General features: G+C 59.4%; 3 protein-coding genes across 4 annotated transcripts; 1 reads left to right on the top strand and 2 right to left on the bottom strand.

Annotated features, from left to right (window-relative positions):
* Positions 1 to 371: 371 nt before the first annotated feature.
* BICDL2 (BICD family like cargo adaptor 2) lies at positions 372 to 8,252 on the bottom strand. Its single transcript, XM_077819739.1, is given in 10 exon segments — positions 372 to 2,424; positions 2,715 to 2,835; positions 3,288 to 3,538; positions 3,541 to 3,714; positions 4,383 to 4,565; positions 4,654 to 4,800; positions 5,157 to 5,273; positions 5,828 to 6,043; positions 7,964 to 8,122; positions 8,124 to 8,252. Coding segments are annotated over 10 exon segments (1,677 nt in total). The 3' UTR covers positions 372 to 2,244.
* Positions 8,253 to 17,863: 9,611 nt separating this feature from the next.
* Positions 17,864 to 33,346, top strand: MMP25 (matrix metallopeptidase 25). 2 transcript variants are annotated; one of them, XM_077820427.1, is made up of 10 exons: positions 17,864 to 18,015; positions 19,674 to 19,806; positions 20,217 to 20,352; positions 20,573 to 20,795; positions 21,245 to 21,418; positions 21,608 to 21,704; positions 21,846 to 21,928; positions 22,723 to 22,875; positions 32,403 to 32,663; positions 32,860 to 33,346. In XM_077820427.1, exons 1-10 carry the CDS (start codon positions 17,934 to 17,936, stop codon positions 33,114 to 33,116), a joined length of 1,599 nt encoding a protein of 532 aa, XP_077676553.1. In that variant the 5' UTR covers positions 17,864 to 17,933; the 3' UTR covers positions 33,117 to 33,346. The 2 variants fall into 2 exon arrangements, with proteins under 2 accessions (XP_077676553.1, XP_077676551.1); XM_077820425.1 differs by having other exon boundaries at positions 20,500 to 20,795.
* Positions 33,347 to 35,087: 1,741 nt separating this feature from the next.
* Positions 35,088 to 46,173, bottom strand: LOC144266610 (caspase-14-like; the record flags this gene model as incomplete). The annotated part of the gene is made up of 6 exons (XM_077820045.1): positions 35,088 to 35,845; positions 36,155 to 36,256; positions 39,859 to 39,965; positions 40,525 to 40,660; positions 45,363 to 45,587; positions 45,994 to 46,173. Coding segments are annotated over 6 exons (756 nt in total), but the record flags the coding sequence as incomplete, so codon positions are not given.
* Between the last annotated feature and the right edge of the window lie 14,775 nt (positions 46,174 to 60,948).

Below are 60,948 nucleotides of genomic sequence, written 5' to 3'. Positions count from 1 at the left end.
CCAGAGCTGGGCAGAGAACCCAGGAGTCCTGGCTCCCAGCCCCCCCAACCCTACTCCCCTCCCAGAGCCAGGGAGAGAACCCAGGAGTCCTGGCTCCCAGCCCCCCCCCTGCTCTATCCAACTAGACCCACCTCCCCTCCCAGAGCCAGGGAGAGAACCCAGGAGTCCTGGCTCCCAGCCCTCCCTGCTCTATCCAACTAGACCCACCTCCCCGCCCAGAGCCAGGGAGAGAACCCAGGAGTCCTGGCTCCCAGCCCTCCCTGCTCTACCCAACTAGACCCACCTCCCCTCCCAGAGCCAGGGAGAGAACCCAGGAGTCCTGCCTCCTTGTAGGAATGACACACACACACAGCGCTTAGTAACCATCTCTCTCTATACTTGCTCGGTGCAAATGATACCTGCACAAGGCAGCGGGATAGAAAAATCCCCGGTCACAACCCGAGCGCGTTAACTACAGAGACCGACAGCCTCTGCGTCACCGTGGTTAGTAAGGGAGCGTGTTCCCTGTGTCGCTAGATAGACCTTTGATCCTATAACAACCCAAGGTGCACAGGGCACCTTGAGCAGATAAGGCAGCAAAATATTCTGCCCCCAGCTGGAGGGGGGTGAGCCCTGCTCTGCGTGTGTGAGAGAATCTAGAACCTCACAAGTTCTGCGGCTTGAGCGGGAAATACTCGCCCAAAGTAGCAGTTAAGAGGATGCTTTGTGGAAGGGGAGTAGGGCCTAGTGGGTTAGAGCGGCAGAGGGGGCTGGGCATCAGGACTCCTGGGGTCTCTTCTCTGCCACTGTGTGACCTTGGTCAAGTCCCTTCGCCTATCCATGCCTCAGTTTGCCCCGTGTGAAGTGGGGATAAGGGTAGGAACTCAGTTTACGGGGGCTGGGTTGAGGGGGTTAATCAGTGTTAATAAAGTGCTAATCAAGTGGAAGGTGCTGGCTAAGGGCCAGTGCTGAGGGTTATTACATGGCCGCTTTTCTCTTGGCTTCTCCAGTGTTCTGGCCAGCCACCTTTTGTGCCTTTTATTGAGTCACCTAGAACCTCCCCACCAAACCTGAAGCAGATATTTTTACAGATGCCTTATTCTGCACCTTCTGTCTGTCCATAATACACGTTAGTCCTGAGTCCTCATCTGAAAAACACAGATGAGCAATGCGTCTTGGTAGCTAGAGATCCACGGGCAAGGGAGTGAAGAGCGGGCTAATCTAGAACAGGATGTAGGGTGATCTAGAAGTGTCAGTTGGCTGACACCAAACCTCCCGTTGGGAAGCATAGGGGACAGGAGGATTTGCCAGCAATGAAAAGCCCACTTGAAGTGAGTTCTCTGATCTAGAACTCCAAACAGGATATGATGTAGGACCATGTCTTTGTCAACAGGGTGCATCCACTTGGAGTGAACGGTGTAACCAAGAACCCCAGCTAGGATCACGCACCATAACTGTTACCGCCACAGATAGTCCAACTGGCCAATTTAGAAAGGAACGTCCGGGTATCCTTGCACATCCAGTAGCCTAACCTAGAACACTCAATTGGCTCACATGAAACATTCATTTGGCTAATCAGCACCATCCAGTTTGTCAAGCCATGGTGAGAAGGGTTGGATAACCTGGTAAGATAACCTAGAACCCTAGTGTGTTCAATATGGAGAATCCAGTTGAATAGAGTTGGCCAACCTAGATTATGCAGTAGGATAACAGGGAACTCGGGGTTGGTCAATACTGCATATCCAGTTGTATAAAGCTGGCCAATATAGGTCACTCAGCAGGATAATCTAGAACCCTAGTCCAGCCAATATGGAGTAAACAGCTGGTTAGTTAGCCAACAGATTGTGCAGTAAGAAAACCTGTGGGCTGCTACTACAGATGACCCAGTCCGATAGGATTGGGCAACCTAGAGCAGCAATTGCTTGTTCCACATGCAGCATTAAACCTAGGAGGTTGAGGACCTAGAATGGCTGTTGACCCACCTAGAACATCAACTTGGGCAACTGAGAGGGGACGGTTTTGGAAAGCTGGGACTTGCAGTGGCGTGCCTGCAAATCCTCTGGACGGACTTTCTAGCTGAGTGACCTAGAACCTCCTGTTGAGTGACCTTGCAGCTAGTTACCCAAGACTCATCTCAGTGGCACCTCGGTAACCAGCCGGTTTGGCCGCGTCCTTTGTTTGGTGCTGGTGTGTTGTGTCCACTCACCCCATCCTGACCCCTCTGCCTCTCCACTCCCTAGAACTCCAGAACCAGCCCCCAGTGTCTCAGCTTTTTTTGAAGAGCGATAGGAAGCTGGTGCCATTGGGGGCGCTGTTCCCGCGCCGAAAGAAAGGCGAGGTCTTGGCCTGCTCTGGGGTCCTGGAGGGAGCTGGGGGGGACATGGGGATCCCTTCTTGCTGCCGCTGGAGCTTCAGCTGCTGCTTGATAATGAACTCCATGTCGTCCTGGGGGAGAAATGGGGGCACAGAGGTGAACATTGCCATAGGCTAGGGAGGGGACCCAGGAGTCCGGGTCACAGTCCCGGAGACTGTAGCAGCTGGGAATGGTACTCAAGTCTCTGGGTCACTGTTCTGAGGGCTTTACCCACCACAGATGGGACCCAGGAGTCGTGGTGATTCTAGCCACTGAGGTAGGAACCCAGGAGTCCAGGATACTATTTAGGGCCTCTACCTGCTAAGAAAGGGACTCAGGAGTCCTGGGGGGAACCTTCCCACCCCCCAGAGTCGGGACCCACCTGCCAGCCCTCCAGCTCCTGGGACAGCGCCATCTTCTGGCGGATGGCGGCGAGCAGCTGTTGGCTCATGGAGTCCCGCTCCAGAGAGACCTGGGCCAGCTCCAGCTCCATCTGGCCCTTCCTGCGGTGGGGGGGCCACAGGGGTCAGACCCAGCACCCAGCCCTGCTCCCCTCCCCCCCCAACCAGCCACCGCCTCTTGCCCGATCTCCCCCATTCCCCTCCCCTGATCAGCGCCCCTCCAGCCCAGCCTCCCCCGCTCCAGCCCCTTCCCGCCCCATCTCCCCCACTCCCCTCCCCCAATCAGCCACATCTCCCCCGCTCCCCTCCCCCATGATCATTCCTGTGTTCCCCGCTCACATCGCCGCCCCCCCAGTTCCCCCTCCAGCCCGAACTCCCTGGATAGTCATTTGGGGGCAGTTCCCACTTGCGAACACAAGGGGTCTCTCTTCCTCAGTGGTGCATCATGCAGGGGGGTGGGGAACAGGGCACGGGGCCTTTCCCCTCTAAGGGGCACCAGCTCCGGGGGAGGGGGAAGGCCTGGCTCGGGGCAGGGGCGGCATGGGGGGTCTCACTTTATTATGGCTTCATCGCGATCAGCCACGGCCAGTTTGAGGGTCTCGTCCCGGTCACTCTCCTGGAAGAGGCGTCTCTGGCTCGCCAGCTCCCCCTGCAGGCCGCAAAGCTCCACGTGCTGCAGGGTCAGCTGGGGGCAGAGAGAGGGGGTAGGGCAGGGAGAGCGCCCCCTGCTGGGGAGTCCCCCATGCCCCCCACCCGGGGTCCCACTTATGGCCTCCCACCCCAGCGAGGAGAGAGCACCCCCCCACATACACTCACCTGGTCATGGAGTTTTTGTATCTCTACCTCTTTCTGTCTCAGCAGGTCTTGATCCAGTTGGGTCAGAGCCAAGACCCTTTTAGCATATTCACCCTCCTCTTCCGACCCCCGGGCTGGGGTCTTCGGACCCCCAGGGGCAGCCTCGGATACGGTCCTGGCCAGGGGCTAACCCAACACAAGAACAACATCTTTGGCACTGAGATGCAACCACCTCTGGGGTGCGGCGTGGGGGCTGTTTATACAGGGACCCCCTCACCCAGTGCTTAGATGGGCAATTTCTAGGTTCCCATAGGAACAGGTTCTAGGTTCCCCAATGATGGATGAATTCTGGGTAATTTCTATGGCCCCAAAGAGGGAGGGTTCCATGTCCGTCACCTACTTTGGGGTACTAGGTACTTAGTTGAGCCGTGGTTCTATGTTCCTCAACAACCATTGGGTTCTGGGCGACTTACACAACCCCCAAAGAGGAGGTTCTTGGTTTCCCAACATCGGGTTGGTTCTAGGTTCCTCAACAACCATTGGGTTCTGAGCGACTTACACAACCCCCAAAGAGGAGGTTCTTGGTTTCCCAACATCGGGTTGGTTCTAGGTTCCTCAACAATCACTGGGTTCTGGGTGACTTACACCCCCCCCAAAGAGGAGGTTCTTGGTTTCCCAACATTGGGTTTGTTCTAGGTTCCTCAGCAGGGGATGGGTTTCTGGGCAACGGCAAGACTCACCAAGAGATTGGGTTCTAGGTTTCCCAACAGAAGACTCGTGCTGATTTAACGGAGGTGAACATACCCCAGCCCATACAAGGATGTTGGGGACCCCCCAAGAGCCCTTCCGCTCACCTTAGCAGGCCCCCCATTCTGCTCCGGGCTCCCCTCACCGCTCTGCTCGATCTCCGACTGCAGGGAGGCGACCGAGGCATCCGAGTCGTGGAGACGAATCTCATCCGTCATCTCCCTCACCCGGCGCTGGAGCCACCTGTTGGAGACTCGGAGCTCCTCTGCCTCGGCCCGGAGCTGCTGGGCCTGGGGGCGGGCAAGGGGAACAAAGGGTTAATACAGCCCCCCCCTCTGCCGCCGAGCCTCCCAGCCGCGCGGTGCCCCCGGGCCGTACCTGCAGCTCCTTCTCGTGCACCTCCCGGCGCAGGAGCAGGAGGTTTTCATGCAGCGTCTCCACCAGCCCCTGCACGGCCTCGGTCTCCTCCCGCCGCTGCCGGGCCTGACGCTCCAGCTCCTGCTTCCGCTCCTGCAGCATCAGGTTCTGGGGAGCGAGAGACGGGTCAGAACTGGCGCCCCCAGGAGGGGAAAGGCCCCAGGTCCAGATCCCCACCCTCCGAGCCAGCCAGTCCCCGCCCTTTGGCTGGACTGGAGTCGGCGCCCCCTGGAGGGGAAAGGTCCCCTGCCCCATACCCCACCCCGCTGAGCCAGCCAATCCCCGCCCTGGGGCCGGATGGGAGCTGGCGCCCCCTGGAGGGGAAAGACCCCAGGTCCCGTTCCCCACGGCGCCCCCTAGAGGAGAAAGGCCCCAGGTCCTCCCCCATCCCCTGAGCCAGCCAGTCCCCGCCCTGCGGCCGGACTGGAGCCGGCGCCCCCTGGAGGGGAGGGTGCGCATCTCACCTCGGCCTGCAGGCTCTGGGTCTGGGCCGCGTGCTCGGCGCTGCTCATCCCCAGGGTGCGATTCTCAACCCGCAAGGCCATCAGCTCGTCCTGCAGCTGCTGCTCCAGCTGTGAGGCCTGGGGGGGAGGGGCAGACAGACGGACAGATGGACGGGGGCAGAGGGGAGTGAGCTGGGCCCACTGGGGGGCTCAGACACAGCATCGGGGACCTGCCTGACCTGTGAGCTGAGAGGGGTACGGGGGGGGGGGTCCCTAGGACCCAGCACTGGCCCTTTAAATCCACCCACTCAGGAAATTCACCCCTTGCCCCCCCATCTCCTCCCCCCCCTCCCCTGATCCTGAGCCACTTAAGGGATTTCAGCCCAATAGGATCATGGGACACAGAAGGGATGTCCAGGCAGCCAATATTACCCACTCCTCCCCTCCCCTCCCAGGGAACCCAGGAGTCCTGGCTCCCAGCCCCCCCCCCCCCCCCCGCTCTAACCACTAGGCCCCACTCCCTTCCCAAGGAACCCAGGTGTCCAGGCTCCCAGCCCTGCCCCCCATGCTGTGACCACTAGGCCCCCCCTCCCCTCCCAAGGAACCCAGGTGTCCAGGCTCCCCGCCCTGCCCCCTCGCTCTGACCGCTAGGCCCCCCTCCCCTCGCAAGGAACCCCGGCGTCCGGGCTGACCTGGCTCAGCTGCTCGGCTAGGCGCTGGTTCTGCTCCGACAGCTCCTGCGCGACGTGGGAGCTCTCCCGGCTGGTGTCCTGCTGCTCCAGCCGCTGGTGGCCCAGCTGGGCTCGTAGGGCCGCCAGGTCCCCCTCCAGCTCCGCCCCCCGCGTCTGCCACTCGGCCACCCCTGACGCCAGCCGCCGGCGCAGCTCGTACTTCTCCTGCTCCAGCCTCTGCGGGGGGGTGGGGGGGTGAGATCAGCCCTGGGCAGCCCCCCCAGGCCCAGAGGGGAACCGCCCCATTCCCTGCCCCCTGAGCCAGCCAGCCCACCCCCCAGGCCGGATCGGGGCTGGCGCCCCTAGGGGGGAACAGCCCCATGCCCCATTCCCTGCGCCCCCCAGGCCGGAATGGGGCTGGCGCCTCTAGGGGGGAACAGCCCCATGCCCCATTCCCTGCACCCCCCAGGCCGAATCGGGGCTGGCGTCCCTAGGGGGGAAAGCCCCATGCCCCATTCCCTGCACCCCCCAGGCCGAATCGGGGCTGGCGTCCCTAGGGGGGAAAGCCCCATGCCCCATTCCCTGCGCCCCCCAGGCCGGAATGGGGCTGGCGCCCCTAGGGGGGAACAGCATCATGCCCCATTCCCTGCGCCCCCCAGGCCGGATCGGGGCGGTGCACCCTAGGGGGGAACAGCCCCATGCCCCATTCCCTGCGCCCCCCAGGCCGGAATGGGGCTGGCGCCCCTAGGGGGGAACAGCCCCATGCCCCATTCCCTGTGCCCCCCAGGCCGGATCGGGGCCGGCGCACCCTAGAGGGGAAAAGCCCCATGCCCCATTCCCTGTGCCCCCCAGGCCGGATCAGGGCCGGCGCCCCTAGGGGGGAAAGCCCCATGCCCCATTCCCTGCGCCCCCAGGCCGGATCGGGGCTGGCGCCCGTAGGGGGGAACAGCATCATGCCCCATTCCCTGCGCCCCCCAGGCCGGATCGGGGCCGGCGCACCCTAAGGGGGAAAGCCCCATTCCCTGCGCCCCCCAGGCCGGATCGGGGCTGGCGCCCCTAGGGGGGAACAGCATCATGCCCCATTCCCTGCGCCCCCCAGGCCGGATCGGGGCCGGCGCACCCTAGGGGGAAAAGCCCCATGCCCCATTCCCTGCGCCCCCCCAGGCCGGATTGGGACCGGCACACCCTAGGGGGGAAAGACCCATGCCCCATTCCCTGTGCCCCCCAGGCCGGATCGGGGCTGGCGCCCCTAGGGGGGAACAGCCCCATGCCCCATTCCCTGCGCCCCCCAGGCCGGATCAGAGCTGGCGCCCCGAGGGGGGAACAGCCCCGTGCCCCATTCCCTGCGCCCCCCCAGGCCGGAATGGGGCTGGCGCCCCGAGGGGGGAACAGCATCGTGCCCCATTCCCTGCGCCCCCCAGGCCGGATCGGGGCCGGCGCACCCTAGAGGGGAAAAGCCCCATTCCCTGCCCCCTGAGCCAGCCAGTCGCAAGCCCTGGGGCCGGATCGGGGAGGCTGCCCAGCCCTGGGGTCGCCCTGGTACCGGCTGCACCCCTGGGTGGTGCTGCCAGCCGGACCAGTCGGACCGGGTGCTGGGGCGCGTCGGCCCCAGCCGGGCAGGGACGGGGGTAATTACGGGGGCAGCTGGAGAACAGGAGCGAAACAGAGCAGGAGGGTGAGTCATGGGGGCGGGGGGGGGGAGAAAGTCCCAGGGACCAGCCCCCCCTCTGAGCCAGAGAGAGTGTGGTTAGAGCAGGTGGGGGTGGGGCTGGGAGCCCGGACTCCTGGGTTCTCCCCCCGGCTCTGGGAGGGGCGTGGAGTCTAGGGGTTAGAGCAGGGGCGGCTGGGAGCCCGGACTCCTGGGTTCTCCCCCCGGCTCTGGGAGGGGAGTGGAGTCTAGGGGTTAGAGCAGGGGCGGCTGGGAGCCCGGACTCCTGGGTTCTCCCCCCGGCTCTGGGAGGGGAGTGGAGTCTAGGGGTTAGAGCAGGGGCGGCTGGGAGCCCGGACTCCTGGGTTCTCCCCCCGGCTCTGGGAGGGGAGTGAAGTCTAGGGGTTAGAGCAGGGGCGGCTGGGAGCCCGGACTCCTGGGTTCTCTCCCGGCTCTGGGAGGGGCGTGGGGATGCAGGGGGGCCGGGGCTGGGCCCGGGGGGGTCTCACCTCCAGGGCGGCCGCGTGGTCCCGGGCCAGCGCCTGGCAGCGCCCCCGCAGCTCCTCGTTCTGGTCCAGCAGCATCTTGCCCAGCTCGGCGGCCAGCAGCAGGTCCTGCTCCTTGCGCTGCAGCAGCACCCCGGGGTCGTCGGTGTCGGGGTCCCCCCCCGGCCCCCGCCCCGGGGCCCCCCCGCCGCTCCGTGGCGAAGGGGTAGAACTCCTCGCCCAGCGCGGGGGGCGTCGGCAGGAAGGGGGCGCCCCGCGCCTCCTCCTCGGGGTACGGCGAGGGGGCTGACATGGATGGGGGCGTGCAGGACGCCTGGGTTCTCTTCCACTGGATGGGAATGGGGGGCAGGACGCCTGGGTTCGCTACACCCAGATGAGAAATGGGGGGCAGGACGCCTGGGTTCTACCTGCCCGGAGGGGGAGGGGGCGGGTTTCTGGCCCCTAGGAAGGGGAGGAAAGGAGGGGTGCAGGGGGGCTCAGCCTGGTGGGGGGTCAGGACTCCTGGGTTCTCGTCCCCTCTGGATCGGAGCAGCAGGTACCCAGGGCTCAGTTCCTGTTTATTTCCCGATTCCTCCCCCCGCCCCCAAGGGGCCGGCACAGGTGAGCGAGTCCTGCCCCCCCCCTTCTCCGGCCCTGCCCCCTTCCCTCCTTCCACCCCTCCACCCGCCCTGCCCCGCCCCCTTCCCTCCTTCCACCCATAGGTGCCGACTCCGTGGGTGCTCCGGGGCCGGGGTGCTCTGCCCCCCCCCCCCAGCCACGCCGAGCGGGGAGCGGGGCGCTCGGGGGAGGAGGTGGGGCCGGGGCGGGATTTGGGGAAGGAGTCGGAATAGGGGCCGGGAGGGGGTGGGGGGGGTCAAGCCCCCACCGGCAGGAGCAGAAGTCGGCGCCTTTGCTTCCAGCCCCGATCCCCTGTCCCTTCTCCCCCCCTCCTGCCCCCCCCACCTCGCCTGCCCCCCTGAAACCTCCCAATCCCCCCTCTCGCCCTGTCAAAATCCCCCCTCCCTCAAACCCACGGCCCCAATCCCCCCAACACCGGCTCCCGGCCCCCACAAATCCCCGACGAACCCAAAGGCCCCCAAAGCCCTCGGCCCGGCCCCCCGACAGGGACCCCAGCCCCCCACCTCCCCACCAGTCCCCGAACTGCCTCAGCCCCCCCCCCCCCCGCGTCCTGCCAGCTGCCAGCGCCGCCCCCCAGCCCATCCCCCAATCCATTAGCGGGGTCCCCTGGGTGCCCGCGGCCGCGTCCGGGAACCGGCTGCATTCGGGGAGCGATCGATGGGAGCCTGGGGGGGGGTGGACAAGTGTGAGGGGGGCGCCCTGGGGCCGGGTGGGGGCCGGCGCCCCCCGGAGGGGACGGGCCCTGAGCCCCGAAGCGTCGCCGGCTCGAATCCCCCCACGCACCCCTCTGGGGGGGGGGCATCCTGAGCTGTGGGTCAAACCCCTCCCCCGCCCATGCGCCCCTGCCCTGCCTCATACCCTGCCCCCCATACCCCTCCCCCGGACCCCTCTTCCACCTATATACCCCTTCCCCTCCTGATACCCCACCCCCACCTGTATACCCCTTCCCCCCCCCTGCACCCCCTCCTCATACCCCTCCTCCCCAATACCCCTCCCCCTCCTGATACCCCTCCCCCGCCTACGCACCCCTCCCCCACCTATATACCCCTCCCCCTCCTGATACCCCTTCCCCACCCCTGCACCCCCCTCCTCATACCCCTCTTCCCCAATACACCTCCCCCTCCTGATACCCCTCCCCCGCCCACGCACCCTTCCCCCACCTATATACCCCTCCCCCTCCTGATACCCCACCCCCACCTGTATACCCCTTCCCCACCCCTGCACCCCCTCCTCATACCCCTCCTCCCCAATACCCCTCCCCCTCCTGATACCCCTCCCCCGCCTACGCACCCCTCCCCCACCTATATGCCCCTCCCCCTCCTGATACTCCTTCCCCACCCCTGCACCCCCCTCCTCATACCCCTCTTCCCCAATACACCTCCCCCTCCTGATACCCCTCCCCCGCCCACGCACCCTTCCCCCACCTATATACCCCTCCCCCTCCTGATACCCCACCCCCACCTGTATACCCCTTCCCCACCCCTGCACCCCCTCCTCATACCCCTCCTCCCCAATACCCCTCCCCCTCCTGATACCCCTCCCCCGCCTACACACCCCTCCCCCACCTATATACCCCTCCCCCTCCTGATACCACTGCACCCCCCTCCTCATACCCCTCCTCCCCAATACCCCTCCCCCTCCTGATACTCCCCCACCTATATACCCCTCCCCCTCCTGATACCCCACCCCCACCTGTATACCCCTTCCCCACCCCTGCACCCCCTCCTCATACCCCTCCTCCCCAATACCCCTCCCCCTCCTGATACCCCTCCCCCGCCTACACACCCCTCCCCCACCTATATACCCCTCCCCCTCCTGATACCCCACCCCCACCTGTATACCCCTTCCCCACCCCTGCACCCCCTCCTCATACCCCTCCTCCCCAATACCCCTCCCCCTCCTGATACCCCTCCCCGCCTACGCACCCTTCCCCCACCTATATGCCCCTCCCCCTCCTGATACCCAACCCCCACCTGTATACCCCTTCCCCACCCCTGCACCCCCCTCCTCATACCCCTCCCCCTCCTGATACCCCTCCCCCACCTCATATCCCTTCCCTACCTGTATACCCCTCCCCGGACCCTTCCCCCACCTGTATACCCCTCCCCCTCCTGATACTCCACCCCCACCTGTATACCCCTTCCCTGCCCATGCACCCCCCGCCTCATACCCCTCCTCCCCCAATACCCCTCCCCTCCTGATACCCCTCCCCCAATACCCCTCCCCCACCTGATACCCCACCCACACACTCCCTGCCCCCACAGCCACACTCCCCGCGTGGCCCCCCCCCGTCGTGCGGGGTTATGGGGTAACTTGGGCAGCTCCCCACATCCTGTTGTTCTTCGGGTGTTGGCGAAAGCGGCTGTTGGGCAAACCCGAGTCCGGCCAAGCTGCCAGCCCAGGGAACCAGCTTCACCCTCCAGCCGCGGGGCGGGGGGGGCTAGTGGTTAGAGCGGGGGGGCTGGCAGCCAGGACTCCTGGGTTCTCTGCCCGGCTCTGAGAGGGGAGTGAGGGCTGGTGGTTAGAGCAGGGGAGGCTGGGAGCCGGACTCCTGGGTTCACTCCAAGGCTCTGGGAGAGGGGGGCTGGTCTCGTTGCCTTTCACTGGTTCCCATCAGCCTCGGGCTGGGGTTATTTTTATCCCCAGTAACTGCTTTGGAGCCGCTGGCCCTGAGCTCCCTGCATCCTCCAGCCTTGTGACTTGGGGAAACCTTCTTCCCTAGACCCTGGGGATGGGGGCCTGGGGCTGGAGAAGTCACGGAGACCCCTGTCACGGCGTCCCCGGGCGATGCTCTGGAACTGCTCCCCATGAAGCCGGGCAGGACTCTGGGGCAGTCGCCTTCCTGTGAGCAGCCTGTCTGCAGGACACACAGCTCACCCGGCTCCACCTTCCTGGGTCTGACCTCGGAGCCTCCAGCCTCCTCTGCCCCTCCCTGCGCTTCCCACAGCGAGTCCGCTCAGGCGGGGTCCTGGGGGGGCCAGAGGGTCCTGCCCCCCGACTCCGCAGTCAGACGTGACTCTCAGCCAGCCAGTAACACGGAAGGTTTATTAGACGACAGGAACATGGTCTAACACAGAGCTTGTAGGTGCAGAGAACAGGACCCCTCAGCCGGGTCCATTTTGGGGGGCAGTGAGCCAGACAACCACGTCTGCCCTTCACTCCATGTCCCAGCCAGCCCCCAACTGAAACTCCCTCCAGCCCCCCCTCCTCTGGGCTTTGTCCCTGTCCCCGGCCAGGAGGGCACCCGATTCCTTTGTTCTCCAACCCTTTAGCTCTCACCTTGCAGGGGGGAAGGGCTCAGGCCATCAGTGGCCAGGAAACAGGGTGTCGGCCATTGTCTGTGTCCAGACCCCTGCACACACCTGCCCTTTAGGGCTCTGCAATGATCATACACCCTTACCCCACCCCCTAGAGACTTAAGAACTGCATCGGGGAAACTGAGGCACCCCCACAATATTCGGAGGAAACATTAAGAACAGTCCCACTTCATCACATCTCTCCCCCCTTCAAGATCGAACTGAGCGGGGTCACTTCACCCGGTGACCTGGGGAAGTTCGAAGCCACCAACGTTCCCATGGATGCCCCAGCATCTCTCCCATTCCTTGGTAGGAGTTACACCAGGTCCTTCCAGTTTCACGCCCTCCCTTAGGTCGGGGGTGGTCGATAGCACTTGCAGGCCGTTGTGGGAAGGTTTATGCGGCCCGTGCCCTTTGGCCACCCCAAAACCCCAGGGGGTCAAACTGGGATTGGGTCTTCTCCCCAACAAGCTGGCCAAAGACAGCCACTTGGTTATAGGACTGTTTAACTTTCTTAACAGCTTTCACCTCATCTGAGACCCTCTCAAAGCTCTCCACACTGGATCTTTCAACAGGACAGTCAGTGGATCCATTCACAACAGCAAATTTCTGGCTGTCAGGAACGGAGACTTTCTTGATTAAATCACTTTCACCCCCTTCAGTTGCAGTAAACTGCTGGCAAAGACTCCAGGAGGATTCCTTTCCCCCTAGGGCTTTTCTATGCAACAATTCGCCCCTCACAGAAATTCTGCCCTTACCCTCTTCACCTAGGGCTTGCTCTAGAGGAACACTTTCCTGAGCAACAACAGACTCTTTCTGGGTCTCCCTTACATCCAGAATCACCTCTGGCCCATCCGGCGGATTCCTACACAATCCCCTTTCAGGCAAACTGACAGACTTCCTAGATAAACGGTCAGACGCATTCTCCTTCCCTTTGCCACACACAAGTTCAGGAATCTTTTCCTTCTTGCTACAGGTTTCCACACCCTCTGTAGGTAACAATCACATCACCTTTCTGCTCTCCTTGTGCCCTGGCTAGGATCTCACCCTGATCAGACAGAGTTGCGACACCCTTTCCCAGCCACACACTAGCAACAGGCAAAATACAAGCACCAGAATTGTCTGGGCTCTGGGATTTTACATAGACACTAACTGGATGCGACCTAGTTACAGGGCCATTCTCCCGAGCAGACACAAACTTAGGACCCTTCCCTTCCTGGGCTTTAGCTGAATCCAGAACCAGCTCTGAGACAACTGCACGACCCTCAACCACCACAGGCTGAAAGGCCCCTTCTGTCTGCTCCACAGACCAAGAAGAGCCGGACACACTTTCTTCTTTCCCAGACACCCAGCTTGGGATCTCATTCCCCTGGTCCCAGCACACAAGGCTGGTCACAGACAACTGCTTGGAGACCAGGGTAGCTCCCTCCATAGGCAAGTCAATACCCCTGACAGACACAGGCATGTTTCCTTCCCTGTCCCAATTCTCCACCCAGGTAACAGGTAAGGTCCAGAGACACTCATCTTCCACTCTCCTCGCCTTCCCGCCCTGCTGACTGGACACAGCCATCAGCTCACAAGGCTGCCTAGGCTCATCCAAACTTTCCTTACCAAGCACCTTGCCACTCCCCACAGATCCCCTGCCCTGCCTGTGTCTCCCCCACTCAGCTGGGGTCTCAGCTCCCCCCTTGCTCAGCGCTGCCCTTGCTGTCCCAGTGGGGTAGGCAGCGAGCTCGCTGCTTTCCTCACTGCATCAGAGCCAGCGGGAGCCCCCTCTCCGGTGTGCGAGGGGTTGGGGAGCGTCTGTCTGTCCCACTCAGCCCAGGGGTCTGGTTACAGGCAGGCAGGTAGCCTGAGCCTAGCCGCTCCTCCCTGCTGCCAACCAGGTCATCTGCATTTTCACTGACCATTTCCCTCTCCGCCAGTTGGTTCCCTGGATTCAAATTCAAACCCTCGGCCCTTTCCGGAGCAGGGCCTGGATCCTGTCCCAAAGAGACCCAGTCACCCCACAACAGGGTCTCGCAGCTGATATCCTGGAGAAGCCCAATGGCCAGCCAGCCCCACCCCTCCTGGGTCTGCACAGGGATCTGGGCCATAGGCAGGGTGAGGGGCTTCATCCCTGGGACCCTCACCCAGCTCACACAGCCCCTCAGCCTCTGAGGCTGCACCACCCGGGGCCTGACACCAGTTCTCTCTGTCCCAGGATCTCGCCACCCCAGGAACGTCTCCCCATTGACCATCACCCTCCGCTCCCACTGGGGGTTCGAGGGGCCTGGCCCCAGGAAACTCCACACAGACAGATAGGTTGGGACCAGGAGTGGGAGCCTGTCCACCTCCCCACCCATCTGGCTGACGGAGTCTATGGCCTTGGGACCCAGCAAGGAGCTAGACTCCGGGGCTTTTCTGCAGGGTCCCCCTGGTTCAAATCTCCAGCCTGCTCAAAGGCAGTGAGGTGGGCATCCACATCCCCCCCATCCTTAACCAGGGGCAGCGATTTACTCTCGAGGTTCCCTGCGGAACTGGCCCCCCGGGGTCTATCCCCACTCACCCTGGGGAGGTCCCCTAAACCTCTCCGCTCCCCCACCGCCAGTTCATGCTGCTGCTGCTTCTGCAGCTCTTTCTCGGGCTCTCGCTGTCTCCCACAGTCCTCTTGCTCTCTCGGACTCAGCTCCAATCCCGTCCGTCTCCGATCCCCCGATGGGGAACCCGATCGTGAAGACCCCCCGTCTGGTCGGAGACAGGAGTCCTGGCGATGCCTGGCTCCCACTCCAGCTGCTCCCAGATCCTGCTGTAGCCCCATCTGGGGTCAGGAATCTGTTCCTTAGAGCGGTCATCCTCCTCCAGCTGCACGATGAACTGTGCCTTGGTGAACTTTCCAATGCTCAACCCTCTCTTTTTAACCGGGTTACAATGTCCTTCTTAAGGAGACGGGGACAGGCCATCACTCCGCTCCTCCCAAGTTGCTGTGGACTCACAGGCCTGTGTGTTCTCAGCTCCCCACGGTTTCCAGGGAGAACCCCTAGTGTGCCAGCCCTTCTCGAGGTCACCCCCTCTTTGCCAGGGTCCAGCTGCAGACTCCTCCGCCCCTGGGACCGCTCGCTGCAATCCCCCGGGGGACCCTGTTACTGCCAAAGTCCTTCTCTCTCCCAGGGCCAAGCCACAGGCTCCTCCGCCCCTGAAACTGCTCACCGCAGTCCCCAGGGGGACCCCATTACTGCACAGTCCTTCTCGCTGGTCACACACTCCCAGGGGTTAACCGCCCCCCGAAACCGCTCCTCTCTGAGCCTTCAGCATGCCTGGTCCTCATCAATCCCCCTTTGTTTTACTGCTCCCCAGTCACTTACTGCAGGAAGCGCCGTCCACGGGGTGCAGTACATCCCACCGCTGCCACCAGTTGTCACGGAGTCCCCGGGCGATGCTCTGGAACTGCTCCCCATGAAGCCAGTCAGGACTCTGGGGCAGTCGCCTCTCAGGGAGCAGCCTGTCTCCAGGACACACAGCTCACCCGGCTTCCCTCTTCCTGGGTCTGACCTCGGAGCATTCAGCATCCTCTGCCCCTCCGTGCGCTTCCCACAGCGAGTCCGCTCAGGTGGGGCTCCTGGGGAAGCCAGAGGGTCCTGCCCCCCAACTTCGCAGTCAGACGTGACTCTCAGCCAGCCAGTAAAACAGAAGGTTTATTAGACGACAGGAACATGGTCTAACACAGAGCTTGTAGGTGCAGAGAACAGGACCCCTCAGCTGGGTCCATTTTGGGGGGGCAGTGAGCCAGACAACCCCGTCTGCCCTTCACTCCATGTCCCAGCCAGCCCCAAACTGCAACTCCCTCCAGCCCCCCCTTCTCTGGGCTTTGTCCCTTTCCCGGGCCAGGAGGTCACCGGATTCCTTTGTTCTCCAACCCTTTAGCTCTCACCTTGCAGGGGGGAAGGGCCCAGGCCATCAGGTGCCAGGAAACAGGGTGTCGGCCATTCTCTGTGTCCAGACCCCTGCGCACACCTGCCCTCTAGGGCTCTGCAACGATCATACACCCTTACCCCACCCCCTAGAGACTTAAGAACTGCATCGGAGAAACTGAGGCACCCCCACAATATTCGGAGGAAACATTAAGAACAGTCCCACTTCGTCAGAACCCCCCCTTGGGATGGGGCGGGGGGCTGGGCACACGGGGACCCCTCGCCCGGCGCTGGGGCAGCTGAGGGGGAGCTGGGCACACGGGGACCCCTCGCCCGGCGCTGGGGCAGCTGAGGGGGGGGGCTGGGCACACGGGGACCCCTCGCCCGGCGCTGGGGCAGCTGAGGGGGGGGCTGGGCACACGGGGACCCCTCGCCCAGCGCTGGGACAGCTGGGGGGGGGGCTGGGCACACGGGGACCCCTCGCCCGGCGCTGGGGCAGCTGAGGGGGGGGCTGGGCGCACGGGGACCCCTCTCCCGGCGCTGGGGCAGCTGGGGGGGGGCTGGGCGCACGGGGACCCCTCGCCCGGCGCTGGGGCAGCTGGGGGGGGGCTGGGCACACGGGGACCCCTCGCCCGGCGCTGGGGCAGCTGAGGGGGGCTGGACACACGGGGACCCCTCGCCCGGCGCTGGGGCAGCTGAGGGGGGGCTGGGCACACGGGGACCCCTCGCCCGGCGCTGGGGCAGCTGGGGGGGGGGGCTGGGCACACGGGGACCCCTCTCCCGGCGCTGGGGCAGCTGGGGGGGGGCTGGGCACACGGGGACCCCTCGCCCGGCGCTGGGGCAGCTGAGGGGGGGGGCTGGGCACACGGGGACCCCTCGCCCGGCGCTGGGGCAGCTGGGGCGGGGCTGGGCACACGGGGACCCCTCGCCCGGCGCTGGACACAGTCTGGTGGTCTCCGGCCCCCAGGGCTGTGGGGCTGAGGAAGGAGATGGATGGCAGAAGGGTGGGGGAGGGGTCCCTGCCTTTGATCTGCCCGGCCCAGGGTTAATTGCCGGGCAGAAGGGGCCTGAATGTGGGGTGGGGGACGGGACCAGAGACAGCTTGGGGGCTCCCCTCCCCCCTCCGCTGGCTCTGCCATGTTTAGGGTGCGCTCCCCAGCCAGGGGGCAGGGTGTGGGGATGGATGGGGGGGGGGGCTGGGATGGGAGTGAGGGGGATTTGGGGGCTGGGGAAATGCGGGGAGTTGGGGGGGGATTTGGGGTAAGCTCAGGCTGTGGGAAGTTCTAGAGGAATTGGGGAGATTGGGGGACGGGCAGGGGAAGCTGGGGGGCTGGAGGCAGATCTGGGGTGCTGGGGTATTTGGGGGAGCTGGGGGGCTGAAGGCAGTTCTAGGGGGCTGGGGTATTGGGGGAAGCTGGGGGGCTGGAGGCAGATCTGGGGGCTGGGGTATTTGGTGGGAGCTGGGGGCAGTTCTAGGGGGCTGGGGTATTTCGGGGAGCTGGGGGGCTGAAGGCAGTTCTAGGGGGCTTGGGTATTTGGGGGAAGCTGGGGGGCTGGAGGCAGATCTGGGGGGCTGGGGTATTTGGTGGGAGCTGGGGGCAGTTCTAGGGGGCTGGAGTGTTTGGAGGTGACTGGAGTTTGGGGGAGATGATGCAGAGGGGGCCCCTTTTCCTTTCAAGGGTCGTGGTCTGTGGGTCCCCCCATGTGAACCCCACATGCCGGGTGCTGGTGGGGGGCAGCCGGGTGTGACGGGAGGAAATAGAGGGAGATTAGTGGGGAAGGAAGGGGGTGGGATCAAAGCAGCAGGTCGGGGGGGGGTTTCCTCCAGGGGGGCAGAGCGGCTAATTGGGGTCGGGATCTGAGAGAGAAAGAAACAGACCCGCCCCCCCCCTATTCTCCCCCCCCCCCGCCGGCTCTGCGACTTGCTGAGCTAATTCCCCAACCCCCGAGCCTGGGGGGAGTTTGGAGGGAACCCAGGAGTCCGGGCTCCAGTGTGTGGATCGATGCAGGCTGGGCGGGGCTGGGGAGGAGCCAGGCGGGGGTGGGGGGGCTGGTATATAGGGCAGAGAAGCTCGCTGGGCAGCATCGCGCCCTCAGCGCCCCGTGGGGTGGAGAGAGACACCCCCCCACACACACCCCGGCCAGTACGATGCTGTGGCTACCGGCCCTATGGCTCGGGCTGGCCACCCTCCTCTGCCTGCCCCACCGCCCGGCCGGCCGGCCCAGCACCCAGCGCCTCAGCAAGGGAGTGGTGAGTGCCCGGACTCCTGGGTTCTCTCCCTGGCTCTGGGAGGGGAGTGGGGTCTGGTGGGTCAGAGCAGGGGGGGCTGGGAGCCAGGACGCCTGGGTCCCCTGGAAGGGCAGTAGCGTGGCAGAGGGGAGCCAGGACGCCTGGGTCCCCTGGAAGGGCAGCAGGGTGGCGGAGGGGAGCCAGGACGCCTGGGTTCTCTGGGAGGGAAGTAGGGTGGAGGAGGGGAACCCCTGTCTCTCTGCCTGATGCTCCGGGTTGGGAATCGACCGGGGTTTCGAGTTACTCCTCACCGCAGGCGCCGGCAGAATGGAGGCGAGACACCCATTAACTCCTGGCTGCTTCCTCCCCTGCCCCCCGCACCCTGGGAGAGACCCACTGGATCCCAGATCCCCAGGATCCAATCCACGACCCTGCACAGGGAGAGACTCGCTCCCAGCAGCCACATCCCCCTCGGGATCCAGTCTGCTTCCGCCAGTCACCCGGGAAAGGACCGACTGGATCCCACAGCTGCGGGGCACCCCGGGGAGGTAGATCCCAGTCGATCCTGCTTCCACCTGCCTCCGCAGAAGGAGCTGCCTGGTCCCATGTTTATTTGCTGCCCTAGGTGATCCACTGGGTGGCTGCTTGTGGGATCTATTTGATTCCACCCACCATGTGTGGGATCCCCTCTGTGTCCAAATAGTCAAGGGGATCGGCTCCATCCAATCTGTATCATGGGCAGGATCAACTGGATCCCAGCGCTTATTGCCTGGCTCTGTGGGGAAGATCCACTTGATCCTGTACCCTGCATGCCCCCCCAGGAAAGCCCCCAACGGATCCCAGACCCAGTGAGGAGAATTGACACGATCCTGCTTTTGCTCATCTCCATGGGGTCAAGTTGCCCCCTCATTCCTGTGGCTGGGATCAACTGGATCCAACAACCTCCCGATCCTGGGTCTGCCTCCGGCACGGGGCAGAGTGTGGACCCACTCGGTCCCGCCTTCACCCACCATGGGAAGGATCTACTGGGTTCCCATATCGTGTGCGCCTTGGGAGGGATCTGGTGGATTTGAGCTCCATCGGCCGCCGGTGGGTGGATCTAACGGTCTCTGGTGGGAGGATCCATCGACTCTCAGCTGTACCCAGCTTCTGGGGACGGATCTAGGAGATCCCAGCTCCAGGTGCAAGGGACCCTGCTTGGGGCAGGATTTTGCGGGGGGGAATCGATTGGATCCCAGCACCACTCACCTCCTGGGTTCCCGAGTTCTCCTTCTCCCCGGGAAGGGATCTACTAGGTCCCGTCCCCCTGTGCATTGCAACTGGGCCTGGTAGCTCGCCCCATTCCCTTCCCCGCCCCCCATCCAGCAGCAAGCCGGCAGGGGGGAGGCAGAGGAAATGGGGGGGGGGCAGAGAAACCCAGGGGGCGTCTGTTTGATCTTTGCTCTCCTCTGGCTGAACAATGGGAGCTCTGAGCCCATGACCAAACAGTGGGGTGCAGGGAGCGAGAGCCCCCCACAGCGCCCCTCCCCACAGCGCCCCTCCCCACAGCGCCCCTCCCCACAGCGCCCCTCCCCACAACGCCCCCTGCTGGGAGAGGCCGGGCTGGAGTAGCTGGGAGCTCCCGGCTTCTCTCCGGCTTTTAACCCTTTCCTTGCTATTCGTCCGCTCCCCCCCGCCAGGACTGGCTGACCCGCTATGGGTACCTGCCCCCCCCAGACCCCATGCAGGCCAGACTCCAGACCGAGGAGGGGCTGCAAGATGCTGTCAGAATGATGCAGAAATTTGCAGGACTGCAGGCGACGGGGATTCTGGGTAGGTGTGGCAGGACGCCTGGGTTCTCTCCCTGGCTCTGAGAGGGGAGTGGGGTCTAGTGGGTGGGGTCTGGGAGCCAGGACTCCTGGGTTCTCTCCCCAGCTCTGGGAGGGGAGTGGGGTCTGGTGGTTAGAGCAGGGCGGGGCCTGTGAGCCAGGACTCCTGGGTTCTCTCCCCAGCTCTGGGAGGGGAGTGGAGGCTGGTGGGTTAGAGCAGGGCGGGGCCTGTGAGCCAGGACTCCTGGGTTCTCTCCCCAGCTCTGGGAGGGGAGTGGGGTCTAGTGGGTGGGGTCTGGGAGCCAGGACTCCTGGGTTCTCTCCCCAGCTCTGGGAGGGGAGTGGGGTCTGGTGGTTAGAGCAGGGGGGGCTGGGAGCCCGGACACCTGGGTTCTATCCCTGCTGTCTCTGCAGACGACAGGACCCTGGCGATGATGGACCAGCCGCGCTGCTCCCTCCCCGACATCATCGGCACCTCGGAGCTGATGCGCCGGCGGAAGCGTTACGCCCACAGCGGCAGCGTCTGGCCCGTGAAGGAGCTGACCTGGACGTGAGTGCCGGACGCCTGGGTTCTTTTCCCGGTTTTCTCCTCTCCCGTCCCGTTTTCTCCTCCGCTCCCTTGTTCGCCTCTCGCCCTCTGTCTCGTCTTCTGCCCCCGGTTTCTCATTCCCTCCGTTTCCTTCCCCTTCCCCGGCAGGGTCCGCTCCTACCCCCAGGCCTCCGGCCTGCCCCGGGACCAAGTCCGCACCCTGCTCTTCTACGCCCTGCAGGCCTGGGGCAACGCGTCGGCCCTGACGTTCCACGAGGCGCCCGACGCCGACGCCCACATCCTGGTGGATTTCAGCCGCTCCTTCCACGAGGACGGGTACCCCTTCGACGGGCCGGGCAGCACCCTGGCCCACGCCTTCTTCCCCGGGGAGCACCCCATCTCCGGAGACACCCACTTCGACGACGAGGAGACCTGGATCTACGACCCCCAGGCCACGCAGCAGGGTCAGCAGGGAGTGGGGGGGATTGGCGGGGGGGGGCAAGGGGCAGGTAGCAGCTCAGGGGGCCCCGTGGGGCAGGGAATGGCATGGCGGGGGAAGCAGGGGGTGCCATAGGGCAGGTAGTGGCGGGGGAAGCAGTGGGGGGAAGCAGGGGGCCCCGTGGGGCAGAGAGTGGCATGGGGAGGCAGCAGGGGGTGCTGTGGTGCAGGGGGCTTGGCAGGGGGTGCTAAGGGGGGCTTAGCAGTGTAGGGGATGGGGGGCAGCAGGGGCTGCTGCAGGACAGGGGACGCCGTGGGGTGGGTAGTGGTGGGGGGAGGCAATGGTATGGGGGGAAGCAGGGGGTGCTGTTGGGTGGGTAGCGGCACGGAGTGAGTGGGGGGCAGCAGGGGGCACCGTGGGCCAGGCAGGGGCCGGGGGGGGGGCGTAGTGTCTCTCTTTCACTGTGCCCCCCAGGTGCCGGCACAGATCTCTTCGCCGTGGCGGTTCACGAGTTCGGTCACGCCCTGGGGCTGGCCCACTCCTCCACCAAGGAGTCCATCATGATGCCCTATTACCAGGGCCCCGTGGGGCTGGCCCACCTCTACCAGCTGCCCCCCGACGACGCCCTGGGCATCCAGACCCTGTACGGTGAGCAGCCCCCCCAGGCCCTGCTCCGTCCCCGCCTCCCCTGTCCTCCTCTCCTCCTCCCTTGATCCTCTCTCCTTCTCTCGTTCCTTCTTCCCGGGCCTCGTTCCTTCCTTTGTTCTTCCGCCTTTTATTGGTTCGCTGGTTCTTTCCCCTTCGTTCGCTCACTCCTTCCTTCTCTCCCCGCTCCAGGGAGGAGAGAACTTCGCCCCGGAGAAGAGCCGCCGGCACGGCCCATCCCCACCCAGCCCCGCATCCCCGATCTGCCACCCCACAGACCCACCTGGCAGTGAGTATCGGCTCCCTGGCCCCACATCCCTTCTCCTCCTTCACCCCATCGCTCCCCACTGCACTGAGCCTCGTTCCCTCCTTCCCCGGGGCCTGCCGGGGCCATGCAGCGCACCCCACTTGTGTTTGTCTGTCCCCGCAGGCCCCGCCCACCCGCCCCCGATCGCTGTCAGGCCCATTTTGACGCCATCGCCAACATCCGCGGGGAGGTTTTCTTCTTCAAGAGTGAGTCGCTTCCCCCCCCCGCCCCGTGGTCTGATTTCATGTGGCAGGGAGTCCCGTGGGTTAACGCCACCCCCACCCCCTCCGGTCTCCTCTCAGGGGGCAGCATGGGAGTCAGTTCAATCTCACTATAATCCCATGCAGCATGGAGTCCCATGGGGTAACAACACATTTTTGTAGCAATCTCACTATAATTTCACGAGGCGGGGAGTCCCACAGGGTAGCGGTGCACAGTTTGGCAATCTGGCTATAATTTGATGTGGCTCGGCTTCCCACTGGCTAACACTGTTTTCTGGGCATCTATCAAGCTGATCTCTTGGTTAACAACCCAGGTTTTCCACAGCCTAATTAGGGCACATTTCTTGGCGTCATGGGGAGTTGGGCTAATTACAGGTGTGTGTTTTTTGTTGGTCACAGTCCACCTTCCCAGGGCAAGAAGTGAAAAACATTGCTGCGAATTTGTGGTTAACAGTCTTGCAGCTCCCTGTACATTTCCTGGGGGAAGTTCTGCAGATTAAGGAAATTTCATCACAGTCCTGGGGGGGGGGGGGGGGGGGGCGGGGTGCTGTTTCTTGGAGGAGGCTTGGGGAGGGGAGAGTTTGCCAAGATAACAGCCCCTCAATGGGAGGTTGCTCTGGAGGGGTGTCCCGCAGGCTAAGTTCACTTTAATGTCCAAATTCATGTAGCGTGGAGTTCCATATGCTAACACTGCTTTCTGAGCCCTTTGGGCAGTGGGAGGGTTGGGGGGGCTCATTTCTGCCCCCCCCCCCAATGTCTGGGTCCCCTTTCCCTGACAGGGAAGCATTTCTGGAGGATGCAGCCAGCCCGTAACCTGGTTTCCCTGGAGCCAGCGCAGACCCAACGCTTCTGGATGGGGCTCCCCCTGGATTTTGGGACAATCGATGCCGTCTATGAGCGGAGTAACGACAGCAAGATCGTCTTCTTCATTGGTGAGGGGGGGTGACCCCCACATTATACCTCAACCCCCTTGTATCTCCAGCCTGACCCATATGACCGTACAGCCTGCCCCGCTCTGTAACGCTGCACCCCATAACCCTCATAGCCTGACTCTATAGCCCCCCCAGCCTGCTCCACTGCACCCCATAGCTCCCAACCTGCCCTGCATATGAGCACCCATAGCGCCCCCCCCCCCATGATGGGATCCCCAGGGTGCAGCCTGGAACTGGGGTACCGCTAACTCTCCAGCCTGGGCTGTCTCTCACAATGCCCTGCCAGTGACAAGCAGCAAACCCCTCCGGGTGCTGCGATCACTCAGCCGTCCGCATGTGGATCCCCACACCCAGCTCGATTGCATGAACGCTCCCAGAGCCACTCACGGATCACACACAAAGGCACCAGCCAAATCCCCCCAGCCTTGCCCCCCAGCAATATTCCGCCTGACTCCCTGAGTTCGCCACTTCCTCAGAGGAAAGGGGACACGCACCAGCCTTTGTAACCGGAGCCGAGATTCCCCTGAGCATTTCAACCCCAAACCACTGTTCTAGGTAAAACATCAAACAGGTTTAGTCACGCCAGGAAGACAGGTTTTTAAGTGATGGGATGGCTCAGGCGCAGAGCTCAGACTCGGTTACGTAAGAATAAACTCGACGTCTAAATGCCACAGACTAAGCAAGATTTCACTCAAGTCGTCTCCCACCCTAGAGGATGGTCCAGGCAGCTCACAGTTGTCAATACGCCGGCTGGATTCCCTTCCCGCCTGGGACCAGTCTCCCCAGTTCAAAGTCTGCGTCTTCCAGCCCATCTTCCAGGGTTCAGATGGGGAAGGAGAGAGGCCAAGTGGTGATGTCTCCGTCCCGCCTTTATACTTTCTTCCAGCTGCTAGAAAGATCCTGGCTGGGACTCGGGCTTGAGCAGCCCCTGTTGGGTCCATGACCTCTCCAGGGAGTCCCTGCGAGAGCAGATTCCTGTTGAGGGGCCGTCAACACCCGTCTGGCCAGAGACGGGGGCTCTTTTGTCGGTACTGAAAGGCTGGTTGTGGGGGTTCCCAACCTCACAACGTATTTCAGTCCCACACACGGAGAAAAACTTCCTAACTCCCCACCCAGGGACCGCTCACACGACCCAACCGGGTGCTAATGTGCCGCAGATCAAGACTTTTCAAACCATCCTTCACAAGACAGGCTTTGTACCACCCCCGGCATCCCCACATCACAGTGATGAACACAGAGTGGGTTCCCAGCCTGGTGTTTTAAGACACAGAGTGTCACACCTCCGCCCTCTGCAGGAGTGTGAATCACTGACTAATGCAGCAGCTGTGGGCCCAAGGTCCACGTTAGGGTCTGACCATGCCACTCCCAAGCATCGCTAAACCTTGTGGTATTACCCACAGACGCCCTTGCAAAGTCTGTGAACACGTTGTGGCTCCTCTCCAGTGATCGCACCAGTTAGTAAGTGTGTCTTCCCTGGGCGGCTAGAGAACATCTGTGTAGCCGTGTTAACTAAACTCTTGATCACAGGTCAGTCTTCGCTAGTGTCTTGGTCAGATCGTGCCTTCTGGTTAGACGGCGTGGTTTGCTCAATACCCATCGTGTCTTTGAACGCCTCCATGAACCTCAGCGTGTGTTCCGTTCCTGGGTTTCTTCCCTTCAGTGTGGGTTCTCCAGCCGATCCTCTCCGTGGGGCTGTGGTGCTCTAGGGTGTAGTGTGGGAAGGAGGTCAGGGGACTTTGCATGTTGGCCAACCCACTGCGGAGAGGTCAGGGTGATGCATATGCACATATTCCAGCTCCCCTCTTGGGGACGGGTGGGGAAGGACCCAGTGCTGGCTCCTCTCCCTAGAGGGCTGTGATCTCTTTGGTCAGAGGTGCCTTTTCCTGGCATCTCTCCCTCATCTCTCCTGTGTCTTACCAGCCCGGGGGAAGCCCTTCTCCCCTCTGCCAGCTGGGTCACTTGCATTCCCACAGACAACCACCGCCTCGAAACTTCCTGCACCTGACTCCTTGGCTGTCACAGGCGTGGGAGCTGCACCGTGGTTTACAGAGACACAGTTACTCTCCAAAAGCCTATCAGGAGCAGCAGCCTGAAGACCTGGATCAGGGTACCCTCTGTCACCCCCTTTCTCTGTCCCAGAGAGGTCAGCCGCCTGACTGCTCCCCTCCAGGAGGTCGGTTACACCGTTCCCAGGTCCCAGGCTGCGTGCACAGATGCTGAACCAGCCACTCTGTCCTGGGCATCCTCTCCCAAGCGACCAGTGAGGAGGCATTCCTGTACTTAGACAGCTTATTCCTTCTCTCTCCCGCTTCCCTGGTCCTTCTCGTGTGAACAGAGAGCAACTCCACCCGAAGTCCGAAGGTGCAAACAATTCAATGTTTGTTGGGGTGAACGTCCAGCAAGCTTAAATCCAAGTTCCTTTGTCCTTATTTTCAAATCCCAACTTACTTCCTGTTTGCCTCTAATTTATATAGTAGTATTCTCAGCTGTACCTTAACCAATCATTCTACTGAAATTTACCTAACCCATCCTAACATATTGTAACATAATTCTCTAACCAATTATATCCCACTACCCTAATTAACTTACCCCTATAGCAGACCGAAACAATTAGGGAACCAGACAGATTAGCAATAGACAAGTGGGGGCCAGAAAGATAAACCAGACAGGAATGAGGGTTTTGCACCCACAACTATTGAGAAGTGAGTTCTTGCCAGACTGGGTGCTGTCAAGCTAAGTTTTCTTTAACTATCTTTGTCTGGTGGTGATGAGCACTCTCGGGACAGGACCGTATTCCTAACAGCCCAGTAGCCCCTTATTTCAGCATGACCAGTTTGGGATGTGAGGAGGTGACCGTTCGCGTCCCAGCTTATGGTTGCCCCTGCTGCTTAGCCAGAGGCCTTAGCCTAAGAACAGGGTAGGGTGACCAGACAGCAAATGTGAAAAATCGGGACGGGGGTGGGGGGTAATAGATATATATAAGACAAAGACCCAAAAATTGGTACTGTCCCTATAAAATCGGGACATCTGGTCACCCTAAAACAGGGCCTCAGACGATCCTCATCAGAGAAGGCCCTTGCACAGATTTTCTTTTATACCTCTGCACCCCAAACCCCCTGCCCCTGCCCCAGCCCATAGCCTGCAGCCAGCACCCCAAACCCCTTCCCAGAGCCTGCAGCCAGCACCCCAAACTCCTTCCCAGAGCCTTAGGCAGGTGGGGGGGGTGGCGGGACTTGGACCCGTTCCGGACACCATCACAATTGATAGAAACCTGCTGCCCTGGCTCTGTTGCCTGGTGAAGTGCCGCTCCCTCTGTCTGCTGCAGGGCCTCTGACCAGCCAACGCCTCGGCTTGTTCCTGGGCCCCTCGTCCCAGCGCTGTGCGCGGCTTCCCCTTTGGCCTTTTCTGCTTCCTTCTTCGAGGCTCGCTGGAAAACCCCGACCTCCAGCTGCTGCAGCTCCCAGGTTTGCTCAGGTTCTTGCTCCTCGTGCGGTTTGTGCAGCACTGAACTGGAAACGGCCTCCCCTCGTGTGTCTTTTTCTGTTCCTCCTTCCTGGTCCCGAAAGCAGCAAACTGAGAATAACCAACTGGCAGCCGGCTCTTGGCTGGTCTCAGCCACCGCACTCAAAGCCTCACCGAAAATCTCCACACCAGTGTATGAAGTGCAAATCTGGCTGAGTACAAGCTGTGTGTTTCACCGCACTGGACCGGGACCCCCGGGGTGCAGCCTGGGGCAGTGGGACAGCCGGGCCCCGAACTCTCCAGCCTGGGCTGTCTCTCACAATGCCCTGCCAGTGACACGCAGCAAACCCCTCCAGGCGCTGCGATCACTCAGCCGTCTGCATGTGGAGCCCCACGCCCAGCCAAACTGCATGAATGCTCCCGAGAGCAGCACCAGCCAAACCCCCAGCCTTGCACCCCAGAAATATACCGTCTGACGCTGCTCCAGACTCTTCGGCCACTGCAAGCTTGTTAATTAGCTCATCAGAGGAAAGGGGACACGCACCAGCCTTTGTAACCGGAGCCGAGATTCCCCTGAGCATTTCAACCCCAAACCACTGTTCTAGGTAAAACATCAAACAGGTTTAGTCACGCCAGGAAGACAGGTTTTTAAGTGATGGGACGGCTCAGGCGCAGAGCTCAGACTCGGTTACGTAAGAATAAACTCGACGTCTAAATGCCACAGACTAAGCAAGACTTCACTCAAGTCGTCTCCCACCCTAGAGGATGGTCCAGGCAGCTCACAGTTGTCAATACTGTGACGAAGTGGGACTGTTCTTAATGTTTCCTCTGAACAGTGTGGCGGTGCCTCAGTTTCCCCTAGGCAGTTCTTAAGTCTCTAGGGGGTGGGGTAAGGGTGTATGATCGTTGCAGAGCCCTAGAGGGCATGTGTGTGCAGGGGTCTGGACACAGACAATGGCCGACACCCTGTTTCCTGGCAACTGATGGCCGGGCCCTTCCCCCCTGCAAGGTGAGAGCTAAAGGGTTGGAGAACAAAGGAATCCGGTGACCTCCTGGCCCGGGAAAGGGACAAAGCCCAGAGGAGGGGCGGCTGGAGGGAGTTTCAGTTTGGGGCTGGCTGGGACATGAAGTGAAGGGCAGACGTGGTTGTCTGGCTCACTGCCCCCCAAAATGAACCCAGCTGAGGGGTCCCGTTCTCTGCACCTACAAGCTCTGTGTTAGACCATATTCCTGACATCTAATAAACCTTCTGTTTTACTGGCTGGCTGAGAGTCCCGTCTGACTGCGAAGTTGGGGGGCAGGACCCTCTGGCTTCCCCAGGACCCCGCCTGGGCGGACTCGCTGTGGGAAGCGCAGGGAGGGGCAGAGGAGGCTGAATGCTCCGAGGTCAGACCCAGGAAGGTGGAGCCGGGTGAGCTGTGTGTCCTGCAGACAGGCTGCTCCCAGAGAGGAGACTGCCCCAGAGTCCTGCCTGGCTTCATGGGGAGCAGTTCCAGAGCATCGCCCCGGGGACTCCGTGACAACTGGTGGCAGCGGTGGGATGTACTGCACCCCGTGGATGGCGCTTCCTGCAGTAAGTGACTGGGGAGCAGTAAAACGAAGGGGGATTGACGGGGACCAGGCGTGCTGAAGATTCAGAGAGAGACGGTTTCAGGGGGTGGTTAACCCCTGGGAGTGTGTGACCAGAGAGAAGGACTTTGGCAGTAACAGGGTCCCCCGGGGGATTGCAGCGAGCGGTCCCAGGGGCGGAGGAGTCTGCAGCTCGACCCTGGCAAAGAGGGGGTGACCTCGAGAAGGGCTGGCACACGAGGGGTTCTCCCTGGAAACCGTGGGGAGCTGAGAACACACAGGCCTGTGAGTCCACAACAACTTGGGAAGGGTGGAGTGATGGCCTGTCACCGTCTCCTTAAGAAGGACATTGTAACCCTGTGCAGAAAGAGAGGGTTGAGCAGAGGAAAGTTCACCAAAGCAGAGTTCATCGTGCAGCTGGAGGAGGATGACCGCTCTAAGGAGCAGATTCCTGACCCCAGATGGGGCTACAGCAGGATCTGGGAGCAGCTGGAGTGGGAGCCAGGCATCGCCAGGACTCCTGTCTCCGACCAGACGAGGGTCTTCACTATCGGTTCCCCATCGGGGGATCGGAGACGGACGGGATTGGAGCTGAGTCCGAGAGAGCAAGAGGACCGTGAGAGACAGCGAGAGCCCGACAATGAGCTGCAGAAGCAGCAGCAGCATGAACTGGTGGTGGGGGAGCGGAGAGGCCTAGGGGACCTCCCCGGGGTAAGTGGGGATAGACCTGGGGGGGCCAGTTCCGCAGGGAACCTCGAGACTAAATCGCTGCCCCTGGTTAAGGAGCGGGGGGGGTGGGGGATGTGGATGCCACCTCACTGCCTTTGAGCAGGCTGGAGATTTGAACCAGGGGGACACTGTGGAAAAGCCCCGGTGTCTAGCTCCCTTGCTGGGTCCCAAGGCCACAGACTCCGTCAGCCAGATGGGTGGGGAGGTGGACAGGCTCCCACTCCTGGTCCCAACCTATCTGTCTGTGTGGAGTTTCCTGGGGCCAGGCCCCTCGGACCCCCAGTGGGAGCGGAAGGGGATGGTCAATGGGGAGACGTTCCTGGGGTGGCGAGATCCTGGGACAGAGAGAACTGGTGTCAGGCCCTGGGTGGTGCAGCCTCAGAGGCTGAGGGGCTGTGAGCTGGGTGAGGGTCCCAGGGACGAAGCCCCTCGCCCTGCCTATGGCCCAGATCCCTGTGCAGACCCAGGAGGGGTGGGGCTGGCTGGCCGTTGGGGTTCTCCAGGACACCAGCTGCGAGACCCTGTTGTGGGGTGACTGTGTCTCTTTGGGACAGGATCCAGGCCCTGCTCCGGAAAGGGCCGAGGGTTTGAATTTGAATCCAGGGAACCAACTGGCGGAGAGGGAAATGGTCAGTGAAAATGCAGATGACCTGGCTGGCAGCAGGGAGGAGCGGCTAGGCTCAGGCTACCTGCCTCCCTGTAACCAGACCCCTGGGGCTGGGTGGGACAGAGAGATGCTCCCTGCCCCCTTGCACACCGGAGAGGGGGCTCCCGCTGGCTCTGATGCAGTGAGGAAAGCAGGGAGCTCGCTGCCTACCCCCACTGGGACAGCAAGGGCAGCGCTGAGCAAGGGGGAGCTGAGACCCCAGCTGAGCGGGGGGAGACACAGGCAGGGCAGGGGATCTGTTGGGAGCTGCAAGGTTCTGGGTAAGGAAAGTTTGGATGAGCCTAGGCAGCCTTGTGAGCTGATGGCTGTGTCTAGTCAGCAGCGTGGGAAGGCGAGGAGAGTGGAAGATGAGAGTCCCTGGACCTTACCCGTTAGCTGGGTGGAGAATTGGGACAGGGAAGGAAACGTGTCTGTGTCTGTCAGGGGTATTGACTTGCCTATGGAGGGAGCTACCCTGATCTCCAGGCAGTTGTCTGCGACCAGCCTTGTGTGCTGGGACAAGGGGAAAGAGATCCCAAGCTGCGTGTCTGGGAAAGGAGAAAGTGTGTCCGGCTCTTCTTTGTCTGTGGAGCAGACAGAAGGGGCCTTTCAGCCTGTGATGGTTGAGGGTCGTGCAGTTGTCTCAGAGCTGGTTCTGGATCCAGCTAAAGCCCAGGAAGGGAAGGGTCCTAAGTTTGTGTCTGCTCGGGAGAATGGCCCTGTAACTAGGTCGCATCCAGTTAGTGTCTATGTAAAATCCCAGAGACCAGACAATTCAGGTGCTTGTATTTTGCCGGTTGCTAGTGTGTTGTTGGAAAGGGTGCAGCAACTCTGTCTAATCAGGGTGAGATCCTAGCCAGGGCACAAGGAGAGCAGAAAGGTGATTTGATTGTGTTACCTACTGAGGGTGTGGAAACCTGTAGCAAGAAGGAAAAGATTCCTGAACTTGTGTGTGGCAAAGGGAAGGAGAATGCTTCTGACCTTTTATCTAGGAAGTCTGTGAGTTTGCCTCAAAGGGGATTGTGTAGGAATCCGCCAGATGGGCCAGAGGTGATTCTGGATGTAAGGGAGACCCAGAAAGAGTCTGTTGTTGCTCAGGAAAGTGTTCCTCTAGAGCAAGCCCTCGGTGAAGAGGGTAAGGGCAGAATTTCTGGGAGGGGTGAATTGTTGCATAGAAAAGCCCTAGGGAAAGGAATCCTCATGGAGTCTTTGCAAGCAGTTTACTGCAACTGAAGGGGGTGAAAGTGATTTAATCAAGAAAGTCTCCGTTCCTGACAGCCAGAAATTTTCTGTTGTGAATGGATCCACTGACTGTCCTGTTGAAAGATCCAGTGTGGAGAGCTTTGAGAGGGTCTCAGATGAAGTGAAAGATGTTAAGAAAGATAAACAGTCCTATAACCAAGTGGCTGTGTTTGGCCAGCTTGTTGGGGAGAAGACCCAATCCCAGTTTGACCCCCTGGGGTTTTGGGGTGGCCAAAGGGCACGGGCCGCATAAACCTTCCCACATGCGGCTTGCGAGTGCTATCGACCACCCCCGACCTAAGGGAGGGCGTGAAACTGGAAGGACCTGGTGTAACTCCTGCCAAGGAATGGGAGAGATGCTGGGGCATCCATGGGAACGTTGGTGGCTTCGAACTTCCCCAGGTCACCGGGTAAATTGACCCCGCTCAGTTCGATCTCGAAGGGGGGAGAGATGTGACGAAGTGGGACTGTTCTTAATGTTTCCTCTGAATAGTGTGGGGGTGCCTCAGTTTCCCCTAGGCAGTTCTTAAGTATCTAGGGGGTGGGGTAAGGGTGTATGATCCTTGCAGAGCCCTAGAGGGCAGGTGTGTGCAGGGGTCTGGACACAGAGAATGGCCGACACCCTGTTTCCTGGCCACTGATGGCCTGGGCCCTTCCCCCCTGCAAGGTGAGAGCTAAAGGGTTGGAGAACAAAGGGATCCGGTGACCTCCTGGCCCGGGAAAGGGAGAAAGCCCAGAGGAGGGGCTGGAGGGGGAGTCAGTTTGGGGCTGGCTGGGACATGGAGTGAAGGGCAGACGGGGTTGTCTGGCTCACTGCCCCCTAAAATGGACCCAGCTGAGGGGTCCTGTTCTCTGCACCTACAAGCTCTGTGTTAGACCATGTTCCTGTCGTCTAATAAACCTTCTGTTTTACTGGCTGGCTGAGAGTCCCGTCTGACTGCGGAGTTGGGGGGCAGGACCCTCTGGCTTCCCCAGGACCCCGCCTGGGCGGACTCGCTGTGGGAAGCGCAGGGAGGGGCAGAGGAGGCTGAATGCTCCGAGGTCAGACCCAGGAAGGTGGAGCCGGGTGAGCTGTGTGTCCTGCAGACAGGCTGCTCACAGGAAGGCGACTGCCCCAGAGTCCTGCCTGGCTTCATGGGGAGCAGTTCCAGAGCATCGCCCGGGGACGCTGTGACAAATACGCCGGCTGGATTCCCTTCCCGCCTGGGACCAGTCTCCCCAGTTCAAAGTCTGCGTCTTCCAGCCCATCTTCCAGGGGTTCAGATAGGGAAGGAGAGAGGCCAAGTGGTGATGTCTCCGTCCCGCCTTTATACTTTCTTCCAGCTGCTAGAAAGATCCTGGCTGGGACTCGGGCTTGAGCAGCCCCTCTTGGGTCCATGACCTCTCCAGGGAGTCCCTGCGAGAGCAGATTCCTGTTGAGGGGCCGTCAACACCCGTCTGGCCAGAGACGGGGCTCTTTTGTCGGTACTGAAAGGCTGGTTGTGGGGGTTCCCAACCTCACAACGTATTTCAGTCACACACACGGAGAAAAACTTCCTAACTCCCCACCCAGGGACAGCTCACACGACCCAACCGGGTGCTAATGTGCCGCAGATCAAGACTTTTCAAACCATCCTTCACAAGGCAGGCTTTGTACCACCCCCGGCATCCTCACATCACAGTGATGAAGAGGGGGGTTCCCAGGGTGCTGTTTTGAGACAGAGTGTCAGACCCCCCCACAGCCTGACCTCCCACAAACCCCCCAGCTTGCCCCACAGAACACTGGACCCCATAACCACCCCCAGCATGCCCTTCTGCACCCAATAACCCCCCCAACTTGACTCCCCAGCCTGCCCCCCACTCTGCCACCCTCCATTCTGACTCTCCACCCTCTCTACAGGGCAGCATTTCTGGGTCTTCACTGACACCCGGGTGGATCCAGGGTCTCCCCACCCCATCACCGACCTGGGGCTGCCCCCGGGGGTCACGGTGGAGGCAGCCTTCGTCTGGGGGCACAATGGCAAGACCTACTTCTTCGAGAACTCCCACTACTGGCGCTTCGACGACCGAGCCGGAAACGTGGAGCCCGGGTACCCCAGATCGCTGACCCTCTGGAAGGGGGTGCCCCCTGGGCTGGATGACATCATCAGCTGGAACGATGGTAGGTGGCATTCCCAGCGGCGGGCAGTTCCCCAGGCTAACGCCGCTTCTCAGGCGGGCCTCCTTTGCCAACACAGAGCTGTGCTGACTGGTGTCCAGCTCCCTCTTGTGGCACAGAGCGGTATTGTGGGGCCACCCATTTGAATCACCCCTGCAGCGAGTGCCCTGGTTCTCATCTCTCTCTCTCTCCTCTGCAGGAAGCACGTACTTTTTCAAGGGCACCCAGTACTGGCGCTTTCTGGGGGGCAGCGTGGAGGCTGAGAGCGGGTACCCCAGGTCAGCCCCCCAGGACTGGATGTACTGCCAGGGCTCCCCCACTGCATCTCCGGCCCCAGGGCCCCGGGGCGGGAGCGGGAAGCCTGGAGGTGGCCAGTGTCTCTGCAGTGGGGCCCTGCCAGGCCCCCTGCCGGCCTTCCTGACGTGGACCCTGGCTCTGGCATGGGCCCTGCAATGACACCTGCCATGCTGCGCCGATGCACTTTACGCCCTACCGTATCCCACCGCTGGCACCAGAGGCAGCTGTGTGCAGTATCCCACTCTTGCCACCAGAGGGTGCAGCATGCCCAGGTGAACAGGAGAGTGGGTCGGCGGAGCACTGGGGATATCTGTCGTAGTTATTTCTCGCTTGCCCCGTTTGCTGGGTGACGGTGCCGGGGGGAGTGGGGGCGCCGCGGGTTAATGGGAAGGCCGGGCCGGGGGGCAGCGATGGGAGGGGGATCGAGGGGAGCCCGTGAAATTGTCCAACCCAGAGTTTTCTAATAAAAGCCAATGGAAACAGCTGTCTGGTGTCTGGATCGGGGCAGGGAAGAGGGTTGGATCGGGGGCAAGTGGGGAGGCGGGAGGGAGCAAATGGCATAGCTTGGCCAGCTGGTGGGTGTGTTTGTGTGCGCCCCCTGAGCTGCCCATCCCCCCTCCCTCCCACGCCCTCTCCATGTATGTGCCCCTCACATGCCTGCATCCCCCTGCACCCTTCCATCCATCCCTCCCCCTACACGCCTGCAGCCACACACCCCCCTCCAGCCCTCATCCATCCACCCACCCCCCATACACCCCCCCACACCCCTCCATCCATCTTGCCCCACACACACCCCTGCCCCCAGCCAGCCAGATACCCCATGGATCTGGCTTGGGGTGCTAAAATCTGTCTGTGTCAGGGGGGTCTTTTTGTTTTGTTTATTCTGGGGGGAAAACACTTGCTGGGAGGGGCACTGGGGAAAGGGGGTTCAGGCACAGTAAGTGGCAGGGGGATGGGTACAGGGCTGCAGGGGGATAGGGAGATGGAGAAGGACAGGACAGTAGGAAGAGGCAGAGAACAGGGACTGAGGAAAACATGGGCATGCCAGGATTGGGGGGGCTGAGCCCCCTCCCTGCCCCCCGTGAGCCAAGCTATGGGGCCAGGTGGAGCTGAAACAGGCCCCAAGAACTCACTGGGGTGAGGAGCTGAGGCTGGGCATGCTCACTGCATGTCCCAGGCTCCCCAGAAAAAGCTCATTCCACTGCTTTGAGCCTCACTGAATCTCTGGTCAAAGTGGGGCACAGCTGGGGCCCCCCGGGCCTCGATTGCTGGGTTTCTCACTCATTTTCTGCACCCGCAACTCCCGGTTACACTTCCTGTTTATTCCAACTCGCCTGCTGTTTATTAATTAGCTCATTTGCCATTAGGGCGGCCCAGATATTTCTTCTGGCAAAACTTCGCTGCCCCAGAGCAGCTGTGGTGGGAGGCCCATTTAAAATCGTGTTGCTGCTAAAACCCACCAGCGTTAGAGTGACTGAGCTCCTGGAGTCTGTCTAGTTAACTTAACAAAGAGGGTTAAGGGGTGACTTGCTCTCTATCCATAGCTACATGGGGAATATTTAACAGGCTGGGAATTATTTGGGGGCCATTCTCTGGCCTGTGTCATCCAGGAGGTGTCAGACCAGATGAGCACAATGGTCCTTGGAATCTATGAATCATTAAGACTCAATAATGATGACACTTAACTATATATCAGTAGGTTTCAGAGTCAACACCACATCGAGCAACCCTCCCCCCGTCCCTGAGCGATTGTTTCAAGCAAATTGGAAGGGGTGCATAGAAGAGAACCAAAAAAAGATTTGCTGGCTGGAGAAAATGCTTTCAGTGACAGACTTAAATCTGCTGAACTTCCCAAAAAGAAAATTGAGAAGTGACTTGATCGTGTGTATAAACACCTTCCCAGGGAGAAAATCCCAGGTACTGAAGAGCTTTTTCATGAGCGGAGAAAGGCAGAACATGAACCAATGGCTGGAAATGAAAGCCCGACACATTCAAATTAGAAAGGAGTACCCCTCGCAGAATTCAGTTTTTATGTTTCCGTCATTTCGATGGAGAACAGCAATGGTGATTTTTAAAGCTTTTTTTTCTTATCATTGATTTAAATTTTCACACTTGTGCACAATGCTGGGGGTGCAAGCAAGGGGAGACAAACACTATTATTTAACGCCTGCAGCCACTGAAATTCAAAGTTAACACACCCGTTGTCAACGTCCCACATCAAAACCTTCCGAGTCACTATCCATCAAACAAACGCTCAGACATTCTCAAGCGGTGTTTTTCTTACCTTGCCTACCTGCAGTGGCGGATTAGCCCTAGGCAAAATGGCTGCCTTTCTGGAAGATGCTTTAGCCAAACAAGCTGTAGGGCACAATGCACCGGTAATGGGGTGACATTTTTGGTCCTGGGTTATACAGGAGGTCAGACTAGATGATCAGATGTCCCCTTCTGGCCTTAAAATCTCTGTCTCCGGCAGACTTTCCTGCCTCAGTTAGACTCGGGGCAGTTCACACCACTCCCTGCGATCGGCTCAGGCTCTCTGCAGACTCAGGCAGTGTCAGTTACACCCCAGGCACTGGTCACACTTGGGGCAGTTCACACCTGTCCAAGCAATCGGTTCAGGCTCTCTGCAGATTCAGGTGCCAGTCACACTTAGGCCAGCGGCACCTCTGACCCCATTTTCTCTGCAGATGTGAGAGCTGGAGACCTCGTTGTCTCGAGTGAAGGCTGTGGGTCTGGATGCTTAGAGTGTGTGTCTGAATGCACTAAATGTCTGATGCGCAGGGGTAATGGTGTAAAGACTGGGTTGGAGGGCGGAAAGTCTCATGGGCACAACGGGACAGGAGAAGCTGTGTTAGACAGGCCCAGGGTCTGATCTGTGAGTCTTACTCCTGGGGGAAAACAACAAAGCGTATGTTGACCATGGAAAGGTATAGGGAATACATCCGGACTAGGGAGAGAACCCAGGTGTCCTGACTGTCAGCCCTCCCCGGACTGCATCCTCTATCCTCTTCCAGAGCCGGGGATAGAACCCAGGAGTCCTGAGTTCTCAGACCAGTGCTCCACTGGTTGATCAGAAGGACAGGCATAATGGGTGCTGCTTTCTTTTACCTTTGACGCTCTGAGATTGATGGTGGAGTTAGCTGTGTGAAATGTATGTTTCGCAAACCAGTGGGAAAACAGTTAAGACTCCGACTTACCTTCAAACGGAGCTTTTTTGTCAGAGTGGACTTTATTTCTGGGTGAGTCATTCTGATTTTCTCCTTTATCATGAACTCATTCTGAGCAATCATGTTAGTTACCTAGAAGAGGATCGAGTCATTTGAAAATACAAATCTATCAGGGGAAAGTTGTTCCTGTGGCAATAACTTAAACCCCCCACAGCTGGGAGGTGTAACGTGAAGAGAAGCAGGCATGGTGAAGACATAACAAACCCAGTGAATTACCCGTCTTCCCTTTGTCTATGGTGTGTAACTGCTGGAAAATAGAATTGCCATTCCGCGAATTGGGACCAAAAAACCCCAAACCAACCAACCAAACATTATTTTTGCAGACCGAAGAGTTCTGAAAAGTCAAGACATGGAAACACCAAAATGCAAGAACTGGCAACTTCGATTTGGAACAAAACTTTTCCCCTCTCTAACCCAAGTAGCTAGCTAAAATTCAGGGATCGGTAGGTTATTTGGGAAGAGAAATGGAGATTGGAGTCTGGTACCTTTGAGGCAATTTTGTTTATTTACGCAGAACATACAGAATCCAGGGAAGCACACGGAAGCAGTCAACCGAGAGACACTTTTCTTGCTCAGAGTTCGAAACCTCTTTCAGCCAGCACAGTGCCCAAAAGCTCTCTCTCTAGGCTTTTGTCAGCTGCTTTTTCCAGGCTCTCTCTCTTTCTGCTTGGTCTCTCCCCTTGTACCTGCACCAGCACCTCTTGGCTAAAACAATATCCAGAGAAACCTTCTGCCCAGATGGTCCAGATTCCTGCATGAACTCACAAAGCGCTTTGTTCTGGGCAGTGACGTGTGCTTATCTATCACTCACAGCTAGCTCAGGGCAGTGGTTAAACCTACCACAATCTTTGGCTCTGGAATGCTGATTTGAAATAATGCAGCATTGGCTCCAGGATAATAGAGACACAAGGTGGGGGAAGTGACATCTTTTATTAAGATATTATTGTCTAATTCGAAATAATGTCAGTTCATTGTTTCCTTGCGCCCCACTTCTCCTCTGCCCAGTCTGTCTGTGTCCTCCTGGCCTCTTGTACTCAGATTGTCAGCTCCTTGGGGCATCTTTCATTCTGTCTCTGCACAGCACCTGACACAGTGGGGTCTGGGCCAGGATTGAGTGCCTAGGCACGACTGTAATACACCTCACGTACAGTGCCTGGCACAATGGGGTTCTGGGCCATGACTAAGCTCCTAGGTGCTAAGACCTCGCCCACCTTGTCTCTTTAAAACAAGGGAGCTTTGTATCTGTTTTCTGGTGCGGGTGAGTCACGGCTTTTATTGGACCAACTTCTGCTGGGGAGACAGACAAGCTTTGGAGCCCTGCTGCAGGGCTGGAGGGAGAAATCGGCACCTCTGAGCTAAATCCCAGTTGGGACTGACAGGAAAGTTTATGGGGCCACGCCTTGTAGGTGGTCACAAGAGGGGGTTTGATTGTTCTGCAGAAGGGGTGAAGTGTGACATTAAGGGCTAGCAGACAGGTGCGGGTTACAGATTGTTGCCAGGAGCCAGTGTCCCTGTTAAGCCCACGGGTTGTACTGTCTAGCAATGTTATGACGTAGTCCCAGGCTGGCCTTTGGAAGGGCTGGGCGGGTTTCCTTGGAGGGGGCGGACTGACCGTTGTCATTTGAAAGCTTGACCCTTGGTCCAATAGAAGATATGACCTCCCCCCACCTTGTTGCGTTAATATCCTGGGACTCACACGGCAACAACCTGGCAAACAACTGGGGACGGCATCTTTTTGGGGGGAAGTTCATGATTTTTAATCCAGGCTCAGGAGTTTGGAGGCCTGATCCCTGACCTCTGAACACACTGTGATGTTACACCCCATATTCTTCATGGAAATATGGTTCTGATATGAATATGGTATGACTAAGATGTACTTTATGCAAGATGGTTCATGTGAGGTCTCATTGGAAAGGTTCTGATTTACTGAATGTGTTTATCCAATTTGTATGCACGTATCATTGCTGTATTTGAAGCTGGGAATATTGACCATGTCTCTGTATTTCAAATGTGCTGTGTTTGATGAGGCCAAACAATGTTAGTGGCTGATTGAAGAAATGCACACAAGCATAAGGATCACCCAAGGAACTGTGTGCAACAGGGACCTCTCAGAGATAGCTCTACACAATGGAAACTGTTTGACCCAGGTCACAGCAAAAAAGCTTTCCAGCAAAAGCAAGGAAGATATAAAAGAGGGACAATGACAACATGAGGGGTCCTCACTCTCCCTACAACACACCTGAAATCACCTGAGGAACAAAGACTGAACTGTGAGAAGTGATGGTCCCAGGCTAAGATCTTTAGCCTGTGTATGAAAACCTGGGAAAGCCAAGGCAACTTGTGCCTTAAGAATCGGCCAGCCTGTTTATCACTCAGGGTGAGAATTTGCTAATTGATATCCTACCGATCTAGTGCGTTAAGCTCAGTCTGCGACTTTTGTTTATTTACTAAGGTAATCTGCTTTGTTCGGTTTGCTATCCCTTTAACCACTTAAAATTCACTTTTTGTCGTTAATAAACTTATTTCTTCTTTATAATAAAACCCAGTTTATGCAGTTTCTAACGGGGGGGGGAAGAAGTTGTGCTCATCTCTCTTCACATTGAGGAAGACGGCGGATTTTTATGAGCTTGCACTGTGCAGATTTTTCTGCACAGTGCAAGACAGTATTATTTTGGGTTTATCCCCCAAAAGGGGCATGCACGTGATTGCTGGGGGAGTCCTCTCACACAGAGCGGACTTCACTCAGTGTCTGCAGCAGGGTGTGGCCCTACCTGTGTGTGGGGGCGTGTGCTGCAAGAGGCCGGACATTCAGCAAAACAGGGAGAAGGAACCCAGGCTGGTGGAGCGGGAGTGAAACGGCAGTACATCAGGTGGCATCCCGGAAGGGGGGTGCCCCACACACACTTTTCCTCCTCTGTAAAATGGAGATAATGATACATCCTTGCTTTGAAAAGTGCTTTGTCATCTACTGCTGAGAGAAGAGCTAGATAAGCGCCAGGGATTAGAATGTATCTTTGTTTTATATTTATACCCACATACATCTTACGTACCATAAAATATATATGTTGTGCGTGACAATAATATATTCATTAGAATTTTATAAAATATAGAAAAGGTGGGTATAAATAACCTATTGTATATTTCTACACACAGTTGTCTGTATAACGCATATGTGTATACACACAAATACGGAGGTCGCTGTATTGTACCTACGGTATATTTGTATGAGTGTGTTATATAAATGCACACGTATAACAGTTAAACGTCGTGGCACCCCTTTCACTCTGTCGCACCCCGACAACTGCTCCCACTCAACTTAGAATAGCCTGGAATAGGCCATGTTTAAATTGAAGGAAGCATGTTGGGTTTGCACCACTTTGATAGGTCAGTTTAAATTCCCACCTTAGGTTATAGCGGTGCTGCTAAGCCCTCAATGCCCCTTGGAAACAGTCTTCCTGTGGGCCAGCCACATGCTGTAAAAGCACCAGCCACGCTGATGACAGACACCCATTCCTTCATTCGATCACACACAGCCTTGGGCAGCTGGGATTTGAACTCTGCTGCACCTCTAGAAACAAAAAGGCTAGGGAGATCTCCCTTTGCCGGGCACAGTATAAGGTCACTTATCCTCCCACTCAATAGCAACATAACCTCCCCAGATGCCATGCGTTTACCTTGGTGAATAGCTCCATGATGTCCCAGCAGGGGTTTGTAGTGAAGACATCCACCATGGTCTGAATCAACCAAGAGTCTGTGGTTTCATTTCTAATTGAGTAATAACCTGGGGACGAAGGAGGGAGATTCATTAAAACCACAGACCCACGTGGGACTTCACTGCCTCCCAGTCTGAAGCTGCTGGAGTCAGGGTGAGACCAGATACTTGGATTCACTGAACAAAGATACCTCAGGATGTGCCAGAGGGCTAGGGCTTCGAATAGCGAGACCACACTGTCGGGGGCAAGTTTTGCAGAACAATACTAATAGACCCCCATTATTCCCCCAGAGCTGGGATGGAACCCAGGAGTCCTGGCTCCCAGCCCCCCTGCTCTAACCCACACTCCCCTCCCAGAGCTGGGCATAGAACCCAGGAGTCCTGGCTCCCAGTCCTGCCTGCTTTAACCCACCAACCCCCACCGCAAATAGTGGATAGAACCCAGGAGTCCAGGCTCCCAGCCCCCCTGCTCTAACCCACTAGCCCCCACTCCCCTCCCAGAGCTGGGTCAGAACCCAGGAGTCCTGGTCTCCCCTTATAACAAAAGTGTAATGAGCCAAGTACACCACAAGGCTGTAGCTTCCGCTACTTTGATACGAGCAGGGTGGAAACAGATTCACATTGGTACCGTTTGGGGATGAAAAGACGAAGAGGCAGTCAGCGTGTGTAGGAATCCGCCACTGAGGGACCTGGTTGTCTGAGTCAGCTACAAGATTATCACATTGAAGCACACCTGGGTCTCCTCTTCCTAAAACATAAAATAGCTTCCTTTCAGAAACAGAAATTAAAATGTAGCAGAGTCACACACACTTAGCTAGTGGTTGCTAGATCCAGCACACATAACGTCTCAAAACAAGCACTAGAAGGACATCATTTAAAACCAACGCAAGGAAACATGGTTTCCATACAAAGCATAATTAGCCTGTGGAACTCCCTGCCACAAGATGCCCCTGAGGCCCAAATGTAATGTTTTATTGTAACTCCTCTCCTTCCTCTGATTTGTCTGTTCCTGACCCTCCCACGATGAAATGGGGTATTAGAAAGTATGGGAAAAAATTCATTTTTGATGAAAATGCTCTCCTTTTCATTGTAAAAAACAGAGAATTTTTGGTTTTCAGCAAGTTACAAGTTGCAGTTTAAAGCCACCATTTGGCCGTTTTAAGACGAGGGGGGATTTTTATGGTTTCCTGCGTCTGGTTTCATTTCGGAGTGGATTCCGCTCCCTGCCTAACTGCCCGTTTTGATGTGCTCGTGGGGGGTGGGGTTTCCAGAGAACAGGGTCCATTTAAGACAAAAATTCAGCAACAAATCCAAAGCGGGGATGCGGCGCTGTCAGCTGGCTAGCAGGTTAAGGCCTTAAAGCAGGGGAGGGCAAACTATGGCCCGCGGGACCGTCCTGCCCAGCCCCCAAGCTCCTGGCCCGGGAGGCTAGCCCCCGGCCCCACCCCCGCTGTCCCCCCTCTCCCGCAGCCCCAGCTCTCTCAACCGCCGGCACAAGGCTCGGGGGCGGTGGGGGGGTGAGCTCCTGGGGCAGCGGCCTGACCCGGTCTCTGGGCTGCGCCATGGCGGCATGGCCTGGCTCGAGCAGGGTGGCACGGCTGTAACATCGCCAGCCACCAGTGCTCCCGGCAGCGCGGTAAGGGGGCAGGGAGGGTTGGATAGAGGGCAGGGGAGTTCGGGGTGGTGGTCAGGGGTGTGGATAGGGGTCGGGAAAGGAACAGGGGGTTGAATGGGGGCAGGGGTCCCGGGGGGGCCGGCAGGAATGAGAACAGGGGTTGTATGGGGCAGCGGGGGTCTGGGGGCAGTCAGGGGACAGGGAGCGGGGGTGTGTGCATGGGACAGGGGTCCCTGAGGCGCCGTCAGGGAACGGGGGGGGTTGGATGGGGCAGGAGTCCTGGGGGTGGGGGCAGATAGGAGGTGGGGCCCAGGCCACCACCCCCTCCCCTAACCAGCCCTCCATATAATTTACAAAACCTGATGCGGCCCTCAGGCCAAAAAGTTTGCCCGCCCTGCCTTAAAGCGTTCCATTCACTCGTCTGCTAAATGTTGAGGTTATCGTCCTTATTTGTCTGTGACGGGGTGAATGCCTTTTGCATTGTACATATATCCTGTACCAGTGTAAGTAAATTAACCTGTTGTTGCAATGTCCTTTTTCACGTCTGTATCCTGTGCTTAATTAGCCTTAAATCAAAGAGACGACTAAGGGGGGATATGATAGAGGTCTATTAAATCACGACTGGTGGGGAGAAAGTAAATAAGGAAGTGCTAATTACTCCTTCTCGTAACATAAGAACTAGGGGGTCACCCAATGAAATGACTAGACAGCAGGTTTAAAACAAACAAAAGGAAATATTTCTTCACACAATCATAGAACAACAGGGTTGGAAGGGACCTCAGGAGGTCATCTAGTCCAACCCCCTGCTCAAAGCAGGACCAATCCCCAACTAAATCATCCCAGCCAGGGCTTTGTCAAGCCTGACCTTAAAAACCTCCACAGTTAACCTGGGGAACTCCTTTCCAGAGGATGTTGTGAAGGTGAAGGCCATAACAAGGTTCAAAAACGAATTAGATAAATTCTTGGAGGATAGGTCCGTCAATGGCTATTAGCCAGGATGGGCAGGGATGGCGTCCCTAGCCTCTGTTTGCCAGAAGCTGGGAATAGGAGACAGGGGAAGGATCACTTGATGATAACCTTTCTGTTCATTCCCTCTGGGGCACCTGGCACTGGCCACTGTCGGCAGACAGGACACTGGGCTAGATGGACCTTTGGTCTGACCCAGTGTAGCTGTTCTTATGTTCTGATGATGTATTAGCATTTAGATGAAGATTTACTTCATGCACGAATACTAATGCAGGATACCTGAAACGTTTCCACGTCTCCGGCCCTACTGGAACAAACGGCCGGCAATTACAGTATGTAGATCACTGGTTCTGGGTCACTTGTGTATGATAGGAAGTAGAACATTAACTTCAAAGCAACGGCGAAAGCCCACAGACGGTCTGCACTGGCGATCCCTCAAAGCCAGCCTGGCATGAAGGCGCCTGTGAGCAAGATCTATAAAATACTGGATCCTGGGAGCGATTCTCGGTCTCCGGACTGCTCGGGTTCTGCCCGGGAGAACCTGGTGCCATTGGGCTACAGGCTCTAATCCAGCTAACGTGTGCCCCGCTGTCTCAGTCTGCCCTGAGGCAGGCACTTGCAGCTGTGAGCCGCTCGGGAATGAAAAGAAACCACTCTTTAGAAAAAGAACAGGAGGACTTGTGGCACCTTAGAGACGAACCAATTTATCTGAGCATCAGCTTTCGCGAGCTACAGCTCACTTCATCCGATGCATACCGTGGAAAATACAGTGGGGACATATATATACACACAGAACATGAGAAAAAAGAAAACCAAAACCCCAAACCTGTAAGGAGAGTGATCAGTTAAGATGAGCTGTTACCAGCAGGAGAGCGGGGGGGGGGGGGTGGGGGGGGGGGGGACTGTTTGTCGAGATAATCAAGGTGAGCCATTTCCAGCAGTTAACAAGAACGACTGAGGAACAGTGGGGGGGGGGGGAGGGAGATAAACAAGGGGAAATAGTTTTACTTTGTGTCATGACCCATCCACTCCAAGTCTCTATTCAAGCCTAAGTTAATTGTATCCAATTTGCAAATTTAATTCCAATTCAGCAGTCTCTCCTTGGAGTCTGTTTTCGAAGTTTTTTTGTTGAAGGATAGTCACTTTGAGGTCTGAAATCGAGTGACCAGAGAGATTGAAGTGTTCTCCGACTGGTTTATGAATGTTATAATTCTTGACATCTGATTTGTGTCCATTTATTCTTTTATGTAGAGACTGTCCAGTTCCCCCCCCCCCCTCCCTACCCCACTCTCCTGCTGGTAACAGCTCATCTTAACTGATCACTCTGCTTACAGGTTTGGGGTTTTGGTTTTCTTTTTTTCTCATGTTCTGTGTATATATATATATATATGTCCTCACTGTGTTTTCCACTGAATGCATCCGATGCAGCGAGCTGTAGCTCACGAAAGCTCACGCTCCAATAAATTGGTGAGTCTCTAAGGTGCCGCAAGTCCTCCTGTTCTTTTTGCGGATACAGACTAACACGGCTGCTCCTCTGAAACCTGTCACTCTCTAAAAGTGTGGCCACTGCTACTTTCTGACGGGCTCTTAGCTGTAAGGTCTGCAGGGCAGGGCCTGTGTCCTCTGTCACTGGGGTGCTGATGCCTTCCGTGCATTTCTGAGTTGCTCAGGAAAGAAATCACCATAAAGTCATGATTAATTGTGTGTCTTGGACTCCCCTATGATAATGCTGTGAATTTTCTATTCCGTGTGTTACGGGATATCCTAGGAGCCTAGTCATGGCCCATGACCCCGTTGCGCCAGGAGCTGCACAGACCCAGAACAAACCACGATCCCTGCCCCAAAGAGCCAACCGTATTGGTGTGAGCCAAGGGGGAGACAGGCAGACGCAGGAGCCCAAGGGAGCAATGAGACCAGACTGAGCAGTAACCGGAGGGGTCCCAGCCTGCGTGACTGCTGCCGAGTTTTTTGCCGGCCTTGCAGCACGCGTTTGGACGAGGAGAATGAGGAAGCGACCCCCCGTCAGTTTCTTACCCTACAGTTTTCTACCTTGAGTTAATTGGTCATCAGTTAAGTTGAGGTAAAACTCAAGTTAAGGCAAATGCCACCTTTCCGCTGGTAGGGAAGGGCCTGTGTACAGGGTGAGGAATGAGTGGGGCGGTGTGTTATACACTGAGCTGGGACTGCTGCCTGTACTTCAGATTGTTGAACACAACAGGACAGAGTTAAGGTTGCAGGGGCATCCTTAATTCTGGCGTTCCCTAACTTTTCAGTGCTCGACTTTGCAACTTCAGAGTTCTTCAAATGCAGTTTGTGTGTGTGATACAAAGTAGAAGGCGATGGCTACACTGGGTTTGCTTAAACGGGTGTTAGAATCTGAGTGTGAAGAGAAGGAAATTGTAGCTGTAACCCGCGTTAGCTAACACATGAGGGATGGGAAAAGGGAAAAGATTTTACCCTGGGTGTGACCAGGTTTGCCTCTGCAGCTCCCCTTTGAGGCTCAGAAGTGCACAACTCACCCGGTCACGAGGTCTCTGCAGTTTGGTCACTGTCTCTTGCAGGGTCTGATGTAAACCTCCAGCTGTGTCAAATGTCAGTCCAGGCCCTTGTGGGGTGGGGAGTCCAAAAACTGGGGAGGAGGGGGGGAGGAGGAAACACCTCAGCTCTAAACAGAGTCATGGGCTGACACTCCCTTCTAGGGAGATCCCCACCCAGGCCCTCGCTCAGTCTCCCACGCTCCGCTTGTCCGTTCTGCCAGGAGGCTCACCCGCCCGGCGAGCCACCTCTGTGTAGACGTGGCCAGGGAGGAGGGGTCGGAATGAAAGAATTCAATCTGGTGCTGGGTTCCCCACTCAAAGGAGGGGGAATCTGAGCCGCGGACTCACCCCCCGGCAGGCCTGGATGATGAAGACCTTGGGTTTGCCCCGCAGGGCTCGGCAGGTCGCGTTGGTCATCTCTGCGAACAGCTCGTCCAGGTTCACATGCCGTCCATCAGCTGCCATGACAGCTCCGCTGTCCCCATGCGCCATGACCACCACGAAGCTGCAGCTGACCGGGCCTCGGATTTGGTCTATCCGCTCTCGGAAGCTCACCAGCTCGGTCCGGAATTGCTTCGGGATGAAATTGTGACGGTCAGGAAAGCGAGGACAGGGAGTGCACCAGCCTCATGGCGCTGTGTGAACGGTGAACACGGGCAAAGCCTCATTCCCGTGTCCCCGACTCCTACACGGGGAGCAAACTGGAAAGGCCCCAAACACAGGCGAACGGCTGGGGCCAGTGATGTGGTGGGGCCTGGCGAACGCTGGTGCGGAACATGAAGGGGTGGGGGTACTGGGCCGCTGAGGGTGGCGTTTCCTGCAGGGGCTCCTGAGACACCAGGATGGACTGACTATGGGCAGACTCTGCATGATCTGAAAGGGGACTGAGCGCGAGTGATCCAGCTGGAGAGGAAACTATGGGGAAACTGAGGCAAGGTTGCTGCACTGCCAGCCTGTGCCACCAGGGCGCCCTGGTTACAGCGCTATTTCCTTTTGCAGTCGGGTCCTTGACCAGAGTGTTCTGAAATCCAAAAGTCTTGTACATCCTGTCCAGCGCCTTGATGTCATTCTCCGCGCCCGGCCGATCTTTCAGCACGCAGAGGGTCAGGGCCAACCGCGCCCCACTCATGTCGTACGCCTGCAGCAGGGAGCGAAGGTTTCATACCTAGCACCCCTGGGGTGCCCCAGTTTCCCAGACGCGTGGCAGGGGACAACCAGCCGGGCATTTAGAGATGAGAAACCGACCGAGCCCAGAGCCCAGGACTCGGTCAGGGACTCCCAAACTCCGGCAGGGAACCAGGCGTCTGTGGGGGCAAAAGCTAAATTCCCAGCTACCCAACAGGACGAGCCCAAAGGGAAGTGTCTGCCACGACAAATACCCAAAGGGCTTTCCGGTCAGTGGGTATCCAGGGACCCCTCGTCTGGCGCTGGGATGCGGCCCCTCTGGGGTGGGGCACAAGAACTGGTTATACAGGGACCCCTTGGCCAAGTGGTGACATGCAGCCACCTCTGGAGTGGGGACGCTGTTCATGGGACACTGGCGATATCGGGGAATACTAAAGGCTTCAATCAGGGCCCCATAGTACGGGAACGAGGCCAGAACTGACTGCCAGTGGACAGCACCCCCTTCTGAGCCCCCCCCACCCTGCTCGGCACAGCACCCCCACTGAGCCCCCGCCCTGCCCCCTGCAACCCGGCACCCCCTGCTGAGCCCCCCCCTCACCCTACTCGGCACAGCGCCCCCACTGAGCCCCCGCCCTGCTCCCTGCAGCCCGGCACCCCCTGCTGAGTCCCCCCCACCCCACTCGGCACAGCGCCCCCACTGAGCCCCCGCCCTGCTCCCTGCAGCCCGGCACCCCCTGCTGAGCCCCCCCCACCCCTACTCGGCACAGCACCCCCACTGAGCCCCCGCCCTGCTCCCTGCAGCCCGGCACCCCCTGCTGAGCCCCCCCCTCACCCTACTCGGCACAGCACCCCCACTGAGCCCCCGCCCTGCTCCCTGCAGCCCGGCACCCCCTTCTGAGCCCCCCCCCACCCTGCTCGGCACAGCACCCCCACTGAGCCCCCGCCCTGCCCCCTGCAACCCGGCACCCCCTGCTGAGCCCCCCCCTCACCCTACTCGGCACAGCGCCCCCACTGAGCCCCCGCCCTGCTCCCTGCAGCCCGGCACCCCCTGCTGAGTCCCCCCCACCCCACTCGGCACAGCGCCCCCACTGAGCCCCCGCCCTGCTCCCTGCAGCCCGGCACCCCCTGCTGAGCCCCCCCCACCCCTACTCGGCACAGCACCCCCACTGAGCCCCCGCCCTGCTCCCTGCAGCCCGGCACCCCCTGCTGAGCCCCCCCCACCCCTACTCGGCACAGCGCCCCCACTGAGCCCCCGCCCTGCTCCCTGCAGCCCGGCACCCCCTGCTGAGCCCCCCCCACCCCTACTCGGCACAGCGCCCCCACTGAGCCCCCGCCCTGCTCCCTGCAGCCCGGCACCCCCTGCTGAGCCCCCCCCTCACCCTACTCGGCACAGCGCCCCCACTGAGCCCCCGCCCTGCCCCCTGCAACCCGGCACCCCCTGCTGAGCCCCCCCCACCCCTACTCGGCACAGCGCCCCCACTGAGCCCCCGCCCTGCTCCCTGCAGCCCGGCACCCCCTGCTGAGCCCCCCCACCCCACTCGGCACAGCGCCCCCACTGAGCCCCCGCCCTGCTCCCTGCAGCCCGGCACCCCCTGCTGAGCCCCCCCCACCCCTACTCGGCACAGCGCCCCCACTGAGCCCCCGCCCTGCTCCCTGCAGCCCGGCACCCCCTGCTGAGTCCCCCCCACCCCACTCGGCACAGCGCCCCCACTGAGCCCCCGCCCTGCTCCCTGCAGCCCGGCACCCCCTTCTGAGCCCCCCCCCACCCTGCTCGGCACAGCGCCCCCACTGAGCCCCCGCCCTGCTCCCTGCAGCCCGGCACCCCCTTCTGAGCCCCCCCCCCTGCTCGGCACAGCACCCCCACTGAGCCCCCGCCCTGCCCCCTGCAACCCGGCACCCCCTGCTGAGCCCCCCCCACCCCTACTCGGCACAGCGCCCCCACTAAGCCCCCGCCCTGCCCCCTGCAGCCCGGCACCCCCTGCTGAGCCCCCCCCACCCCTACTCGGCACAGCACCCCCACTGAGCCCCCGCCCTGCTCCCTGCAGCCCGGCACCCCCTGCTGAGCCCCCCCCTCACCCTACTCGGCACAGCGCCCCCACTGAGCCCCCGCCCTGCCCCCTGCAGCCTGGCACCCCCTGCTGAGCCCCCCCCACCCCTACTCGGCACAGCGCCCCCACTGAGCCCCCGCCCTGCTCCCTGCAGCCCGGCACCCCCTGCTGAGCCCCCCCCTCACCCTACTCGGCACAGCGCCCCCACTGAGCCCCCGCCCTGCCCCCTGCAACCCGGCACCCCCTGCTGAGCCCCCCCCACCCCTACTCGGCACAGCGCCCCCACTGAGCCCCCGCCCTGCTCCCTGCAGCCCGGCACCCCCTTCTGAGCCCCCCCCACCCTGCTCGGCACAGCGCCCCCACTGAGCCCCCGCCCTGCTCCCTGCAGCCCGGCACCCCCTGCTGAGCCCCCCCTCACCCTACTCGGCACAGCGCCCCCACTGAGCCCCCGCCCTGCTCCCTGCAGCCCGGCACCCCCTGCTGAGCCCCCCCACCCCACTCGGCACAGCGCCCCCACTGAGCCCCCGCCCTGCTCCCTGCAGCCCGGCACCCCCTGCTGAGCCCCCCCCACCCCTACTCGGCACAGCGCCCCCACTGAGCCCCCGCCCTGCCCCCTGCAACCCGGCACCCCCTGCTGAGCCCCCCCCACCCCTACTCGGCACAGCGCCCCCACTAAGCCCCCGCCCTGCCCCCTGCAGCCCGGCACCCCCTGCTGAGCCCCCCCCACCCCTACTCGGCACAGCACCCCCACTGAGCCCCCGCCCTGCTCCCTGCAGCCCGGCACCCCCTGCTGAGCCCCCCCCTCACCCTACTCGGCACAGCGCCCCCACTGAGCCCCCGCCCTGCTCCCTGCAGCCCGGCACCCCCTTCTGAGCCCCCCCCACCCTGCTCGGCACAGCGCCCCCACTGAGCCCCCGCCCTGCTCCCTGCAGCCCGGCACCCCCTTCTGAGCCCCCCCCCCTGCTCGGCACAGCACCCCCACTGAGCCCCCGCCCTGCCCCCTGCAACCCGGCACCCCCTGCTGAGCCCCCCCCACCCCTACTCGGCACAGCGCCCCCACTAAGCCCCCGCCCTGCCCCCTGCAGCCCGGCACCCCCTGCTGAGCCCCCCCCACCCCTACTCGGCACAGCACCCCCACTGAGCCCCCGCCCTGCTCCCTGCAGCCCGGCACCCCCTGCTGAGCCCCCCCCTCACCCTACTCGGCACAGCGCCCCCACTAAGCCCCCGCCCTGCCCCCTGCAGCCCGGCACCCCCTGCTGAGCCCCCCCACCCCTACTCGGCACAGCACCCCCACTGAGCCCCCGCCCTGCTCCCTGCAGCCCGGCACCCCCTGCTGAGTCCCCCCCACCCCTACTCGGCACAGCGCCCCCACTGAGCCCCCGCCCTGCTCCCTGCAGCCCGGCACCCCCTGCTGAGCCCCCCCCACCCCACTCGGCACAGCGCCCCCACTGAGCCCCCGCCCTGCTCCCTGCAGCTCGGCACCCCCTGCTGAGCCCCCCCCTCACCCTGCTCGGCACAGCGCCCCCACTGAGCCCCCGCCCTGCTCCCTGCAGCCCGGCACCCCCTTCTGAGCCCCCCCCCTGCTCGGCACAGCACCCCCACTGAGCCCCCGCCCTGCTCCCTGCAGCCCGGCACCCCCTGCTGAGCCCCCCCCACCCTGCTCGGCACAGCACCCCCACTAAGCCCCCGCCCTGCTCCCTGCAGCCCGGCACCCCCTGCTGAGCCCCCCCCACCCTGCTCGGCACAGCACCCCCACTAAGCCCCCGCCCTGCTCCCTGCAGCCCGGCACCCCCTGCTGAGCCCCCCCACCCCTACTCGGCACAGCGCCCCCACTAAGCCCCCGCCCTGCTCCCTGCAGCCCGGCACCCCCTGCTGAGCCCCCCCACCCCACTCGGCACAGCGCCCCCACTGAGCCCCCGCCCTGCTCCCTGCAGCCCGGCACCCCCTTCTGAGCCCCCCCCACCCTGCTCGGCACAGCACCCCCACTGAGCCCCCGCCCTGCTCCCTGCAGCCCGGCACCCCCTTCTGAGCCCCCCCCACCCTACTCGGCACAGCGCCCCCACTGAGCCCCCGCCCTGCTCCCTGGAGGGGGGGGCCCTCACCCTACTCGGCACAGCACCCACTGAGCCCCCGCCCTGCCCCCTGCAGCCCGGCACCCCCTGCTGAGCCCCAAGCCCAGTACCCACGGCACGGCGCCCCCTAGCCCCGCCCTGGAGCTGTGGGGGGCAGAATCCTTCTGAAGGAAGACGGAGCCGGGCATTTCCGCCGTCTAGCACCGTCTCCGCAGGGGACAGTGTCTCAGCGAATGCCACGGACCTGCCCCGACTCCGCTCTCGGTCCGGACTGCGCTGACCCTGCCTGGACGAAGGCGGGCCTGTGTACCCCCAGCCGAGGCCCCGGCCGGCCGGCCCGGCCAGAGATGGTTCCCGTAGAAATGCTAATCTGGGCACAGCCCACCCTCATGCTCAGCCCCCGCCACCCCCAGCACGGAGCCTGGCCAGCCGGAGCCACCCCGCCCCGGGCCACGCAGCAGGGCCATCCGTGCCCCAGGGCGCCTTGCGGCAATTCTCCGGCGCGGCCCCCCTGAATTCAGTGCGGGGACACAGGGGCCGGCCCAGCCGCCCTGGTCCCAGCGACAGGTGACGGGGGGGGCAGTCCCTCCCGTTCGATTCCCTTTCTCCCGGCCTTACAGGGACAGCCTGGAGCGCGCTGCCGATGTCTGTGCAGACCACGCCACAGACCACGTCCCGGCCTGGGAAGGGGCTGGTCCGTGCGGCCTGATCTCAGCCAGGGTCCATGCAGCGCCTGGCCCGATGGGGAACTTAATCGGGGTAACCTGGTTTGAGGTGGCTATGCATTAGCTGGGGGGAGCAGGGCGGGGCTGGCAGGGGGCTGCGGGTCGGGAGTGAGGGGCACCGGCAGGGCTGGGGGAGCAGGGGCTGGGGGTCAGGGGCTGAGGGGCACCGGCAGGGCTGGGGGGCAGGGGCTGCAGGTCGGGAGTGAGGGGCACCGGCAGGGCTGGGGGGGCAGGGGCTGCAGGTCAGGAGTGAGGGGCACCGGCAGGGCTGGGGGGCAGGGGCTGCTGGTCGGGAGTGAGGGGCACCGGCAGGGCTGGGGGGCAGGGGCTGCTGGTCGGGAGTGAGGGGCACCGGCAGGGCTGGGGGGGCAGGGGCTGGGGGGCAGGGGCTGCGGGTCGGGAGTGAGGGGCACCGGCAGGGCTGGGGGGCAGGGGCTGCTGGTCGGGAGTGAGGGGCACCGGCAGGGCTGGGGGGGCAGGGGCTGCTGGTCGGGAGTGAGGGGCACCGGCAGGGCTGGGGGGGCAGGGGCTGCTGGTCGGGAGTGAGGGGCACCGGCAGGGCTGGGGGGGCAGGGGCTGGGGGGCAGGGGCTGCTGGTCGGGAGTGAGGGGCACCGGGAGGGCTGGGGGGGCAGGGGCTGCGGGTCGGGAGTGAGGGGCACCGGCAGGGCTGGGGGGGCAGGGGCTGCTGGTCGGGAGTGAGGGGCACCGGCAGGGCTGGGGTGGGTACGGAGTGGGAAGACAGAGAGGCCAGCAAGGCAGATACCCACAGCATACCGTGCTATTACCAAACCCAAACCCACTGCAATGCAGAAGGGTACTAGAGGTGGGGCAGGGCTGTGAAGAGGCTCTCCGGCGCCGACCTGCTGGTAGGGAAACACACAGGGCAGAAGCAGAACCAGTGTATCCGGACTGCCGGGACACGGCCTAGGTCTGTCTCCCGTTCTCCAGCTTTCCCCAGCCCTTATCACCCCATGGCCTGAAAGGACTTCCTGGGTACCTCCAGCACAGCCCGAGGGTCACCCCCCCACAGAGGTGGGTCACTTTACAGATGCAAATAAAGCTCACGAATGAGAAAGGAATTGTATATGAGAACAGAACCCAGGAGTCCTGGCTTCTAGCCCTCTCTGCTCCAAGCCCTCCGTCCTTATGACATCCTCGTGTCCAACATCCACACATTTCTGATGGGAAAAATAAACATTTCAAGGCACTCCTGATTCCTGGCTTCCTCCCTCCGTCTGTCCTGCCTGGCCCCTGATTAGCCAATTGCCCCCATGCCTGGCTCCCCAAGTTCCCCACTCCGTACCCCCTGGACAGGCTCCCAGGGGCCAGCCCGCATCGCCTCCTCCAGGGCGGTGTCCACCTCCAGCTGCCTCTCGGTGCTTAGCTGTGTCCCACGTCGCGGCAAGCCCTGCACTCTGTGGGGAGGGAAGTGGGGGATCCCATCAGAGGGGTTGGACATGGACCGCACAGCCCACCCCATGCCTCCCGTGACGCTGCACGGAATACGTGAGACACTTTATGATAGCACTATTATAAAATTGCAATGAATCTTACCAGATATGCCCTGTAAGGGATCAGTGGAAAAGTTATAATTCGCTAAATAGGATAATCACCTTTATATGTACGTATCACCCGTGTCTGGCGGGTTACAGGTAGGTGGGGTAGATCTGTATTTCCGAACACGTGCTGTGGGTCAGGGTGACACCCCCGGACAGATTGGCACCAGCCCTGCCTGGCCTGCCCCATGGCCCATCCAGGGGCATCAGCTGTACCATGGACCCATTGAGAGAGGCCGAGGGATGCAGCTAGGAGCCAGCAGGACATGTAGGGACAGGCCTGTGCACAGGGGGCTGCGGGGCTTCTCCATGCCCCCGTGCCGCAAGCTTGTGTTTGGGACAGAGGAAGCACAAACCACATGGCAAAGGACAGAACAGGCAGCTGCATCTTCTCCATTTTGTTTCCAATCCTGCTTCCCGCCTCTGGACTCCCTTCCAGTATCGGGTTTACCATGGCGCCACTGGGCATAAGGGTGGGGCACTGGGCAGGGGGGCGCTGTGGTGCGGGCCCGCCCTCAAGGGGAAAGGGCATGCTTGCAGCACAGGCCAGGGCAGGCCAGTGTGTGTCCGGCAGCTGCAGGTTTGTAAACAGGGCCCTCCTGCTGGGCTGTGTGGAGCGGGGCTGCTCCCGCCATGCTGTGCCTCACTGCCCCCAGCCCGCCCTTCGCTCTGAAGACTGGCCATCTGCCCCCCTGCACCTTGCCCCATGGGAGCCCACAGATATGTTTGGAGCCAGGCCCATAAAAAGTTAATCCGGCCCTGCTCACTTCTCTACAAACTGAAGCTCTGAGCAAGGACTGACTGGCCTCTCCCAGCGGTGGGTGATTCCAGGGGGACTTTCAAGCCAGCAAAGTCCCCAGTGCTGCAAAGAATCTGATCTATGGACTTGGAAATCTCTGTATGTATCTGGGGGCTTTACCATTTCACATTGCTCTTCCTGTTCTTTTTATAATAAACTTTTAGTTTTAGACACTAAAGGACTGGCCGGCGGGTTGGTATCTTGGGTAAGATCCAAACTAATATCGACCTGGCAGCGTGGCTGGCCCTTTGGGGTCGGAAGAACATTTTGTATATATTGAGCAGAGTTTTTAGATAACTTCTCACCTTACCGGTGCTGATTGGGGGCCAGAGAACTGGAATGCAATTGTCATACCCATACAGCTAAGAATAGCCTAGAGTTCCTCCTTACCTGTAAGGGGTTAAGTAGCTCAAATAACCTGGTTGGCACCTGACCAAAAGGACCAATGGGGAAAGAAGATACTTTCAAATCTGGGGGTGGGTGGGAAGGCTTTGTTTTGTGTGTTCTCTTGGGAAGCAGAGAAGCATCAGGTCAGAAAGCTCCTTCTCCTATAAACCATCCTAAAAGTCTCTCATGTTACAAAAATTGTAAGTAAAAGCCAGGCAAGGTGTGTTAGATTATCTTTTGTTCTGCTTGTGAATTTTTCCTTTGCAGGAGGGAGGTTTACTCCTGTTTTTTGTAACTTTGAAACTAAGCCTAGAGGAAGTTCTCCTGTGTTTTTGAATCTTTTTTACCCTGTAAAGCTATTTTCCATCCTGATTTTACAGAGGTGATTTTTACCTTTTTTTTTTTTTTAAATAAAATCCTTCTTTTAAGAACCTGACTGATTTCTCTATGATCCTAAGACCCAGGGGTTTGGGTCTGTGATCACTTTATAACCAATTGGTGAGGATATTATTCTCAAGCCTCCCCAGGAAAGGGGGTGTAAGGGCTTGGGGGGATACTTTGCAGGAATAGGAACTCCAAGTGGTCGTTTCCCTGATTCTTTGTTAAATCACTTGGTGGTGGCAGCGTACCCTCCAAGGGCAAAGAATTTGTGCCTTGGGGAAGTTTTAACCTAAGCTAGTAGAAATAAGCTTAGGGGGTCTTCCATGCGGGTCCCCACATCTGTACCCCAGAGTTCAGAGTGGGGAGGGAACCCTGACAGCAATAAAGGGAGCATGGTTGGCGGGTGAATCCCACTCTGGGGAGGCTAGACCCTGGCCCTGCCCCTTCTGCCCAAGGCCCCAGTTGCTTCAGGGGAGAAGGGGAGCGAGGGTGGGGCCCTGGGGCAGAGCATGGACAGGGCCACAGCCTGGGTTAGGGGAGGCTTAGCCTACCCTGGCTTTCAATACCCACCACCAATGAAAGGGGGCTGTGTGATTTCTTTTTTTCTTCTTGATAACCGGCATGGGGGGGTTAGGAGCGCAGTTTGTGACTGGCTGGTGAGTCTAACTTTAACGTGAACCTCCAGGATGGGGAGAATCATCTGCTCTCCTTTTCGCAGCCTGCCCTGATCTTGGCATTTTCAGTGAGGGGTGCCCCAGGTCACACCCCCAACGTTCCCAGCCCCACACACCTCGCCAGCACAGACGACGTGCTGTTGAATCCATTCTGGACTTGTGTCCCAGGCTGCGTTGGGTCCAGGGGAAGGAGATCGCCATACCGGATCAGCGGTACCTAGCAGACACAAAGGGTTAATGCCCAAGGGAATACAGATCTATGTGCCTCACAACCCATAGGGAGTGCTGGCTGTGGGGCGAGCTCCCGGCTGCTCCAGCCTGGCCTCGCCCAGCAGGGGGCGCTGGCGCTGTGGGGGGAGCTCCTGGCTGCTCCAGCCCGGCCTCGCCCAGCAGGGGGCGCTGTGGGGGGAGCTCCTGGCTGCTCCAGCCCGGCCTTGCCCAGCAGGGGGCGCTGTGGGGGGAGCTCCTGGCTGCTCCAGCCCGGCCTTGCCCAGCAGGGGGCGCTGTGGGGGGAGCTCCTGGCTGCTCCAGCCCGGCCTTGCCCAGCAGGGGGCGCTGTGGGGTGAGCTCCTGGCTGCTCCAGCCCGGCCTTGCCCAGCAGGGGGCGCTGTGGGGTGAGCTCCTGGCTGCTCCAGCCCGGCCTCGCCCAGCAGGGGGCGCTGTGGGGGGAGCTCCTGGCTGCTCCAGCCCGGCCTCGCCCAGCAGGGGGCGCTGTGGGAACCAAAAGCTTTGTCCAGCTCTAATAACCCAGCTGCAGTGAACCAGTACACGGACACTGGTCTAGCCACCAGCACAAGAGCGGCCTTTTCTCAATCTAGCCGAAAGCCGTTGCCAAGCGACGTACGCTCCACTGAAAACAGCCGCAGATCCACAACAAACTTCGTGTCCCCCCCACATACAACTGGGATAACTGGACCCGTCGCATCTTAAGTTATGCTGAGAACACTTTCCTGTGTAGACAAGGCCTGGGAGGGGAAAGCATTGTGCTCAGACTGTTTAAAACACTGTCAAGTATCAGGGGGGAGCCGTGTTAGTCTGTATCCACAAAAACAACAAGGAGTCCGGTGGCACCTTAAAGACTAACAGATTTATTTGGGCATAAGTTTTCGTGGGTAAAAAAACACTTCAGATGGGTTTTTTACCCACGAAAGCTTATGCCCAAATAAATCTGTGAGTCTTTAAAGTGCCACCGGACTCCTTGTTTTTGTTTAAAATGCTGTGTTTTTCAGTTAGCGCTGATTTAACTCCAATGACCACTGAGCTCTTGGGAGAAATAAAGACTTTGTTAATAATTCAGACCAGCCCCCTCCCAGAGCCGGGAGAGAACCCGGGAGTCCTTCCTCCCAGCCCCCCTGCTCTCACCCCCTAGACCCCTCTCCGCTTCCAGAGCTGGGGATAGAATCAAGGAGTCCTCAATGATAGGAAACATTTATACTACGGTAACACTTGAATACCCCAATTGCTCCCTGCTGTCACTTTATAATTTGCAGGAATTGGTGGTTAGTAACTGAGGCGCAAAAGTGCTTCCCAGTCAGCCGGAGTGTCCTGATGTTAGTGCCGGAGGATGGGATGGGCACTCACCGCTGCTTGGCTGACGTGCTGCACCATAGACATCTGGAGAGCCTGGGAGATGGTGACCAGGGCGGCCAGCCAGAGGGGCTGCGACATCTCGGAACTGGGGGAGGAGAGAGAAATCAAACTGTAGTTCTGCCAGACCAAGCAGTGTACAAATAAAGCCAAACACAGCCACCCCGACGGGGACTTTCCCAGCCTTTAACAAGGAAATCCAAGGCAGATGTAACAAATACATCTATTAAAACAGACCCTCGTCAGTTTATAACCTTGTTGCTCCACATGCCTGAGATTATTGCTGAAGTTTGGGCTGTTCCACCCCCAACCCCAATTCCTGTAACAATGCAACGCATAGGGGAAACTGAGGCCCACACAGGGATCATACAAATATTACAGAACAATCCCACTTTGTCACACTCAGAAATCCCCACGCCTGCCCCTCCAGCAGGCTCTGTGCCCAAGAAGCCTTGTCTCTGCTTCCTCCCAAGATTGCGTTCACAACTGCTTCTCCTGTCTCTCAGCCTCTGACACGCACAGCCTGCAGCCGATTTCCAAGCCTCTGCGTTTGCAACCAGTGAACCCCATGGCTCAGCTCTGATGGGCCCTGCAGCCTTGTGCCTTGGACAGTTGTTACTATAGCCTTAAAGCTAGAAAGTTTTCCTTAATTTCCAATCTAAATCTCCCTCACTGCAAACTAAGCCCATTCTTCTTGCCCTCCCCTCGCTGGACATGGAGATCAATCAATCCCTGTCCTCTTTATAACAGCCCTTGACAAGTCTGAAGTTTATTCTCCAGGCCTCCCTCAGCCTTCCCTTCTCTAGAAGAACCATGCCAGGTTCTTCCCAGCTGAGAGGGTGTAGCGAGGGACGGATACAAATTTAAATACACCCTTGCACTCACACTGTAATTTATAGATCGGCGTGGCAGAATTCAGTATTCATTTGTGCATAATTGTGACAGATTATCTTGATTTAGTTTGTAGCATGTTTTTCCCCATTAATCTATTTAAATTTTCACAATTACGGGAAGTAATGTGGGAGGTCAGACAATAATTAGCTAATGACAGTAGACGCTGAGATTCAAAAAGTTAAAACTTTGTCTTACTTTGCCTAGCTATGAATTTGGATCATCATCAATGGAAGTATGTGTCAATTTGGGAGGGGGGCTTGAAATCAATATTTACCAATAACACTCCCCTCCCCAGGCTCCCCCATCTTTTAAGGAAATACAAAGCTTTAAAGCTTTGTGCGAAAAGAGAAAACTTTATTTCCCTTGTAAGTCGGTTTTGCAGCTGCCTGTAGTCACCAGATCTCACAGAAACCGTCAGTTTCTGTTTAGCATGAAAGCTCTTCACTAAGGCTTGACAAAACACATTTTGCTCTGTGTTGGTTCCAGGATGTGAAAGAGACAAGGTGGGTGAGGAATCTCTTCTACTGGACCAACGTCTGTTGCCTCTAGCGTCTCTCTCAAAGCATGCTTCCCATCTAAAACAAGCCGAAACATAAGGGCTCAGCTGCAGTGGCTGTGAGAAAGGATCAGACCTTTGTATGGTAACTCACGGGCTCCACCGGGCTCCTTACCACTACGGGCTGCCTATTTCTTCTTTCACAGCTTGCTACTGTCCAGTGGTGACCTGTCACTTCAACCGGCTTCCCTCAGATATTAAGTCATGCACCATGGAGGGACAACGTTGAACTATTCCCGTTCTCGATTAACAGGAAACACAGGAAAACAGTCCCGGGCGCTGTGGACAGCTCCTTGAAGATCTAAGCTCACAGGATGGTCCTGGGCGAGAGGGCTGGACTTCCTCAATGACCTCTCAATGTCCCTCCCAGCCCTACGTTTCTCAGAGATGTTTTCCAACGCGCTGACAGTTTTGTTGCTCTCCTCTGGACTCTCCCCAGTTTGTCCACCTCTTTATTCAAGAGCGGTCCTCAGACCGGACACAGTCCTCCAGCTGAGGGCTCCCCAGCCGGCCAGTTACCTCCCATCTCACAGAGGACGTGAGAAAACTTGGATTTGTGCTGGAAATGGCCCACCTTGATTATCATACACATTTTAAAGAGAGTGGTCACTTTGGATGGGCTATTACCAGCAGGAGAGTGAGTTTGTGTGGGGGAGGGGGCGGAGGGTGAGAAAACCTGGATTTGTGCTGGAAATGGCCCAACTTGATGATCACTTTAGATAAGCTATTACCAGCAGGACAGTGGGGTGGGAGGAGGTATTGTTTCATGGTCTCTGTGTGTATATAATGTCTTCTGCAGTTTCCACGGTATGCATCTGATGAAGTGAGCTGTAGCTCACGAAAGCTCATGCTCAAATAAATTGGTTAGTCTCTAAGGTGCCACAAGTCCTCCTGTTCTTTTTGCGGCCCAGAATGGCACTTCCCTTTTGCACAACAGCATTAACTCACATTCACACCGGAAAGCTGGCTTTGTGGGAGGCAGCTTCAAGCCGACAGGGTACAAAGTGCTATCAAATGCAAAAACTGAATACAGGGGGATTTTTTCCTTGCTGATCTCTTGGCTATGATAATTGTAAGGGATGCTTGTAATTAAAGCAGGGAAAGTAAATTCAGATATGGGGATTTAAAAAAAAAAAAAAACATGGCAGCCCTTTAATGCAACCAAGGAGGAGAATTTAAATGCACCTGAGCCATGAAACCTCCAAAATAATCCTAATCTGAAATCCTGACCTGCCAGACATCACAAAACCAAACAGTTTGAGATTTAATTTTCATTGGTGTTCAATCTGCACCTCTAGAGGAAAGGGGGCTGGGGGCCAGGACTCCTGGGTTCTATCCCCAGCTCTGGGAGGGGAGTGGGGTCTAGTGGGTTAAAGGAGGGGGTCTGGGTGCCAGGATTCCTAGGTTCTATGCTCGGGGAGGGGAGTGGGGTCTGGGGGTTAGTGTGGGGGAGGGACTGGGAGCCAGGACTCCTGGGTCTATCGCTGCCTGCACTTCCCCAGTGGAAAGGGTGGTGTCAGACTCAGCCAGAAAACACACCTGCACCACCCTCATGTCAGTGCGCTCAGACTGTTTGGCCCCAGCTACTGATCCTAGGCAACCCGGACCATTTTCAGCCTTCGTTTTCCAAACAGACGGACAGGGATTTCTCTACCCCCACCCCCTGAGTAGATCCCCCCTGAATTCCCCGATTGCCCCCTGGCAAGTGGTCAACTACCTACATCATGCAGTGTTGCCAATTTAATCATTTTCCAAACCTCCCCTCTGCCCTTCCCCGCTCAGAAATTCGAACACCCTCTAGTTTCAATTCCTGGGGGACGTAGTGAGACACGGACACAGAGAAAAGCTTTACCCGGAGCCCACCGCCGGCTCTGTTACCTCGGCTGGGAGCAGGGAAAGAGAGTCCCTCTCCCTTGTAACATGGGTGGGGACCAAAGACAGGGTTTCTCAGAATGTAAAAGGAAAGCAGAAGAGCTGGAAATCACAGGAGTCCAAAAAGATTGAGAGCTGCTTTACCAGGGGAGACCGAGCAGGGAGGGGATTAGGGTTGTGATGAAATCACCAGGATTGGCAACGTCACACAGCAAATCGGGAGAAATGGGGAGAACCCAGGAGTCCTGGCTCCCAGGCCCCCTGCTCTCACCCACCAGGCCCCACTCCCCTCCCAGAGCCGGGGAGAGAACTCAGGAGTCCTGGCTACACACACACACTAACTCGCTAGCTCATGTCAAATGTCTAGCAGTAGGAGGGAAAGGGAGAGGAAGATTCATTTCAATGTAGGTTGTAAATCTGGCTAAGATTTTGTCGGAGGTCATGGAAATCACAGAATCCATGACTCCCTCTGTGACATTTTCACTTCAGCCCTGAGGCAGCAGGGTCCCCGGGGGGGCAAGGCGTGGGGGAGTGGGTCTCTGAGGGGTCAGTGGGGGGCGCTGGGCTGTGAGGGGCATTGGGGGAGGTTTATGTGGTTTGCGGTGCTGGGCAGTGAGGGGTTGTGGGGAAGGGCACTGGGTAGTGGGCAGGGGGAGATCTGTGTGTTTTGGGGTGCTGGGCAGTGGGGGTTCTGTGGCATGCTGGGCAGCTGTGGTAGGGAGTGTGGGGGGGCACTGGGCATAGTGGGCCTGGGGCATGCAGGGCATAGGGAATCAGGGGGTGTTGGGTGGGGGGTTCTGTGGCACTCCAGGGGGCGACCTCCCTGCACTGTGCTCCATTACCCCCATGGGGGCCCACAAATATGTTTGTCACCGAGCCCACAAAAGCTTAATCTGGCCCTGGCCCCCCCACAGCCCTGAGCCGCCACCCAGCACAATATCCCCCTCAGAGCCCCCCCAGGATCCTCCCTCAGAGTCCCGCTGGGGGGGGGTTGTCTCTGAGGTGGATCCTGGGGGTCTGAGTGTCTCATTCGCAGAACCCATCGGAGGGAATGCGGGGCAGCCCCAACACGGCTGGGGACATGGCAGGGTGGGAGGAGAAAGCGGGAAGGAGCCAGGGGTACCTTTCAAAGAAAATCGGAGTAGGGGGCTTTAATTCTTCCCAGCAAACAACAGGAATGAGGCAGACAGAGGGCCGGAGAGAACACAGAGCAGGGAGGAGAGATGCACAGATTAGCGCCTTGTCTACATGGGGAA

The sequence above is a fragment of the Eretmochelys imbricata genome, chromosome 6 (genome assembly GCF_965152235.1).
Source record: "Eretmochelys imbricata isolate rEreImb1 chromosome 6, rEreImb1.hap1, whole genome shotgun sequence".
NCBI classification, from domain to species: domain Eukaryota; kingdom Metazoa; phylum Chordata; order Testudines; family Cheloniidae; genus Eretmochelys; species Eretmochelys imbricata.
The sequence above is the reverse complement of the archived record's forward strand: the minus strand, read 5'-3'. Positions and strand labels throughout refer to the sequence as shown.

Bases quoted from the DNA above. Each gene is read 5' to 3' on its own strand.
- MMP25 (XM_077820425.1), top strand. From the start codon at position 17,914: ATGCTGTGGCTACCGGCCCTATGGCTCGGGCTGGCCACCCTCCTCTGC. The intron at 18,016-19,673 runs GTGAGTGCCCGG...CCCCCCCGCCAG, and splicing joins AGCGCCTCAGCAAGGGAGTG to GACTGGCTGACCCGCTATGG. The intron at 21,705-21,845 runs GTGAGTATCGGC...CTGTCCCCGCAG, and splicing joins CCCCACAGACCCACCTGGCA to GCCCCGCCCACCCGCCCCCG.